The sequence below is a fragment of the Hermetia illucens genome, chromosome 1 (genome assembly GCF_905115235.1).
Source record: "Hermetia illucens chromosome 1, iHerIll2.2.curated.20191125, whole genome shotgun sequence".
Taxonomy (NCBI): Eukaryota; Metazoa; Arthropoda; class Insecta; order Diptera; family Stratiomyidae; genus Hermetia; species Hermetia illucens.
This window is the reverse complement of record NC_051849.1, coordinates 203,624,973-203,697,061: the sequence shown is the minus strand read 5'-3', so window position 1 is coordinate 203,697,061 and position 72,089 is coordinate 203,624,973. Positions and strand designations below refer to the sequence as shown.

At 44.6% G+C, this 72,089-nt stretch overlaps 1 protein-coding gene across 1 annotated transcript; it reads left to right on the top strand.

Moving 5' to 3' along the window:
- The first annotated feature begins 47,989 nt into the window (after positions 1-47,989).
- On the top strand, positions 47,990-54,668 carry LOC119659616 (phospholipase A1 VesT1.02-like). Its single transcript, XM_038067795.1, has 2 exons — positions 47,990-48,336; positions 53,897-54,668. Exons 1-2 carry the CDS (start codon positions 48,068-48,070, stop codon positions 54,639-54,641), a joined length of 1,014 nt encoding a protein of 337 aa, XP_037923723.1. The 5' UTR covers positions 47,990-48,067; the 3' UTR covers positions 54,642-54,668.
- Positions 54,669-72,089: the final 17,421 nt, after the last annotated feature.

The following is a 72,089-nucleotide window of genomic DNA, read 5'->3' as shown; positions in this document are numbered from 1 at the left end:
TGCTCAAGGTGTTTGACAGCGAATCAATGCCTGACGATTGGCAAAGAGGCATTATCTGTCTCATACATAAAAAGAAAGAATCACACAGTGCATCAATTATAGAGGTATCATGTTGCTGAGTACCATCTATACGATATTCTCCTCTATCTTGCTAGGTCGGAAATCTCCACACACCCAGAACAGTATTGGCCCATACCAAAAACGCTTCACTCTAGGCAAATTAGCAACAGATCAGATTTTCCCTGTGCGGCAAACGATGGAAAAACTGTTGGAATATGGACGACAGTTGCACCATCTGTTCATCGACTTTAAAGCTGCCTATGATAGCATAGCCAGGGTAAAACTGTACACGACCATGAGAGAATTCGGTATCCCGACGAAACTGATAAGACTGACTAGGCTGACCTTGACCAGTTCGCGAGGCCAGATAAAAGCAGCAGGCACTCTCGAGTCCATTCAACATCAACAACGGTCTACGACAAGGGGATGCCCTATTATGCGTCCTCTTTAACCTGGCCTTGGAGAAAGTGATTCGTGATGCAGACGTAAATGCGAGAGGCGCGATCCTCTTCAAGTCCACCCAACTACTGGCCTAAGCTGACGATATTGATATCATAGGAAGAACAACCCGAGATGTACAGTCTACCTGCATCCAGATCGAGCAGGCGGCCATTGGGGCGAGATCTTGGGCTGCACATCAATGAAGGCAAGACGAAGTGCATGGTGACAACGTCAGTGCCAAAAAGTAAAGAACGAGTCGCACTGGTCAAACGAAAACAATGAAGATAGGAGACTATAACTTAGAGACCGATGAAAATTTTTCCTATCTGGAGCTATCAGCTATGTCAATAAAATCCACGCACGGTGGCAGCCAACAGAGCGTATTTGAGCTTACAAAAAATGTTTCATTCGAAACGTCCAACCATAGAGTCAAAGCTCTTACTGGATTAAATTATGATCTTCCCAGTCCTTATGTATTTTTCGGAGACTTAGGTTCTTAGGAAAAAAAAAGTGCAAACTTTTGGTCGCGTTCGAAAGTAAACTCATCCGAAGGATTTTTGGCCCCCTAATGAGGATGGATGATTCCGTAGCCTACATAACGACGAAATCTATGAGCGATACCACGACCGTCTGGTTGTGGATAAAATCCGGCTCAACAGGTTGCGGTGGGCGGGTCACTTAATCCGTATGGATGAGAATGATCCTGCCCGAAAAGTCTACAAGGGTAGAAAAAGGAGATGAGACAGATCCTGCCTGAGATGGAGCGATGGCGTAGGTCAGGACGACAGACAGCTTTTAAGATTATCGAATTGATGGACCTCGGCGCAAAGCCGGGGTGTTTTGAGTTCCTTATTATGGCAGGCCTAGATCGGATACAGGTTGTTGCGCCGTTGATGATAATGATGAAAGTGCTGCCGTGGGTGTTCAACAGCATGACCTAGATGAGGTCACTTCTAAGGTGGAAATCTACTCTGCTTTAGCAGAGCAGTTCAAGCTGCACGAGGCATCCATTGTAAGCCTCAGAAAGGCGCATGGAGGTACACAGACGGCGACCATCCGACTGCCAGCAGAAGCAGCGCGCAAGTGTCCCGAGTTCAAAAAGGCGCTAAGTGCAGCAATAAAATGAGGTTGGTCCAAATCAACCTGAATCATTGTAGGGTCGCGCAAGATCTGCTCTCGCAGACCACCCATGAATCAGAGGTGCGAGTGGCTATAATAAGCAGACCCTATGGATAACTGAGTCAACAGGTGGGGCGGCCTTGTGGGCATGCGGAGACCAAGTCATACAGGAATGTATGAGACAATCCACAAGTGGGTTCATATGGGCAAAAGTAGGCAGCATATACGTCTACAGTTGCTATGCTCCTCCAAGTTTGACGTTGGCCGAATTTGAGAATATGCTGGACAGATTGGTTCTGGATGCAAAAGAGTGGAAACCAAAAGTCATCGCCGGTGATTCAATGCATGGGCCACAGAATGGGGAAGTGCACTGACGAATGCAAGAGGGCGTTGCCTCTGTTCCCTCAGGATAACACAAGGGGTCACAGTCTACATATATCTTTGGATGTGGCTGTAATACCCCCAGTAACGAAAGAAGAAGTACTAGAGATTTCCTGTAGGCTAGGAGACAACAAGATACCCGGCAATCGACGGCATACCAAATAAGGCCCTTAAGCTGGTCGTCAAAACAGGCCAGACATATTCCTAGAGTTATTTGAAGCATACTTGGCGGATGGGATTTTTCCTGAAACATGGAAAAAATAAAGGTAAGTGTTGTTGTCTAAACCTGGTAAGCCTCCTGATGAACCATCTTCTTATAGGCCTATATGTCTATTGAACACTATGGGGAAAATTTTGGAGAGAGTTGGAGGCTTATCGGGCCGACAATTCGGCTTGAAAATGCGTTGCACGGAAGGAGTGGCACTAGCAAGTATTGTGCTATGATTACCCTTGACATGCAAAATGCTTTCAACTCTGCCAGTTGGAATCTTATAAGTAGGTCCACGGCGGCGATTGGTGTACCAAGTTACTTAACTGCGCTAGTCGACAGCTACTTAATAGAAAGAAGGCTTTGATACGACACAGGCAATGGAAACAAAGAATACATTGTCTTCGCGGGTGTTCCACAAGGCTCTGTGCTGGGACCGATATTGTGGAACATTGTGTATAATGATGTTCTCAACGTCCCAGTTGCTAGCGAGGCCACAATAGCGGGTTACTCCGATTACATAGCAGTGGTTGTTGTTGTAAAAGATCTGGCAGATGTGGAATTGCATTCATCCAAAGCAATCAGTGCTACAAAGGAGTGGCTGAAAGATGTTGTGATTATAGAACCATCTTGGACGAAGCGGCCTATGCCGATCGGCATTTTGGCCGATGAGATGGCACGTACCTATGATGGAACCAATTCTTCCTCTGATCGGCAAATTAAAATTGCCGAAAGGGAGGAATCATTAAACAAGTGGCAGCTACGGTGGGAACAGGCGAAAAAGGGTCGATGGACCCACAGATTGATTTCCAGCATCAAGGTGTGGACGCAGAGAACGCATGGTCAGACTAACTATGATCTCACCTAGTTTCTCACGGGGCGTGGCGGTTGCCGTAAATACCTCTATAGGTTTAAACTGGACAGTTCAGCGAACTGTCCCAGGTGCGACGGTATTCCGGAGGACCCGGAGGAGCATGTTTTCTTCCATTGTTCTAGATTCACTGAGGAAAGGCAGAGTCTAGAGGAGACATTGGGAGGAACACTGGCACCGGGAAATATAATGGTAGGACGGATTCAGTGCAGATTAAGAGAGGCAGAGGAGGCGAGAAAGGCGCGATTGCGAGTGTAATCGATGGGTGAAGGCAGAGGCTAGAGCCATGTCCACCCCGCGATGAACTACTTCGTGGTGGTTCCGTGAGTAGGAGGACAGGAGTTAGAGGGTGGTTTTAGTGGGTAAAAATCCCACACGCTGGAACATGTGTACCAGTGTCTTCGGAAGGTTTCCACCTCCGGAAAAAAAAAGACAGGTGGACAGACGGATGGAGGCAGACAGTAAACCGATTTTAATAAGGTGTTGTTTTACACACACACAGTAGACCGATTTTAATGAGGTTTTGATTTTAAGGAAACCTTAAAAACCACTTTCTCCTTTGGCGCGGCATCTGAAACATTTTTGGTTCTCCGAACACTGCATCATTTGGCGGAGGATGAGGGATACGGTCTTGAATGAAGTGCTCTAACACACTTCAAGGGCCTGATCCAACATGGATTGTAGTGCCAACGATTATTATTATATTATTATTATGAAGGATAGGGATACTCGATTGCAGCGCATTGCATAATATACGGCAGTAATCGATAATAGTGGGAAAATGACCGTGTCACTGCTCTGGGCAAGCTCCCCAGCGAAGCCTCTGAGTGCAAAACTGACATTACCAAAGTTTTGATGTCCGAATTGATATAAAACTTTTTTTACCGCAGAAGTTAAACAGAATCAGCTCAAAAACCTGCTACTACGGTAGAATGCAGCGTTCATGAAGAAATCTGAAGTAAAGAGGGGTCACCCATTAGAGAAGAAGTTACGTAGTTTGCATCCATTTATCAACCATCAAGGGCCACTCAGGAGCAGTTCCGGAATACTAATATATCGAACAATCAAGAGCATCTGGCCTTGCTGCTATAAAAACACCACGCGTGGTAGCATTCTGAATAACCAGAAGGTAATGTGTGACGAACTGCATCGATTTGCGTTAGTAAGTCAAGCGATTTCATAGCACTATTCAATACTGGCTGATAGTATTGATCCGAGGTATTTGAACCACTCAATTCTGTCTAGGTCGCTATAACTGACAGTTTCAGTGGGATTGCTCATCAAAAACTCTGTTCTATTCTTATAAGTTAGTCATTTTTGGACGAGTTGCCGAAGATCACCATTGTTACGAGACACTAGGAAAAAATCATCTGCATAAAGAAGTGTATAGACCTCTGGACTTTGGATGCCTCGTGTGGCAGTGTTCATAACAAGAACAAAAAGGAGTCGCAAAGAGACACTCACTTTCTTGATGAACACCGACAGGGATGCGAAGCGGTTTTCTTTGGATCGCAATACAGTATTTTAAACCAACGTAAAAATTCCTTTAGCACTAGGTGTTGTCCATTCCTTGCCTCATCATCAGCGGCACAACAACCTGTATCCGGTCTAGGCCTGCCTTAATGAGGTACTCCGAACATCCCGGTTTTGCAAAGTGGTCCATCAATTCGATATCCCTAAAAGCTGTCTGGCGTCCTGACCTACGCCATCATTCCATCTCTGGCAGGACCTGCCTCGTCTTATTTTTCTACCAGAGAGAAAATTTGATCTGTTGCTGATTTGCCTGGAGTGAAGCCTCTTTAGTATGGGCCAATGATGTTCTGGGCATATGGGGCTATCGAGCCTAGCAAGATAGCGAAGAATATCTTATAGATGGTACTCAGCAACGTGATACCTCTATAATTGTTGCACTGTGTGGTATCTCCCTTTGGTTGTGCCAGTATTTGTCCATCGTCTTCAGTTGGCGGGATCTGCAACTCGCCGATGTTCTGGTTATTCAGTAGTTTATCAACCCATTGCTCCAATATTCTGTCGGAAATCAGCTTTACCTCTTTGTCTCGGCAGGATGAGTATCGAGGTTTGTAAGGCTTCATCCTGCTGACTTATTGGTGAACTTTTCGAGTTCACAGATCTGTTGATTCTCCCAGGCTTCCTTTTTCCGTCTGTGAAGTCGCTTCTGCACTCGACGGAGTTCGTGATAAGTTTCTGCGCGTGTCCGCGTTCTTTGAGAATACAACATTACTCGGTATGCAGCATTCTTCCGTTCTCTTTTTGCGACTGGGGCCAAGTAAGTTTGTGGCCATATTTAAGATAACGTTCTTCAGGTGATTATGATGCTTCATCTCCAGGATCCCTGTTGACTGCGGTTATTGCGGCATCAATTTCCCCTTATAGGTATTGCGGAAGTATGTGTTGTGGATGGCTTCAGTGTTAACTCTCACTTGATTGTCAGAGGCGATTCGGGGTGGTGTTGTTATTCGAGCTCGGAGCACCATGCCAACGAGATAGTGGTCCGAGTCTATACTGGCCCCCCTACACGTTCTGACTTTTATCAAAACTGAGAGGTGGGGGCGTTCGATCAACACGTGGTCAATTTTGTTGAAAGTGGTTCCGTCTGGAGAGGCCCACGTTTGTTTGTGGACCGCTTTCCGCGCAAACCAGGTACTTCCAACAACCATTTCGTGTGACACTGCTAATTGAATGATCCGCAGCCAACGTATCGCCTCAATACGGGCTCCTTCCGTAATTGGCTGTTAAAATCCCCGAGTATGATTTTGATATCATATCTGGGACAGGTTTCGAGTACATAGCCGTTCGCTTATGTTTCCAAAGCCAATAACAGCATGTTTCTTTTTTTAGCTGACTAAGACTCTTCACCAGGAAACCGCATTTCCTGCAAAGCTGTTACATCAGCCCTATATTGGGACAGAGATTCGCCCAGCTGCTTGGCAGCTCCATCTCTGTACAGGGAATACACGTTCCATGGGAAAATGCGTAAATCGTTATTCTTTTTTCGTTGCCGGGTTCGTCGTTGTAAAATCCATCCAGTCCGAGGCTTCTTCCGTGGCTTCGTAACAAATTGTTTCCCGTGTAGGGTTGTCAGCCCTACCTAACCCCCAACCTGGAGGACCAGTTGGTACAATTTATCCCGTTTTTAGGCGCGGAGACTCGCCTTCATCCTTCTTCGTCTGAAGCTTTTCGCTAAGAAGGAACTCCCGGCGGTCACCACGTGTGGGTGGAGATAGGGTTTGGTAGTAGAGCTTGGTGTTGGTTCAGCAGGCGTTTCCCGGTTTTATGCTCCATCGTGGGTACCAATCCACGTTCCACGCTGGGACCTATACTACACTGTGACCGCAATCCGGACACCGGAAGGAGTACAAATTTCTCGGAAAGTCCCGACGCACTACTACCTGGAATCATATACTTACATGGATCGCCTAGTAATCGAAGCTTTTCTTTACAAGCAGTAGGAAACTGCTTCCACAAATGCAAAGGTTCGATTACCAAAGTTATATTGGAGAGATCGGAGCTGAGCTATTCGTAGCATTTCCTTTCTAATCATATAATTTCCAGTTTTATTTTGAGAAAACATCATGGAATTGCCAAAAAGTCCGATTATGAGACTGTTTCGGCTACTCAGTAAAAGGAACTGTTGATGGCAGCGATATAAGCAATTTCAATTGCACCAGAAGAATAGCTGTGACAAAACTGTCTGTTGGTGTGTAGTTGGCACTAATTGCTACTAAAACTTGGTCGGCTAAAAATAGGATTCCTGTAGCAGGAGCCAAGGCACTCGAACATCATTAGTTTTGAAGAGGCTAATGGACTGGGCCAGTGCTAGCATTCGGCATTGCCATCCACTGTCAAGTGCACTTTTTAAGATGAAGTGCGAGGGACTATTGAGGTGATTCTTCCAACTCCTGCTTGCAGGCAATAATCTCTCGGAAAATCTGCGAATGTCGTGGCAGGGATATATTTTTATAGAAGCTTGTCTCTAAATTTGTGAGCAGACCCGACACTCGTATACATGGTGGTCGAAAACGAAAGTGGCAGTGGTCACACTTTAAAGGAGGGCGACAATTACATTGCGAGCTATGCCATGCAGTGGAATCCACTCTTCCAAGGTGGCCGACGGGTGGGTCACCCCAAAGGCACTTGGCACAGAACAGTAGAGGGGAGTACAAGCGGCTTAGGAAGTCTCGTGGGAGCTGATTTGGCAACCAAATGATGATGGCAGACTTTTTCGGCCACAATTGTCCAGTCTCTAATTCTATAATTGATGTGACAATGAACTCTTGTTTCTTAACAGATATTTTATTTAACAAAGATAGTATGAATCAAGTGATGAATACATTAAAAATGAGAGGTGAAAAATATATTAATTTTGATAGCACATCTAAACCTAACCTAATAATGGATTAAAATAAATTCTTCAAAATTTCATTTCAATTACTCGGAATTATATTAGAACTATTTGAAGCTATTTTTTGGTTTTCGATTATCTTCGTGGGATCATAAGATGCAAATTGAAGAAGAATAATCAAGTATGTGGTGCAGGTTCCAGCAATCTGGAATTATAAAAAAAAATAAATTTTAAAGTAAATTTATTGAGAATATTCAGAACGAACTTTTTAAAAAAAGCGGTTATTTTTTTTATTAAAATTTATTTGTTGTCTTTTATTTTATTTTTTATCGCTTTTGTATTATTTTTTTGTCGCTTTGTACTTTAAAATATATTTACATTCAGACATAACGTCCTATCGATATTGAAAAATCCTGCGGCACTGAACCGGACTTCCCTATGCACCAACTGCAATGAGAGATACGACAAACTCGTTCTTAAGCTTTCGTCCTTTACGGTGTTAATAAGCCGATGAACATAAGTTGCGGTGCGTTTACTCTGGAAAGATACAATCATGAAAAGGGAAAAGATAGATTTCTTAGTTTAAATTAGCTCACAAATATAGTATTAATTTTATATTTCTCAAATGACAAAATATGGAATTTTTGAACCCAAAAACATGCAACTATTTCACAAAAGCTTGCGAAGATACTTTTCAGTTTTATATGAATTTATTTTTGGTTGATGTAGGAATATCAGATACATGGGCATATCTGTATTTTTATGGATGAATAAAAGAAAGAGATTTATCCGTTCATCGATAAAAGATCATACATGACTATGTAAATCAGTTTGGTAAGATGACATTAAGATACAAATAAACAAAAGTTTGAAACTTAATAAGTTGTAATTCATTACGAAAGCGAATTTTCGTGACACCTCTCACTCGTTCACATACATACACTCGCTTTTATTAAATATATAATAATATTGGATTGGAATAGCATTGGTTATATAAGACGAATGGGTTTTGGTAAAATCTCTATTATTGGATTTAAAAAGTATTTTAAATGCAAACTAGATGCGAGTATAAGATACTCTGAATGCGGTTAGTCTAACGCATGAACGCATGGTTTATCTATAGAGAATTGTACTTCTCCCTTATTTTGGAAGATTTTTATTTGGTGAGCTTCGTCAAAACCGTCAAAAACTGAAACGGGATATATTATTTATTTGTACTATATATATCTATCTATTTCGGACAAAAGTTGTGCCCTTCTTCAGTACCTGATCAACTGAGATATTAATTCTTTTCCCGCTGTATAAATATAATCAGACTTTTAATCAAAAATTCCATCAAACATCTCCATAGGCAATTAGCCCACGTAATTTTGAGGGCATGAGTTCCCATTTAAAACTCGCGGGAGAGATTGAGGAAAGAAAAGGGGATATGACCGATACTATGGACAAGATCCAGAGAGCCTTACAATGCAAAAAGTCATGGAAAAAAGTAATCTTAGGGAAAAAGCTAAGCCGTTTGATACAGACGTCGGGCGGACAGGTTCAGAATCACCTAGAACAGTAACCCTCCCGGACTTCGTGGTGAATAAGTCCAAACAGATCTTCAACATGGGCGAAGAGGAACTATTAAACGTGGGCTTAAACTTTGCACTCCAGTAAACACGTCTACCGAAGGAACACATCGTCACCGACATTGAGGCAGGCATTCAATTTGAAAGTAACGAATTGAAAGAAGTATAGCGGCACATCAGAGGTGCGAACCCTGAACGTCATCGAGAATTCACCTCTGCCGCCGCATTGAACGGCCGTGGAATCAGCTGACGGTCTGACAAGAGACTGGAGGAAAAATGTCAAGAATCATGCTCTCTCTAGACGAGCCTGCCGGTTCGGCAACAACATATTCGTTGCCAAAAAGTATAATCTGAATAATTGTAACGAAACATCATTTAGTAGTGTAAATGACATAAATGTGAATACATAATTTTGACAACGTAACCAAATTACTTGGAATAAAGTGATTTAATAGTTTGGTGATATATTGATTTTAATTTTTCGTAGTCCCAATATTTTTTAAGGAAGTGGCAGTTGTTTATAGACGATATAGCGAGGCTTCGTGAGCCTTCATCCAGATAAAGAAAGGACAATATTCGTGTCAATTTATTAGGGAAAAATATTCACTAAAAAGGACAACGATTCAATTCGACCAACGGTGATCCTGTCGAATGGCATCAATCGCGAGGGAACGGAACTAGATACTGAACAAAGGGGAGTGAATCGGAAGTCTTGTTGAGGAAATTTGTGTGCGAGCGGTCGTGCAAGTCCATCAATCTCCCGTGAGAGGGAAAATCGACCGAAGACAACACAGTTTCGGTTTTTTTTTTTGCAACACACAAGCGCGCCTAATTCTAATTGAATCAATGCTATGTCCGACATGCGGCCCGTGGTGACCTTTGCAGATGGCTTGGATTCGACACTTGTCTAATCCAAATTCCACCAAAATATCATGGCTGAACATGTCTATTATTCACACAGACTTCAAAGGTGGTAATCTGTACCAGCATACAGCTTAATGTCATCTAAGAGCATCAAGTGTGTCAGCTCACACTTAGCGACTGCGAAATCATGCCCTCTAGCATCATTCAGCATCTTGGCACTCCCTCCAAGCAAAACCAAAGGCGACTCAACGAATCTCCCTAGAAGATGCCTCCCCGTATATGGATGGGTTCTGAGTTATTGTCACCCTCATATGAACGCACTGATAAATTGCTATGCCACCCTTCCATGACTATTGCCAAAAACGTTAATATTTTGGGATCAATGCGATACACACGTAGGACATCAATTAGCCAGGTATACGGGATACTATCGAAAACCTTGGCATAATCGATATACTAACTAAAGAGGTTTCTTTGGCCTCTAGTTGCTTGTCCTACAACTACCGAGTCGATAATGAGTTGCTCTTTGCAACCCCATGACCCAAGTCGGCAGCCCTTCCGCTCTTCAGACAGAATGTTGTTGGTCTCGAGGTGCGCATTGACCCTTCCATAAATAATGGACATTCTGAATTTTTAGAGGGTTGGTAAGCACAGAAAGTAGTTTTTCTCAGCTGGTTAAGTACGATGCGCAGCGCATTACCGGCTCCCCGATTTTTTCAAATATGCGTCCACCGTCACCCCTGAAGCTAGCTGTTGCAAAGAAAAAATTTAACGATTTGATGAAGCAGGATATCTGCTGACCTTCCCATAGCTATGGTCCTTTCCACCTTATTTGGTCCCTAAGCCAAACCGCGAGTGGCTGTCGCATATGGAGATTATAGGCGTCTGAATACTCAGTTCCAGACCGATACCCTATTCCACTCATTCATGTTTTTGCGCACTCACTAACGAACTGCCGTATTTTCACGACGTTGAATTTAGCCAGGGCGTATCATCAAATCACTGTCACTCCCGAAGACATTCCCAAAACAGCTATCTGCACAACTTTCGGACTCTTCGAGTTCACCAGGGGTCAAAAACAAAGGCTCCCGCGGGGTTGCGTGATCTGCTGAGATCGTCCATTTGTTTAAGTCAGTCAAACAACAGCTTGTTGATGCAGCACTTCTGGCATTTCCCCAGCCAGAAGGCAAACACCAAATAGAAGTTTAAGAAGTTTCTTATTTTCGGCTCAAACTCTTATTTATTCTGCCGGACCTCACATAAGGGACCCAGGCAATTCATTCCGGCCGATTTTCGCAGGGAATTATTTCACGCAATACACGATCTTGCGTACACAGGCATCAGGACAGTTAGCCACTGAAAAGTATTTCTGGCTGTCCATGAACAAGGACGTAAATTCCTGTGCCAGACGGTGCACCGCGTGTCAAAAGTGCAAGGTCATGAAGCACAGTCGAATGGAATTTGGTGTATTCCCTAGGTCAAGAAAGCGCTTTCACACCATCCATCTCCACACAATTGGCCCTTTGGGAGACTCGTACCCATTCAAGTATTGGCTCGCAGTCATCGACAGGTTTACGCGGCGGCCTGAAGCAATACCTCTGACTGACATTACGGCGCAGTCATGTGCCGAGGCCCTCTGTCGAGAGTGGATCCCGCGCCTTGGAGCACCAACCGTAATCTTCATGGACCAGGAAATGCATTCGAGTCTACACTTTTCGCGGAGTTAGATAAGCTCCTTGGCTTCAAACTGCATTGGACTGTTGCATACCATCCACAGTCCGAAGGTATGCTGGAACGTTGGCACCAGACGCTGAAGGCCGCCTTAAAAGCTCGTGACGATCCGTAGTAGTCGCGGTCCTTGCCTTTCGTCGTAGTTTGGTGATATATTGATTTTACTTTTTATTCGTTTCAATTTATTGGGGAAAAATGTTCCCTAAAGAAGCAACAACTTATAATGTAGCTAGCATCCTTTTTTCGCATCATAAACCTGCCCTCAAGAACCAACGGAAAAAGGAAGGACGAAGAAAATTCATGAAGGAACTAGAAGAGAAACCGCTATTCTATTTAAAAGCGGACAAAGGAATCGAGGTCGCAACGAGAGAGAAGACGGACTATGACGCGGTAATGTTTGAAAAACTTCGGACGAGAGGATACTTTAAACTAAAGAGAGATCCTTTGCCGGATTAGACTGAACACGTAGAAAAAGTACTAAAGGAATGCCGTCACATTATTGAGAATCCAGCCAAACTTCTGATGCCCAACCCCGTACTGCCAAGAATAACGAGTCTACCGAAGATCTACAAATCTGGCAATGAATTCCGGGAAATTATAACAGCCACAAACTAGAGAGAATAGAGAGGGTCTCATTAGGAAACTAAAAGATGTATAATTTACGATACCCGATAAACGACTAGTGTCATTCGATGCGGAGACCTAGTTTCCTCCTAGTGAAGGAGGCGCTTCTGTATCTGAAGCAAGAGAAACAAGGATCCTCATGAAACCTTCGGTGGTATTCATGTCGGAAGGCTACCTCACATGCAGAGGAAAGTTCTATAAAGGAACCAGAGTGGTGGCAATGGGGATCTCCCTTCCACTCTTTTTGAGTAACATATTCATTGACAAGATTGAGAATGATCTACATTCCAAAGACCTGCTCCCAAAAATCTGGTGAAGGTATTTAGATAACATTTTCACCATTGTCCATGAATACAAAGTGGAGGAGATCCCGGATAAAGTACCTCGGAACCATAGATTCACACACAATGGAGAACTCCCGTTTCTTGACTTAAGGATCATTAGAGAGGAACATGGGATCTCTTTTGATATATACAGGAAGCCTGAATACACGCAGCGAACGACACCAGACAATTCGAACCACTCCCATTCACATAAAATGGTCCTTTTCCAGCTTTGATCCACCGATTGTTCACCGTGCAACTCAATGCTGAAAAATTTAGGAAAAAGGAATATATAATCGACACCGGAGAGAAGAACGGCTTCCAACGGTCTCCCCACAGGGGCCGTCAGCGACCTTTAAAGGGTTGCTTACGATACGGCTGTGACGTCGCCGAGGTGCTCGAGTAAGAAGTTCTGACCCCCAAGCTGGCCGTTTCCCTGCGTAGTTGGTAGTTGCCTTTAGAAAGCCTCTCAGTAAAGAGGAACCGCAAATGACCGGTACTCATCGGAATACAAGAGGAGTCCCCGGAGATGTCATCTCTGTCGATGTTAATGGGGTGATGTGAGCCGCTGCCAAGGTGGTAAATGTGTCGTGTATCTGAAGCCACCACCTTTGGGACCTTGGTAGGGAAGTGTGCATTGAACCGGTGTTAGTAGACCGTGTTGCCCCGAACGAGTGCTGATCCATCTATGAATTCCGCGATCAGTTAAGCTTCGCCTCAGGAAACGGGGGTAGGAGCTATGTCCCCGAGAGTACCCCCGTTCCTGACTGTTATGGCCCGCTCCCTTGCACACGATGAGCTGGTGAATTTTCCATGGAAAATAAATCTAAACTAATAAATAAACAAAAATTCGGAGAAATGGCGGGGAGGGAGGAACAGCTAAGTGCGTTTGGGCGCAGCACAAAAATAAGTGTTCACCGTAGTGATCAGCGAAAGAGATATCGTGTGGTAACATACCCGATGTGACACCGAGACGCCCAAATAAAGAGGAAGGCTTACCAAATGGCTGACCGTATGGGGACGGCAACCCTAAAACCCTGTAGCGCCTCTGTTCCGAAAAAAAGCCCAGTCAGAGTCGCAAGGGTAGATGGACTCAGATACGAATCGGGTAGAAGTGCAGTCGACCGTCCTAGCTAGAGCCGAAGAGGAAAGACTCATCAGGAAATGCGCGGCAGTGTTGAAGCGTATGCAGTCGGCAACGTTCCCCCAGGGGAACATCAGCAGGGGCATCAGAAATGGGCTAATGGAACTGGAGCATCTACTGGACCGCATCCCCTTCTACAGGCGAACGTGGAGAGCAGCGGAAGACGACTGGAAAGCAGAATTAGCCGCGCTCCCCACTGGGAACACTGCTAGCGCCAAGCGGACCGCAGATAGCTCAATGCAAAGCAAATTGGAGAAAAGGCGAAAAGAGGACGCGCTAGAGCTAAAAAGAGAAGGCAAATAAGAATAAAAAACAACTGACGACGCCGCCAGAGACCCATCTGTCCAAAGACAAATAGGTTGCAAACCAAAAACCAATAGCAGAAAAGCCGAGAAAACAAAGAAAGACTAGACCGTCAGCGCTACTCATTAAGCCGACGGAAGGCAAGACATTTGTAAAAGTTCTTAGTGAAATCTGCTACAGGATGAAACCCGAAACAACAGAGCAGAGGTGTTATCCGTATGGAAAACGAAAGGTGGCGGAGTCCTCGTCGAACTGGGTCCGAAGACGACTAACAAGAGTACGTTCTGCGAAGCGTCAAAACCAGCGCTCCTTGGTTTAATGCTTGACTCAAAGATGAGCTTCTTCGTGCAAATTAAAACAACAGTGGACAGGACTGCAGCTGGAGTCTCGGCCCTTAGTCGGCTAATGGCGAATGCTGGTGGCCCTATATCTACTAGGAGACGTCTCCTTATGGCGCGGAGGCATGGGCTAATGCGCCTTGACAAGGAGGTGCATTGTAAGCGCCTTGCTCAAGTGCAGAGACGGGGAGCTTTGTTAGTGGCGTCTGTCTATCGCACTGTCTCAAAATCAGCCGTAATGGAGGTCACGGGAGTGATCCCCGCTGCCCTCCATGCCAAGGAGCGAAAAGCTATCTACCGCCGTAACAACGAAAATTTAAGAGAGGTGGTTGCTCGTGAAGAACTTCAACGCATCCTTACCGAGTGGCAACTCTCTTGGCAAAATGAGGCAAGGAGCGGATGGACTGCGGGGCTCATCAACAATTTTTACCTGTTTCTGAACCGAACGTACGGTGAGATTGATTACTTCCTTACCCATGTTTGAAGCGGGCATGGAGGTTTTCAGTCTTACCTGTACAAGATTGGGAAGGCGCGATTTCCTGATTCTGTGTTCCGCAATTGAGTGGCGGATGACGATGAACACATCTGTTTCTCTTGCGAACAGTGGGACTCATATGGAAAAAGGAGAAACGACAAGAAATAAGGACAATGACATCCGTCGCTAATAACTTGGAAGGAAAAAGAAGAATAGGGATCACACACTCTCGAAATTTATAAAAACTATAAAGGGGCTAAATATCGACATGGTACTATCAAATAGGATTTACCAGCTCAAAAGCAGGCTGAAATACCTCAAGGATCGCAATTTGAAAAATTAACCCCGTGGGATACGCAAAGTGAGACAAATTAAAAGATTGCTTCGATACGCTGGGGAGTGCACGAGAGAAACGGTAACGGCAAGGAGTTTGGTTAATTACCAATTTATTATTTTATAAAACAGATCATTTAGCTGACATGAGTATTATTTAATTTTGTAAATTAAATTAAACATTGTATTTTTTAAAGCAAAAACAAATGCCACGACGAAATCTATTTTTCTTGACAGACCCAGGCGGGATATTTATTCCACCTGGTTGCCGCATCGGACGAATTTCCGCTAAGCGGTTCCACACTACTCCACCCCCGGCTGATACTGGGTTTCAGCGATAAAACCCGACTCCCGACCCCCAAACTTTAGGGGCTAGGCCCGGGGACAAAACGAGCACGCCTGGACACGGAGACCTTCTTTGGCCTTCCGTCGACGTCAAGCCTAAAGAAATGCTCCCCCCCCCCCCCCCCCCGTCTTTCAACACTTCATTTGGACCCTCATGTCAAAGGACTTCCCGAAAGCATCCACGCGACCCAAGACGCGTATCTGGACGTTCAAGTCCTTGGGGGTGTTAGGCTTCATTGGAGTAGGACGAGATGCCGGGGGTGATTTTAATTTGACCACGGAGCAGTTCAGAATCCTATGCTAGCGTTCCAGCATCTAACTGGATTGCGAGTAGTAAGCAGTCGTCCGATGACATTTCAAGCCCAGGAGTTTGACTAATTCCAAGAACATAGTAGATTCGAACTGCATTCCCTGGTCAGTAATGACTTCCGCTGGAACTCCAAAGCGTGGGCTCCATTCACGACAAAGGACCTCAGCGCACGATTGTACGGAAATGTCGGCCAGAAGTAGCCTCAGAGGATCGTGAGAACCTATCGATGATTGTGAGAGAAGCCATGCGAATCTCGCAAGTGGCTAATAATGCCAATGTGGATGGTGTGAAAACGCGTTATAGACCGAGGGAATGAGTGGACTTCTTTCTGTACGTGCTTGGTGACTTTATACTTCGAGCACGCGATGCACTGTCTGGTCCCGGAGTTAACATCATTATTCATTGAGGGCCAGGAATATTTGCTCGTGACCAGCTGATTCGCTGCCCGAGTTCCTGGATGCGCAAGATCGTGTACTGCATGGAATACTTCCTTGCGAAAAGCGCCGGGAATATATGGCCTAACTCCCTTTTCAGAGGTCTCACAGAGTATTTCGGAGGTTGAGCAGAAGAGGGAAATTTGTATTTTGAGTTGTCCCTGAGGCTCTGAAGCACTGTGTCGTCCTTCTGTGCCTCGGTGATTCCCTAAAAATCGGACGTGGCAAGGATTTTAACCTCTGCAACCCGTGACAAAGTGTCTGCAACTAGATTGTCTTTGCCGGACACGTGTTGAACATCTGAAGTAGACTGACTTCTGAAGTTTAGGTGCCGAAGTTGGGGAAGGGACCCTTTGCCGGGCCGCTGCTTAAAAGTGAAGGTAGGAAGTTTGTGGTCCGTGAGCACTGTGAACGGCTTACCTTCTGGAGAGTATCGGAAGCATTTTATTGCCATGTATGCTAATAGCTCACGATCGTCAGCGCTTTAGTTCTGTTGAGCTGTATTCATTTTCTTAGAAAAGAAGCTCAACGCTTACCAGATTTGGGTCACTTTTTGGTAAAGGGCAGCACCTACGGAATGTTTGAGGCATCGACGAAAACTGCTAGAGATCCATCTGATTAAGAGAATGCCAGGAGTGTAACGTCCGCCAGCTGTCGTTTGGCTAGCTCAAATGCCTGGACGGGCTTTGTAGACCACGCAATCACGCGCGAGGTTTTGGTGTTGGGTCCAGACAAATGAGCGGCTTTGGACAAGAAACCCCGATAGAAGTTTAACATACCCAAAAACCTTCGCAGATCGTTGACAGTTTTAAGTTATGGAAAGTATATGATGGCTTAAACCTTGTCTGAATCTGGTTGGATTCCCTCAAGGAAAATCTTGTGGCCTAAGACAAAGACATGATTAAATCGCGCTGCATCAGCAGTGCCCGCGAGCGCGAACTGCGCCTCCAGTTGTTAGAACCAGGCCTCTGGGTTACGTTACCAAAACAGTGGTGCTCGTACCGCCGCTGCGGCCACGGGGATGCGGAGACGACGGAGGCGTTTGCCACGCTGTTATCAAACGACATCTGCGAAACTATACGAATTACTTCGAAAAAAACGAAGAGTCATCCAAGCCCATCAACGAGATATAAAATCTGCTACTCAACTGTAAGCTTTGGCTTTGGAATAAGCCCAATCTGATGTCGTGATTTTGAATCATCATCATCATCAACGACGCAACAACCGGTATCCGGTCTAGGCCTGCCTTAATAAGGAACTCCAGACATCCCGGTTTTGCGCCGAAGTCCACTAATTCGATATCCCTAAAAGCTGCCTGGGGTCCTGTCCTATGCCATCGCTCCATCTTAGGCAGGGTCTGCCTCGTCTTCTTTTTCTTCCATAGATATTGCCCTTATAGACTTTCCGGGCTAGATCATCCTCATCCATACGGATTAAGTGACCCGCCCACCGTAACCTATTGAGCCGGGTTTTATTCACAACCGGACGGTCATGCAGGCTAAGGAATCGTCCATCCTCATGTAGGGGGCCAAAAATTCTTCAGAGGATTCTTCTCTCGAACGCGGCCAAGAGTTCGCAATTTTTCTTGCTAAGAACCCAAGTTTCCGAGGAATACATGAGGACTGGCAAGATCATAGTCTTGAACAGTAAGAGCTTTGACCCTATGGTGAGACGTTTCGAGCGGAACAGTTTTTGGAAGCTGAAGCTGTTGGCTGACAACAACCGTGTGCGGATTTCATCATCGTAGCTGTTATTGGTTGTGATTTTCGACCCTAGATAGGAGAAATTATCAACGGTCTCAAAGTTGTATTCTCCCATCCTTATTCTTCCCGTTTGACTAGCGTGGTTCGATGTTGTTGATTGATTGGTTTTCGGTGGTGACGTTACCACATGATTTTGAGTCGTTTAACATTCTCGCGAAATTCGGTTGAGACGATTGCCCCTGACAATGCTGGGTATCATACGAACGTGACAGCACTGTCGATATTTTTGATGGTTGATGGCTCACAGGCTGAAAAGCTTGTGTTCTCTAAGATTGATAGGGATTTTGAATAGGCTCGTACGTTGATGGGGATCAATCCTGAGCTTGCACAAACTGGGGTTGGCTCAACATGCGGTAGAGCAACGCGCTTAATTAGTGTTAAAGACCTTCTCAGCAAAGGGAGAATTACCAAAATGTCCAATGGCACACAGCCGTTACCATACACACATGCGATGACGCGGAGAAAAATCAGCGTAATTCCGCTGATGGGTTGATTTTCTTGCACTTCCTATTTACTAATTTTCACTCTGATTGTCGAGTTAATTCGCACAAGTATTGCTGATCATATTGGAGGTCGCTGACTTTTCTTTGTAGACTGACTTGTGGACCTACATCAGGTTTTGGCTGTGTGTCTGCGAATCAGGTCAGAAACGACGACGCACTCGCAGCTGGCTTCTGTCTGCTGGCTGGGACGGAAAATGCGACTGCATGGTCTGCCTGGTCAGCTCTCGTCTTTCAAACGAATTTGCATTACTTCGCTCAGTTCCAAAAAACTTAGCTCTAGTGCAGTAATTTCCATGTTAATCTGCTTCTTATGCCTGCCGTCAATAGGTAGTGGAACCACTGAGGCGGGTGAGTTTCCAGGCGTGGTGAGTTTCGCTAACCTGGTGTGGAGCTCGGACAAATCTCAGCTAAGAGGCTCCACACTACAGCGCCTCCACAGAAGAAAGAATAAGATGAGCACAACGTTGACGCACGGCACATGATTGAAGAGAGACATATCAAGAAATGCGGGGACAGGAGAAAATTGAACGCGCAAAAAAGCTTGACGATCTTAAGGGAACTGGGAGGGAACAGATTGAACCACGACATGGGCAACCGAAACTGAGTGAGGTGACAAATAAGACACCGGGAAACCATAGTGTCACCACGATCTCTAATTAAGTAATCTGTTAGCAATCATGAGATTCCAATGTTAAATTTAATATAGTTAAAATATCAACGTAGCTCGCAGACCTACCTCTTTCACTACAGACAAACATTCTTCCACTATTACAAAGATATCAATCCAGAAATGTAAAACTTGTAAAGTGAAAAATATAATACAATTTGTATTATTGTTCACTCCCGTACTGCTATCAACATCGAAAATGCGATCAAGCATATAGTAACAATCGAAAGTGATTGTCAGCAGAGCGATCCCAATAATTATGACCATTTGGTAGCCAAAGTACTCATTAAAGGTCCTGACCGCGACCTGTAAAAGTTCCACTATTGTTCCGATTTCCATAATAGTTAAAACTGGTGACTTTGGTGAAAACTCGATTAGTCCGTAATCAAGGTTATCAGGGCTAGTAATTTTGGCTGTTCGATGGTTTGGATCCTTTAGATGGGAATTAAGTTTGATAAGGACCTGGAGAGATATACAAGAATTAAATAATGTCAAGGAGGAAAAGTAGGACGAATGCATGACCAAGAGATCCTAAGATACAAGATTATGCTTAAGAAGAGGTCATGGATTCTTTCTGACTGGGGTCCAATAAATCGAGTTTGGTATACCTCATTAACCATACGAAACCGATAAAGTCCAACCCTCACGGTTACCAACATCATAAACACGGTGAGCGTCATGGGTACATGGGGCAGTAGGAATGTTATATAAACCACAACATCAACTTCCACCGTCCCATCATTCAAAAGCCAATAGCAACCAGTCAAAAAACCCACGGATAAAACAGCTATAAACGCCACATATATAATCACTTTCTTTAATATGATAAAGTTATTAAAAGTAGCCCCCAATTTTTCAAAAATCTTATCCGATAGATAGCAAGCTTCCACTGCAGCCGCACAAGGTTTCCATTTCCAAATGAAAGCCGCATAGATCCCGAAAAAGCTCAAGGTTCCAGTGAACAACTGGAGAAGGTCACCAAATTGCGCGACACTAGTTTGCACAAAGTATCCAATAATGGATTGCCTCTTTGAAATCGAAACTATTAAACAAATAGTAAAAATGGCGAAATGAGCAAACGTTGGTATAATCCTAGAAAATGAGAAAAGGAGTGCTCTCTCCCCGTTCGGCCCAATCCCAACCCGCGCGGGTAGTAATCCAATCAAATAGACCATTTTAATCAGAGGGATCATGCTGTCATAGATGTCCCTTGGCTCCAGAAACAACCTTAATAGTTCAGGCTTCATTTTCTTTAGAGATAATCACGACAGAGACTAAGAGGTTTTTAAAAAAGTTATGTCAAGGACGAGCCCGGCTAACAAGAAAATAGACCGCACGTTTCGACTCTTATCCCGGATAACTATGAATGAATTCTAACATATGTACAGGTTTCACCTCAGGAGCGACCGGCGAGACCAGTCGATTTGTTTTAAATGAATGGTCATTGACTTTAATAGTAATGCGTGAGCCTAAAAAATTAAGTTGCAGGAAAATTTCCGGAGTCACAGTGATATAATACCAATGACCTTCGATTATTTCCTTTACCTCAATAAACATGTGAAACCTGACATTTAATTTAGTTTTAGACAACCACCAACCTACCAATTCACAAATATCGATAGATATAAATATATGTTATCCACGTTAATAATACCCTTTAATGCAACTTAGCAAAGTAACCAGGTTTTGGAGAAACGGTTTTCCCCATGTAAAGTTTCATGTACTAAATTTCCCTTTCTCTAAGTTGCGCGCTGATTCCGGCTGCATCCCTAATTATATATTGCCTTAAGTAAGGTTTTTGCACGGTGCTCTGAGGATCCAGATGTTTCCTTATTCAGTGGAGTTTCAGGAAATTCAATTTCAGGACGTTTCTTTCATGACCGTTTGAATGATATCTCCAGGATATGGACAGCTTCTCATTGTTTACTACACAATGATAAACTATGACGTGAGACTAAAATTCACTTCTGCGCCATTGAAAATTATACTTAAAACCAAATCATACAAATTAGTTTAATACACATTACTGTTATCACTTTTTGTGGGTCGGCGGACCGAGCTGGAGTGACATCTGCCACACCAATCTCATGTCAGTCCATCAGCTATTTCTCGGGTCATTGAATGCAGCGAAGGAGGCGAATTCATAATGGTGGCTTGGTTCGCGCCTCCGATGTGCCGCCACAAAGTTATTAAATTTTCTTTGGACAAGGGACGGTTTTCTTCAAGCATCCATTACCTCTTTATAATGGGAAAGTAAGACGTCTGCTCTCGATTCTTTGCAACTTTAAGCCAAAGTTCAAATCGGAGGGACTTGCATAAAAGAACTTGGGCATCTTCAACCGAGTTGCCAACATTTTCATATAAACCAAGTCGAAAACCAAAAGCTTGGCACCTCAGATAAGAAATCTTTTATGTATATCTTGTGAAAGAATATTTGAGTGCATAACTGGTGCATTTGCAATTTTTCTTATTCTCACATGTAAGTGTAAAACTCTTAGAAAGAGACATCCGCTTCCGTTCCACCGTGTGAACTTAGAAGCTAGAGCGGGCGCGGGTGCGGTTCACACCCATTGAAAGCCACTCCTGATGTTAGTGCTTCTGTTCCTCCCTCTTTCTTACTTCCTTCAACAACTGTTTCTGTAAACATACGATTGCAGACGAAACCGTAAACTAGTTTTCTTTCGACCTCAGCATATCCGCAACTATATTCTTGGGTTTCTCCCTACTTTCCAGCACCTAGTTCAAAATTTCTTCCTTCCAATCCGAACCTTGGAAAGTGAAACATTACATCTCCGCAATGCCAACGCATCCTAGACAATTCCACGAGTCATCCAACCTAAAGCAAGACAGATATTGGTTGTAGCAACCATCGTGCCCCGTGACGACCTGGATAATGTGATAGTTGGTCTTGTTTCCAGCTAAATCACACGATAATATTGGGAGTAAACCCATACGTCCAGCGAACCTTCATAGAGTCGTCTCACCTACGTTACCAGAAATCATGCAATTCTGACATTGCTATATGGCTACGTTCTGTGCCCCCTCAGGAGGTTATGTACGATATGTGAAAGTCCTGGGGGTTTAACGTGAGTACCTGCCGTGTCGACAAAATCTTGTGGCCCTCTTCAGACATGGATTGATTTAGAGACCACGATCAGAGCCTCGCCATGACTAGGGCAGCGGTACTGGTTCATATTATACCAGTGAATGCGAGGCCTATCTAACACCTCCGCCATAACAATTTTTTTTTTTTTTGGGTGAAGTAGGTGATGTATTCACGCACAAAATGTTGTACTCCGACAACGTTACGTCGTCCGACCACCAACTAAACACCTCCCCATCGTCAGAGAGCTAACCTCGAACCGTTTATCCCATTATTTCGGACTAGCCACCGAGCTTTCCCGCCTTTGGGAAGCATTCGAATCACCTTCGAATCTTAGAGAAGAGAAATCTTATTTAAAGGACCCCCTGCCATCCGCTCTATCCCACTCTATCTTTTGCAACGAGAAGAACTAGAACATAATGCGGCTCCACCTGTCAGTGCTCCCCAGCATCTCCTCGACAATGTTGCCCGGAGAGAGAGCCCCTGTGTTTAAATAGAGCTGCTGACGAATCCAATCCCACCAGAGCAAGACAGACTGCGTTGAACTCATCAGAAGACGTCGCCTGCTAGATGTAGGACCCGCAATATTCACCATTAGCCCACTTCACGCTGAAATTCCAGCTGCAGCCTTGTTCAAGAGTCAGTCCAAGTTTCTTTACCACTGGTTTTGACTCGATTATCGACTCGCCGAACGATATGGGACGCTGGGTCGGAATTCTCTTTTAAGTCAGAATGAATACTTCATGTGGAAGTTGTGTTAATCGGCGGGGTCTGTGACACTCCTTCTGGAACTCTGCACTTTTCGCCATCCGCCAATACATAGAAGGTTTGCCACGTCTCGATGCCTTCCTGGACATGTAAGCTCCGCAGGCCGTCGTTATCAGGTTCATAAGTGAATTTACGACAGCGTCAGCTGCAGCACCTCCAGCCCCAGGAGTACCTTCAGCACGGTTCCACCTATTCCAAGAATTCCCGGTGTTCACCCTCATAACGTTTCATGCACAGAAAGACCGCCGAAGTGCCGCACACAGAGAGTCTGTGTCTAGTACTTCGAAGGTAACGTATTGATGGTCGCTTGCCCGGAAATGTCCAGAACTTCCAAAACTCTACACAGGTAGTGCGTAGAGCAGAATTGGCCCCACCAATCCGACTACAGTATTTCGGCCCACCAATATTCGGGAACATTTTTGAAAGTTCCTCGGTGGCACTACCTCTTAACATGCATACTCTAGGTGCTCCCTAAGGCTCAGTTTGTCATCAATCAACACCTTCGATCAATATGAGGTTGCACCGATCGTGAAAAAGTTGAGAGAAAGACTTTCGCTTTCAACTAAGCGTTGGTCAGGCCTCACAGCTGAGTGCGTTTGGGCGAAACACAAAAATGTGTCATTCACCGTAACGACATACCCGATACATTGAGACGCCCAAATAAAATGAAATCCTTACCAAGTGGCTGACGGTGCAGGGATGGCAACTCCAATACCCTTTAGTGCCTCTGTTCCGAAAAAAACTCAGTCAGAGCTGAAAGAGCAGGTGGACTCGGACATGAATCGGGTAAAAGTGCAGTCGGATGTCCTAGCTAGAGCCGAAGAGGAAATGCTCATCAAGAAATGCGCGGCAGTGGTGAAGTGTATGCAGTCGGCAATGTTCCTCGAGGGGAACGTCAGCAAAAGAGTTAAAAACGGGCTGATGAAGCTGGAAGAACTATTGGACCGCATCTCCTCTTCTACAAGCAAACGTGGAGGGGCAGCGGAATCCGATTGGAAAGCAGAAACAGCTACACTCCCTGCTGAGAACACCGCTAGCGTGTGGAGCTCTCTGCTAAGCGATTCCACACTACAACGCCTCCACACTACTCTACTCCCAGAGGACACTGGGTTTTAGCGATAAAACCCGATTCCTGGCTCGCCAATATTAGTAGCGCTGATCAAATCTCATGCGCCATGCACCTTTCTTCTCCGAGGCCTCAGCCCCAGAGACAAAAAGCTTTAGCCTGGAGACGGAGACGTTTTTTGGCCTGTCGTCGACGTCAAGCCTAAAGAAGTGCTCCCCCTGTTGAACATTTTATATAGGCCCTCATATGATATTTGTAAGGACTTCCACGCTAACCAAGACGTGTATGCAGACCGCTAGGTCCTTGGGGGTGTCAGCCTTCATTGCAGAATGACGGGATTTCGGGGGTGATTTTAATTTGGCCACGGTGTCCCGGAGCAGTTCAAAGTCCTATGCCAGCGTTCTACTATCCCATGGAATTGCAGGTGGTATGCAGTCGTCCGTTGACGTTTGAAGCCTAGGAGTTTGCCTAACTCTGAGAAAGTAGACTCGAACTTCATTGCCTGGTCAGTAATGACTGTCTGACCCCGGAGTTAACATCCTTATTCATTGAGGGCCAGAAATATTTGCTTGGGACCAGCCGATTTCTTGTCTGAATGCCTAGATGCCCAAGGTCGTGTACTGCATGGAATATTTCCTTGCGAAAAGCGATCGGAATATATGGCCTAGCTCCCTATTCAGAGATCTCACAGAGTATTTCGGAGGTTGAGTCGAAGAGGGAAATTTGTATTTTGAGTTGTTCCTGAAGCACTGCGTCATCCTTCTGTACCTCGGCGATTGCCGAAAAAATTGACCGTAGCGCGGATTTTAGCCTCTGTGCGTGACAAAGTGTCTGGAACTACATTGTCTTTGCCGAACACGTGTTGAATATGCGAAGTAAACTGGCTTCTGAAGTGAAGGTTCCGAAGTTGACGAAAGGAGGTTTTGTCGGGCTTCTACTTAAAAGCGAAGGTAAGAGGTTTGTAGTTCGTGGATGCTTTGAATGGCCTGCCTTCTAGGGAGTATCGGAAGTATTTTATCGTCATGTACGCGGCTAATAGGTCACGGTCGTAGGTGCTGTATTTCTGTTGAGCTGTATTCAATTTGTTAGAAACAAAGCTCGACGGCTACCAGATTTGGGTGACTTTTTGGTGAAGAGCAGCACCTACCGCGATGTCTGAGGTATCGGGGAAAAAACGGCTACGGGTAAATGTGGTTGAGAGAATGCTAGAAGCGTACCGTCCGCTAGCAGCAGCTTTTCAACGTTAACCACAAGACCAACTCCAAGGAGACCTTAAAAAATGCATTCAATATGTTTCAAATGGCCAGACTCTGAAGGAGAGGCGACCAAAACATCATCCAAATACACGAAACAAAAGTTCAAGTTTCGCCAGAGTGGATGAACCTCTGGAAAGTCTGAAAAACGCTGCACAAGCCGAAAGTCATCTTGGTGAACAAGAAGAGTCCGAAAGGCGTGCCGACAGTTGTCTCCGGAATGTCTTTGGGAGCGACAGGGATATGCCTTGGCTAGATCCAAAGTCGTCAAAACACGGCAGTTCATCAGCGAGTGCGCAAAATCATGGATAGCGGATTGGGATATCGATCTGAGCATTCAGATGCCTATTGTTTGGCTTAGGGAAGAAATGAAGTGGAGAGGACAAACAGCTATTGGAGGGTCAGCAGATACCCTGCTTCATCAAATCCTCAAACTCTTTCTTCGCAAAAGCAAAGTTCTGCGGTGAAAGTGGACGCACCTTTGAGAAGATTGAGTAGGCGTTAGTGTTGATGTGGTGCTGCACATCGTGCTTAACCGGCTTAGAGAAACTACTTTCCGTAGTAATTTTGCGGAACTTTCTGAGGAGGTGCGAATTCGGTGGTCGGCAACGTCCCCGAAAATTATCGAAAGTGTGTCGTCTTTTTAGGTAGAAATTTTCTCTGACGTCTATTGGGAGGCTATGGGTCTATCAGGGTCTTGTTCTGTAGGTCCACCAATAGTCCATAGTGATACAGGAAGTCTGCGCCTAATATGAGGTGCTAATGCCCACCAGAACGAATCGCCACGAAAACATTCGGCGCAGTCCGAGATTCACATCCACCTATAATTGATAGACAAGTAGTTTCCTCCAAACTACAATTTTCAGTTTTCAATGTAGATATATATTTCGGGAGCAACTTACCCGCTTCTTCAGTGCTAAAAGTTTTAGTAGCTTTGTACTGATGAAGGGGGTAAGTTGCTCCCGAAATATATATCTGCATTGAAAACTCAAAATTGTAGTTTGGAGGAAACTACTTGTCTATCAATTTTAGGTTAGACTACAAATAACAGACAAATATCTAATCTGACGTCCACTTGCCTATAACCATAGGTGCGGATAGAAAAAGAGTTCGCGGCAGTCAGTCGTAAGTTTTGCGGGATTAGGGTGTTCAGACGGAATCCATGGAGTACCGGCACCTCAGGGCCCGTGTCGACCAGGAAGCAACGTCTGCTCAGGGGGCCAAAGATTTTAAGGCCGAGGTACCCAGCGAGTCTAGTTTTTGTTGCGTTAAACCTGCACCCGGTGGTACATTTAGTTGCTTGAACCCCATATTTACGATGGTACCAGCAAATTGTCGAAGGCGATGAGGGTCCCGGCGTGCGACTACCCGAACGCCCTTACCTCGATCGTAATCACGGTCGTACCCCAGAACGTAAAGTATCTACCTTCACTGTGAGCTTTGTGACCGCGTTGTCACCATAGCCTTGAGCTCATCAACCTTCCGAGTCGTATCTCGGGAAACCTCTGCCCCATTTCTCGAAGCAACTGGCTGGGGATACGATCGCCCAACGTTATCTCATTCAGTAAGTGCTTAAGTTTCGGTTCCTCACTCACCTAAAAGTCGCCGAATTGGCTGCTCCTTCAAGCAGACGTACGAGCAATCCTCAAGCACGTCCGCAACAAGCCCGATGGTCTCTTCGTCGAGACCGATGAGGGCGTGGTTGAAACTGGTATCGTCCGTCGTGACGCCAGCCAGCGCGAATTGTGTCTCCAATTGGCGGAAGCATGCCGACGGATTGCGCCGCCAAAAGGGAGTCACCCTAACCGCGACGGCTGCCAGCGAGGGTATTCCACTCACGCGACATTCCCTTACAGCTGCAATCTCTCGACCCATTTTCAAGGGATCCTGATCAAAATGAACTGTTACTAGAGCAACTGACAATTGCGAGATTCGTTTACTGTGTCTAAAGTGGTGCAGAATCTCGTTGGCAATATGATCAGCTTGCCGCAATTGGGACCATGCATACCGACTTATAAGAGCGTGAGTTATGTCAGATACACTGAACATGGCACCCAAATATGTAGAACACTCTATTTATGTTACGTGAATTGCGTTGGTTCAACTTTGCCAGAAAACACACATCATTCCAATTTGGTTGCACATCCATCGGGAATCCTATAATATTACTATAACTTCGCTTATTGCCTTGCACACCGACCATACGAATTGGTAAAACTGTAGCCGAAATTATGCAGTTACTTGAAATTCCACTTGTACGCCCTCGGTCAATTTTCTCGTAAAAATTCGCTTACTGTACGGGGTCGCCTGCTGTTAATTGTTAAATTTAAAAGCATGATTTTCTGGGTTTTATTACCACGCACCCCATACACTAATAATAAAGCATCTCTTAGATTTCAATTATATTACGTTTGAAGGAAAACTTTCCAAGGCGACTCATCATTATCTAAAATATTTTCTCGTTTCTCCAGAGTTCAACTAAGCTGGCCGGCAAACAAGGTTAGTGTGTCTTATTGTCATGATAAATGTCATTCTTGACATTTGTCACCCCCAGTCTCCTGTCAGACCGTCAGCTGTTTCCATGGCCGTTCAATACGGCGACAGAGGCTGTTAAATCTAATATTTATACAGAAGAATTGGAATTAACATCTTAGTTGATCAGATACTGAAAAAGAGCACAACTCCTGCCTGAAATACGTACAGTATGCAAAATTCGTATTGGAACACCTATGATTTTACAGAAAAATGGTTTATTCTACGAGAAAATTAAATGATTTTAGCACAATTATATTTCTAATTATTTGCATTTGAGTTAAGACACTTTTAACACATAAAAGTTTTTAAAATAACAAAACCGGTTTTTCATAATGGGCTATAGATCATTATTGTCGAAGCAAAATTCGTATTAGAACACTAATGGTGCGACACTGTACGCTTCCAGGAAATGCACAATTTGCACAGATTGTGATGTTTTAGTTAATGATCGGCTGTGTATCGAGTTAGAGAATAGTTTTAAGTATAAAAATTACATTTATTTTCCATAATTAGTTATACTATTCAAAATTTATCAAAATGGGTCGGAAGTCAACAGAGTTATCAAACGATGTTCGAAAATTAATCGTTAATTTGCATGAAAATGGGAAATCGTTCCGGGAAATAGCAAGAATCGTTCAAAGAAGTCATACGACGGTTTACAACATAATCAAAATATACAAATCAAGCGGCAGGATCAATAAGAAATCGCATAATCCGAATCGAATGCTTCTGACTCGCAGACATCAGTCCTTTCTTCTCCGTCAAATTCGAAAGGATAATGCCGTAAGTGCTGTAAAGCTAGCTGCCCTCCTAGAGAAATATTGTGGAGTAACTGTAACAGCTCAAACGATTCAAAATTACATTGGCCGGCTTCAATTTCGGAGCAACGTAAGTGCAAGAAAACCTTTTATAAATACAGTAAATCGGAAAAAGCGAATTACATTCGCAAAAAGGTATTTAAATAAAAACTTCCGATTTTGGAAAAATGTAATTTTTCCCGACGAATGTAAATTTAATGTTAAGTCGTCGGATGGTCGCATACGAATTTGGCGTGAACGAAATACTCGCCTCCATCCGAGAAATCTGAGACCAACCTTTAAACATGGGTACCGCTCATTAATGGTTTGGGGTTGTTTCGCTGCATCCGGCGTTGGAGAGCTCCACTTTATCGAAGGAAATATGAATGCCGCGCAGTATATCGACATTTAAAAAAAAAAATCTGCATAAAAGTGCGAGAAACTTGGGCATTGAGGACCGCTACATATTTCAGCAAGACAATGACCCCAAGCATACCGCTTTAAATACTCGCTTGTGGTTATTGTACAATTGTAGAAAATATTTAAAAACCCCTCCTCAGAGCCCAGACATTAACCCTATTGAAAATTTGTGGTCAATTTTTAAACAGAGGTTAAGATATCATAGCATAAGAAACATCAGTGACCTTAAAACTGCATTACAGGAAGAATGGAAAAAAATTCCGAGAAACTTGACTGAAAAATTGGTGCAGTCGATGCCAAAACGATTAAGGGCTGTTATAAAGCAAAAAGGCTACCCAACTAAATATTAGATGTGTTTAAGAAAATGAATTTTTGTAATCCATTTTAGTGTTCCAATACGAATTTTGTTTTTGTTAAAGTATGAAATTATTATTATTTTTTTTTTGTTACCAAAATTTTTAGTTATTTTTATACAATTGAATAAATATTTTGCTTTAAAATCCAAAACACATTTTAATTTTTCAAAATTCGTGCGAATTTCGAAGATTTAAGCAAAAAACTGTTAAAAACCTATGTGTTCCAATACGAATTTTGCATACTGTATATACAAATGAATAATATATCCCGTTTCAGGAAAAAATGAATTGTGTTTTTTATTTTATTTTGATTTTGTTAGTAAGCTTGGATAAAAGCGACAAAATTGAAATTGATGTTTAGATGTTACAATTCATATAAATTTAAAACATGAACCAAGCCCGCAGACCTACCTCTTTCACTACAGATAAACATTCTTCCACTATTACAAAGATGTCAATCCAGAAATGTAAAACTTGTAAAGTGAAAAATATAATACAATTTGTATTATTGTTCACTCCCGTACTGCTATCAACATCGAAAATGCGATCAAGCATATAGTAACAATCGAAAGTGATTGTTAGCAGAGCGATCCCAATAATTATGACCATTTGGTAGCCAAAGTACTCATTAAAGGTCCTGACCGCGACCTGTAAAAGTTCCACTATTGTTCCGATTTCCATAATAGTTAAAACTGGTGACTTTGGTGAAAACTCGATTAGTCCATAATCAAGGTCATCAGGGCTAGTAATTTTGGCTATTCGATGGTTTGGATCCTTTAGGTGGGAATTAAGTTTGATAAGAACCTGGAGAGATATACAAGAATTAGATAATGTCAAGGAGGAAAAGCAGAGCGAATGCATGACCAAGAGATTCAAAGATAGAAGATTAGGTTTAAGAAGAGGTCATGCATTCCTTTCTGACTGGGGTCCAATAAATCGAGTCTGGTATACCTCATTAACCATTCGAAACCGATAAAGTCCAACCCTTACGGTTACCAACATCATGAACACGGTGAGCGTCATGAGTACATGGGGCAGTAGGAATGTTATATAAACTACAACATCAACTTCCACCGTGCCATCATTCAAAAGCCAATAGCAACCAGTCAAAAAACCCACGGATAAAACAGCTATAAACGCCACATATACAATCACTTTCTTTAATATGATAAAGTTATTAAAAGTAGCCCCCAATTTTTCAAAAATCTTATCCGATAGATGGCAAGCTTCCATTGCAGCCGCACAAGGTTTCCATTTCCAAATGTAACCCGCATAGATCCCGAAAAAGCTCAAGGTTCCAGTGAACAACTGGAGAAGGTCACCAAATTCCGCGACACTAGTTTGCACAAAGTATCCAATAATTGATTGCCTTTTTGACATCGAAACTATTAAACAAGTAGTAAAAATGGCGAAATGAGCAAACGTTGGTATAATCCCTGAGAATGCGAAAAGAAGTGCTCTCTCTCCGTTCGGCCCAACCCCAACGCGACCGGGTAGTAATCCAATCAAATAGATCAATTTAATCATTGGCATCATGCTGTCATAGATGTCCCTTGGCTCCATAAATAGCCGTAACAGTTCAGGTTTCATTTTCTTTTTAGATAATCACGATAGATACTAAGAAGTTCTTAAAAGAGTTATGTCAAGGACGAGCCCGGCTAACAAGAAAATAGACCGCACGTTTCGACTCTTATCCCGGGTAACTATGAATGAATTCTAACATATGTACAGGTTTCACCACAGGAGTCATCGGCGGACACCAGTCAATTTTTTTTAAATGAATGGTCATTGAGTTTAATTATATTGCATGAACCTAAAAAAATAGGTTCCATGGCAAATTCACGGAGCTACAGTGGTATAATACCAACGACCTTCAATTACTGCCTTTACCTCAATGACCATGTGAAACTTGACATTTGATTTGGTTTTAGACAACCACCAACCTACCAATTCACAAATATCGATAGATGTAAATATATGTTATCCACGTAAATACGTAACTTAATAAAGTGATGAGTTTATGAAATTTTCTTTGGCCTAGAGATGACTTTTTGCCAAGCATCCATTACCCTTTTATAATGGGAAAGCGAGACTTCTGCTCTCGTCTCTTTGCAACTTTAAACCAAAGTTCAAATCGGGAGACTTGCATAATAGGACTTGGGCATCCTCTACCAAATTATTGCATTTGCACCTTTCTTTTGTTGGTACACGGCACTGTTACTCTTAGGAAGATTTATCCGCTTTAGCTCCACCGTGCGAACCTAGAAGCTAGAGCGGGCGCGTGTGCGATTCACACCCATTGAAAACCACCTTGACGTTAGTGCTTCTGTTCCTTCCTCCTTCTTGCTTCCTTCAGCAACTGGTTCTGTAATCATACGATTGCAGACGAAACCATCAACTAGTTTTCTTTCGACTTCAGCATCTCCGCCATTATATTCTTGGGGTTCTCCCTCCTTTCCAGCACCTAGTTCAGACTTTCTTCCCTCCAATTCGTACGTTGGAAAGTGAAAGATCATGTATTCTGCATCTCCGCTATGCCAACGCATCCAAGACAGTTCGGCGAGTCATCCAACCTTAAGCAAGGCAGATATTGGTTGTAGCAACTACCGTGGCCCTTGAAGAATTGGATAATATGATTGTTGGTCTCCCCATGTTTCTACTCAGCCACACCCTAATATCGGGAATAGGCCCGTAAGCCCAGCGAACCTTCGTAGATTCGTCCCATCTGTGTTGGCAGAGATTATGTGATTCTGACCTTGCCGCATTCCTACGTTCTGTGTCCCCTCAATACGTCTTGTATCATATATAAAGTTGCTGGAGTTTGAAGTGATGACCACGGTTCTTTTCGAACATGCATTGATTTAGGAAGCACAATCAGAGCCCCACTATGACTGGCACAGCGGTACTAGTTTATACTGAGTGCAGGTTCAGCATTCATATCAGTGGATGCGAGGCTTATCTAACATTTCTACTACAACTAAGAGGTACGCCATCCAGTACTTGGAAACGAGTTGTACAGCGCAACTCCAGACTTGAGCCCACCCCTATGAGATGGGCAGCCACCATGGAACTCCCATAAGGGTGCCAACCGCAAATAACTGGGATGAAAGCACATTTCTCGTGAGGGTTCGTAGCAAGAGCCACTCCTGATGAGTTCCTTGCGGACTCGAGCTTGATCGCCCTCCTCGAGTAAGCGGGGACGACACTTCCCGCATGATACTGTACACTCATCTCTTTTGCCAGAATGACAACTAGGATCATGCTTGACAACACTAGTACTGCCTCATGTGATCTGGTTCTAAATGCGCGCAAACTTTCAGAGCTATCAATCGGTCAGCCAAATTCACCTGCTTTCCTCTGAGACGAAGTCTAGGAATCGGCGTCTTGTAGTAATGGAGACGAAGATGTTACGTTGAACTAGCGGCGTGACACGCCTTGATCACATCCGAAATGAGGATACCTACGATCGATATGAGTTTCCACCGATCTTGGACAAATTGAGAGATAGGTGTATTCGATGGTATGGTCACGTAATTCACGCCATCGAGAATTCACTTGCCAAGATTGGCCTGAACACCGAAGTCAGCGGTGAGCGACAAAAGGCCGGCCGACACAACGATGACTTGATACCCTGGATAGGGATTTGAAAACCTCGCGACTGTATCCAAATCAGGCCTTTGATAGAACAAAATGGCGCTACCGATCACTGTGACTGTCACTGTGAACGGGACAAAGACTAACGAAAAGGAGGAGTGCCTTAGGTGATGTCGTTAGAGGCGAAGCAGTTCATCGAACCTGAGGAAAGTTTTGAAAAATATGCATCAATCCAGGTAGGTTCTGTACTGTTGTTGAGAGGGGAGATTTAAAAAGGAAATTTTTTTTAAAGAGGGAGCGGGTGAATTTTCTATGCAAGTTTTCAGGGGCAAGACAACTACATTTACGGGATGATGGTAAGATCACGGAGTAGTACTCGAGGGTACATCTCAAAGTTGATGAGGCCACAAATTTGGTAAAGACGAGGCAGTAGACCTTCGCTTAACAAATCCCTGCTCCTCTCCCACTATGATGTGGCCAAAGTGGGCGGACAACTAGTTGCTGACGTTCCAAAATTTTGGAACCGGAAGAGACTGAAATGCACCGCATTTGTGAATGGCGATAATGTGAGCCTAATTCCGCAGGCCAGGAGAATAGTTCTCTAATGGGCTTAATATAATGGAGACGAGAAGGAAGATGGACTGACTAATTTTAAGAAAACTAGTTGGGAATACCTTCGTAACAACAAGGCCGACATTGGTATCAAGCTTGCCAATGGGGTACACGACAAGGGAAGGGATAAGTGGGACTGCATCCATTAGTGAAGGAGAACCAGAGCAGAGAAGCCAGAGCATTTAATGGAAGGAGGAGATAGCTGGGCGAGACTGCGAGAGTTGCTGATATGACACCAAAATGGTTTGAGGTTTTCACGCTCCAGTGAGTCTTCAACACTAGCTTGATATTACTTTTTGGACTTAAGTATTAAGCATTAGACCAAGGAATTTTGAAAAAAAAAAAACAAATTCAGCATAAGTTTCAGAAAACAGGAACTTTTATTAGCAGTGAGTTTTTGATGAAGTTTTTTGTGGACTTCAGGGAACTTGGGAGAGGAGGGGGCGTAACTGGGAGGAAAATCTGATAAAAAGTTATAGAAGGTATTGAGTACTTGGTAACATGTTAATGGAGGGAGGGAGGGAACCCAATTGATTTTCACCAGGGCTGAGTTCAGACCTTCGAAGTTTGCCCTACGAAAGTTAACATTGGTAGCCTTGTGCACGATAGTGAGTGAAGTCGGGTGATCTGAGTATGCTACTTGAGAGCAGGATGGTGGGTGTCAAAAGCAACGTAGGAGGGACCGGGAAAGCCAACGCGCAGGAAGGTTAGACAGGATAATACCAAGATTGAAATTCAAGTGATATTTGGAAACGTTTAATTGGAGGTCGGCACAGGTGTTCATAAAAGCGGATAAAGGAAGAGAAAAATGGGTGGAGTTATGGGGGAGGGAAGAAAGACCGGGAGTAGTAAGGCAAGAGAGCATAGGAAGGTTAATGTGGCCGCAGAAAATTAAAGGAAGAGAGGGGAAAAAACGCTTGGGAATTCTAATAATCTGTCAAAGAAATCTTTCTTCAGAGAAAGCGGGCTGAGACAGGGAATATATATTTATAGGATATGATAAAGGCGCATACATCTGGCGGAATGATTCGTACAGCCACGGAATCGTAGGTGGAAGAGGAGGGGGAAAATTACCTAACAACTATTAATGCACATCCGCCAATTGGCTTGCCAAGTGCAGCGTAGTCTTTGTCAGAATGAAAGATAGAGTAACTTTCAAGGAGCTCGAAATCTAAAATCTCACCATCCAACCCGGTTTCAGTAATGCAGATAACTTGATATTTGACTGCTAAGGCAGATAACTTGAAATTCGACACCCTGGACCTTAGACTCTTAAAATCTGGCAAAAAAGTCTCAAATCCTGAAAAGCATTCAATTTTACGAGACAGACAGGCGAGCCGAAAATTTTCTGGAAAATTGGTCTTCTAATAAGGCTTCATGAAGACCTCTTGCTGCTAAAAAAAACGGCGATAGCGACTTGCTTCTGCTGTAGGCCGGAATATCATCGAAAGTGATAGAAGGCTAGCTTACTCCAGTTGTTTCAATAATGAGGTAACGTTCGGTAGGGTAGTTTAGCTTGTCCGACTGGCATGATCTTTTATAGTTAGACTAGAATAGTTCATGGTAGACAAAAGCAGAGGATTAGTTGGTCGGGGCAATCTAGGCAGATTATATCCTGAGAGGCAGAGGCATCTCAGAAGCCTGGTGGGGGTGTCCGATGAAGCAGCAACTTGAAGCAACAGGTTAGATAGTAACCTTGAAACTGCATGATAAATCGGGGCTAAAGTGGCCGTGTGCAGCAGATGAATCGCATCTAATAGCGTGGTACCACAGTAACCTTTAGTGTGGGATGTCATGATTTCGATATAAACAAGGCTTGCGCCGGCTAGCAGTGGTTGAGGTCGATGTGCGTTGAGAGCTCTCCTGTATTGCGGGCAAATGCTGCTGCCTGCAATGTGCTGATTGTTCAAACCTTACTTCGTTTTGCGCACTAAGCAATTTGGGTCAGTTTCATAGTTCTTGCTGATATCGTGTTCCGCTCCTGATTTCCTGCATTGCTCCAATCTGTCATTTGAACTGATGCAAACCTTCGCAATATGACCAAAACCAAGGCATATGAAGCATCGCTTCAGCGTCAGCTGCCCCCTAAACCGACACATAACCCAGCCTATTTTCACTCCCCCTGCTACCCACAGTTTGAGAGCTGCCACCATTGCCACCTTAAGTTTTCCTAAGCGTTTTCTCTTGCAGTCCCATAATTGCGAAATTGCTTTTGCAAGACTTGCGAACCGCTAGTCCTTATGTTGGCTTCATGTCTTAAGGACTTTCCAATCGGACTTAAGAATTACATCATTGGATTTCTTGAACTTCAACAAAAGGCCGTCTAATGCGGTTAACATTACATCCCAGATTAGTAAATTCGGCGTCTGCCTTCACTCTCCTGAGAATACTAGAGTATGACTCTTTTGGAGATGATGATAATTTGTGCTTCCCTTTCATCTTGGACGTTCCTTGATGAATTCACAAACCTCCATGAGCTCCGAAGTGGTCACTGCATTTTATAACGCTCGAGTGGATCTTCTGAATGGGTCCGTCGATTGAGCCTGTTCTAGTCCCTGTTGCGCTTGCTGGTAATCTTAGATGCCACAATGGCCAAGGTCCCCACAACTGAGCTCCCTGAGCTCTTCTACCCTAACCCTAAAACCTCCTGAACCTGAAAAACCTCCCCATATTGCATTGTAAGCAAGCAAGGTGGTCAAAGGGTAGTATAAGTTTCAGACCGAAACGGGGATTGGTATCCACGATGGAGCATAAAACCTGGGAAACGCCTGCTAAACCAACATCAACAGCTCTACTACCAAACCCTATCTCCATCTCCACGTGGTGACCGCTGAGAGCTCTTTTTTAACGAAAAGCTATAGACGGAGAAGGATGAAGGCGAGTCTCCCGCGCCTAAAAGCGGAACAAATTTTACCAATTGGTCCTCCAGGTTGGGGTTGGGTAGGGCTGACATCCCACACGGAAAACCGATGTTACGGACAGGATAGAATTTAAAACGACGAACCCGACAACGCCGTCGGAATGACGATTTCGGTATTTTCTCAAGGAATGTGCGCTCCCTGTACAGAGATGGAGCTTCTAAGAATCTACTCAATACCCTGTCCCAATGTAAGACTGATGTAACAGCATTGCAAGAGATGCGCTGGGGAGGGACCGGCTTCCTGGAGAAAAATTACTCCACCATACATTATAGTGGCCATCTAGTAGGCCATGTGCTCGGAGTGGGTTTCTTAACCAGCCAAAAAAATGAAACCTGCTGTTATCGGCTTTGAAAACATAAGCGAACGGCTATGCACTCTGCGTTTGCAAGGCAAATTTTGAAATATAACCCTAATAAACGTTCACGCCCCTACAGAGGAGACAGGACACTCGGAAAAGCATACCTTCAACGGAGCAGTTGAGTGGACCCTCGAAGTTTGTCTCAAGTGTGATATCAAAATCATACTTGGAAATGTCAACAGTCAAGTAGGGACGGAGGCCTTATTCAGGCGATACCTCGGCTCCCATAGCTTACATAGGGATACCAATGATAACGGACTGTGGATTATTCAGTAAGCAGTATCGGACGAAATGGTTGTTGGAACTACCAGGTTTGCGCGGAAAGCGGTCCATAAACACACGTGGGCCTACGATAGCATAGCCAGGGTAAAACTGTACACGGCCATGAGAGAATTCGGTATTTCGGCGAAATTGATAAAGCTAACTAGGCTGACCCTGACCAATGTGCGAGGCCAGATAAAAGGAACAGGATCACTCTCGAGACCATTCCAAATCAACAACGGTCAACGACAAGAAATGCCCTATCATGCGCCCTCTTTAACCTAGCCCTGGGGAAAGTGATCCGTGATGCTGACGTAAATGCGAGGGGTACGATCCTCATTAAGTCCACCCAACTACTAGCCTATGCTGACGATTTCGATATCATGGGAAGAACGACCCGAGACGTACAAACTGCCTTCATCCAGATCGAGCAGGCGGCGCGAGATATATCATGGTGAAGTTTGAATTTTCAACCATACCCCGTGAAGGAGAGAGGATAGAGAGGGTATTCAAACGAAAGCCATTATCATGGTAAAGTTTGATTTGCTCGTTCCACCCTCGGTAAGGGAAGGAATAAAGGGGGTACGTAGGTGCGTAGACAGGTTATGGTGCCCAAAAAAGGTCCACTGTCGTATGATTATTATACATACTGGTAAGACAATCATCTTCGTGTAGTCCCCAGCCACGTGCGTATGCGGGAGGGAGTGGAGGAGCAAGGGGCAGCCGCACATCGCAACAGTAATTGCCCTACAATAATCTTATTAATAACACGATAATAATTTCTTTTCGATACGGCGTAACTTTTTAAGAAGGTAGTGGCTCCTTTGGGTTTTTAGGGGAGGTAGAAAGGTGGAAGCTTTTTTCTTAATACATACCTTTTCACTTTTCGAGAGAGAGGATCCCCCGCGGGGATTGGGTTTGAAACCAAACTCTACCGTTATTACATGAAAATATTCCAACTGAGGCGCCATGGCTTTTTAAGGGCGATCACCGCATTTTTTCAACGAGATTAGAGAGGGAATAGCTTCTTCTTTTTCCATAGATCCTCCCCATCTTCTTCTCTTCATGGGGTAAAGTATAACATTCAAACTTCACCAAAATTATATGACACAACATAAATTTTTAAGGGAAGTGACCGTCACGAGTTTTTATCGGGTTCGAAGGGAAGGCACCTCAACCTTTCCTCTACATAAGCTTTGGAACTCCTCAGGGGATGGGGTTGAGGATTCGACCTTTGCCGATGTTTGATAAGAGTACGCTTCATTCAGTTTCATTATAATCACAATTTATGCTGTGTAAGTGATAAGCTCACAGCAGTGGAACAACCACAAGAGGGACACAAACGTCCATGACCCGTTTGACGCTCAACCTTCTCAACCATTGCGCCGTCTGCTCTGCTGTCTGAAAGCTTTCAATATAGTCAGTTCAAATAAGAGTTAATAAATCATTCAATTAGAGTAAGGGACCGAACTTACCTCTTCCACCAACTCTGTACATAATCGGGCAATTATCAGAATTTCTATCACATAATAAAATAATTGCAATGTGAAAAATATCATGCACTTTACATCGCTGTTGCTTCCTGTAAATCGGTCGAACTCAATTTCATTCAATAAATGGTAGCAATCGAAAAGGATTGTCACGGACGATACGACTAGGATTGTCACCATTTGAAAACCAAAGTACTCATTGTAAATTTTGCATGCGTCCCTGTTCATATCAATCACTTTTCCGATTTCTGAGACTGTCGTCTCCGGTGTTTTCAATAAATTTCCGATTTTCCCAAAATCGAATTTGTAGGTGTAGCCGTAATTCGGTTCGATAGCAAATTCCCTGATATCATTCAAAGGTGAACGCAGCTTCATTAGAACCTAGCAGAGGAGGATATGCAGACAGATTAGACTCCATTTGTAAGCAGCTGAATTTTGGTAAGGGTATGTGATATGTCCTAAAAATGGGTGAATTTAACTGGGTTCAATTAAACTATGAAAATATGTCCACTGGTCTCTAAAATCATCTCTTCTTGACTTAAGTTATCATTGGAGTTTCCCAAACTTCAAAAGTACATAGAACCATCTTTGAAAGTTGCACTGAGTGCACTTCTTAGGGTCTCCATATCACATACACTCTGAGTTACACTCAAAATCGTTATAATACCTCATGCGACATTCGAAACCGAAACAAGCCAACCTGTGTTATGCAAATCATCATAAGAAATGTCAGCGTGATCGGAACGAGCGGCAGCAAAAATGTTAAATAGACCGCAATGTCCATGTTCATATCACCGTCGTTCAATAGCCAATAAGATCCAAATAGGAAACCCATCGTTAACCCGGTCAAAAGGAAAACATAGAAATATATCCGTTTGAGCATTTTCGAGTAATCAAACCACACCCCTAACGCAGTCAAACTTGTATCTATTCTCTCCATGATTTGAGTGCCAATCACGAACTTTCGATAATTCAAAATGGAGACCAAATAGATTCCGAAGAAACTCAAGGTTCCACTGGCCAATTCTAAGGAATCACCAAGTTCAGTGACACTTGATTCCAAAAAATACCCAACCATAGACTCTTTCTTTGTAACTGCAACTATCAGGCAGGACCCGAACACCATTAAATACATTAAGGTGGCTACGGGACCGGAATAAGAAAAGTGGAGACTTTTTCGACCCCGTGGTCCTTCTTTGATACGAAGCGGAATCAGGCCACAAAAATAATACACGTCAAGGAGCGGCTTCATGCTGTCATAGAAGTCTTTCGGTTTTATAAAACGTTTACGCAGACGATGCAACATTTTTTAACAATTTAAACGAATTTAAACCGATTTCGTGTTTATCCTTTAAGATACAGACAACCTGGAATTAAAACTAAGTCAGAATTCACAAACACAAATTCCAGGATATGAATAAAAATCAGTCCAAATATTTTCCAAACTGGACAACTGTTGACGTTTCTTTCTTATGAATACGTAATGAACATGAAGTCCTTTTATTACAGCCTGCGGCATTCTGGAAGTATCTTTAATGGTAAACAATCATGCCTAGGTTTAGGGAATGTGGAAAGTAATAGGAAATAAGTAGGCATTTGGTGCTCATATGCAATTATAGATGATTATAGTTCGTGATTTGATGAATTATTTCATGATATGATATCATACATGTCTAACGGAATAATGGGGTTAAATTAATATTCCCTTTACTCTATATCTTTATACCTAAACGTATATACAACAGCAAACATCTCAGCAGACACTATCTCAAAAGCCATCCTTAAAAGAGGTCCAGACTCTCAATATTACAGAAATAAACCTTCATACTGCGCCATGAGGAGACTGGGAGTAACTAGGCAACGTATCTCTCTCTGGGGTTGATATATGGCTCCTCAGCAGCCAAGCCCCTCGTTTACCTAGACCATTAGTGGGTTGTGACAGTCACACCCTATAGGAAGTGACCCTACTATTTACAAACCGCTACGGATCTATACCGCGGAGCCGAGAAATACATCCCCCAACCCAGGGTATTATGCGCACCGTGCCCATTGAATAATTTGCAATCGGGGGTAACTGACTGTATTTCAACGGAGCCTCACTGGTACCTAATCACCTAAGTGAGTAAACCTCAGCTAACCGTGCTATGGAGACTACACTAACCCCCCATTCTCGTGGGATCCAAATGAATCCACCTATAATAAAGCAAAATACAAAAAAAAATCGAACAACACACAAGCGGGAACCCGTACTACATAAAAACTGGTCGATCAGGCCGATGCACATCTCCCCAACATTGAGAGCCAGGTAGCAACTCCCAAGAAGGGAGAAGTTGGGAAATGGAGCCAAGCTCAACATAGGCCTTCTACGAAAACAAAGAGCAGAAACGAGCAAGAATGCGTTCGAGTTCACCATAGCAGACGTCAGAAAAGAGACAGGCTTCCGTGGCAAAGGAGAGAGATGGTACCTCTGCTATCTGAAGAAAGGTCTCAAATCAGAGGAGCCCGATAAGATGGCTTAGAACAGACCGAAACCTTCAGCTTCGCCGCCAAGAAAGCGGAGAGTAGCAGAAATCCATAAGCAAAAGCGATTATTCGAATTTCTCAAGTTCCCGACGTTGAAGCCTGAAAATTCTTAAATTTCAGAAATCTGAGCCGCCTCCCCTTTCGATCAAGGTATCGCCCATAAAAATCCCACGATTTTTGGCCATTTTGTCGACTCGGGGATCGTGGAAATTTTCAATTTTCCTTGATTTCGGCCAGCCTCTTCGGCGCCCGGTTTTTCGTGGTATCTCGCTTTCCCGGCGTCGTAGCGGTAAAATTCTTGAATTTCTGAGATCTGAGCCGCCTCCCGTTTCGATCAAGGTGTCACCCATGAGAGTCCCACGATTTTGCATTTTAAGTCATTTTATCGACCTGGGGGTCGTGGAAATTTTCAATTTTCCTTGATTTCGGCCAGCCTCTTCGGCGCCCGGTTTTTCGCGATATCTCGCGTTCCCGGCGTCGTAGCGTGAAAATTTTTGAACTTCTGAGATCTGAGCCGCCTCCGCTTTCGATCAAGGTATCGCCCAGAGGAATCCGATGATTTTACATTTTTGGTTATTTTGTCGATCCGGGGGTCATGGACATTCTCAATTTTCCTGGACTTCAGCCAACCTCTCCGACACTCGATTTTTCGCGATATATCGCGTTCCCGGCGTCCTAGCATGAAAAACCGGTTAAGCGCGATGTGCAGCACCGTAGGTGTGGTGGACGCGTTATATCCGACCGAGGGGTAAATGGGAACCTTAACATATATTGAATGTTTTACACAGCAGAAGGGATAGGATATAGCGAGAAGGAATAAGATACAGGAATTGTAGCTTTTTCAACAATGGCAGGATTATGCTATAATGAATTTAAGGGGGGTTCCCAATAAATTCTCAAAAATAATAGTATACAAATATAACTTTATTTGAGCAGATATCGGAGTGGAGAGTATTTTGAGGCCTAGATATAATGTGCGCCGACCAATATGTATTTCTGAGAACGGGTCCTTGAAATAATTGACCCCTTTCTGCCCCCACTCTCCTGCCCTTTGCAACCAATGTCGAAACTAATATTTGCTTTTAAAAATATTAACCAAGGCTTTTCATTTGATACCCTACCTGAGAATACTCGATGAAAAAAGATCCCCCTGCCCTCCTTTGCATTTATAGGGAGCCCCCTTAAACTCAACGCAGTTTTGACCAAAACTTTAAAAAGAAAGTTAACTTGATCAAAAAATTGACTAGCAGACTGAGAGACAGAGAGAAAGAATCCACCGTACATTATTATACAGGGTGCTCCGTTCACGATGATAGAAAGTGTTTCCCGCCCAATGGAAGACGTTCTACCGAAGCCCAAAAAACATCTGGGGTACACTCTTCATATTGCCTCATCGCTCACTATGGAAGAGGTAGCAGCAACGGTGGGATAATTCCGAAAAGGAACGCTAGACTAATACACTAATCACGTGTATTAAGAGATGGGTCGAGTGAAAGCACATATAGTTGAATTACCACGTGACAAAGTTCCTTATGAGACACCGTGGATACAGGAATTACTTGCATCGCTTCGGATTAGCTGAGTCCCCAGACTGCCCTCAATGCGCCGCTACACGCGAGGACCCGGAATATGTTATGATCCATTTTTCGAAATTCTCGACTGAGAGAGGAAGGTTAAACGACTCCCTCAAAGTAGTTACCGGACCTCATAATCTCGTGGAGGAGATGTTGAGGTCGAAAGCAAATTTCATCGTGGTGAACACAGCGTTGACTGCGATACACGAACTAGCTCGAGCCCGGAAGGCGGGACCTAATCATCCTGGTCTAAACCAGAGCACTCCTCGAGAAGTAATACTTCACGGTGATCCTGTGGGGATATGGGCCAGAAGTGGGGGTGGTTTTTTAAGATTTTCCTAAAAAGAAGCACTACACGAATGGATAGAAAAGCAGGCGGCGAGTCATGCGATAATAGAGCGGAGGAATTTGAAAAGAGACAGTTTGAAGAGCAGTGCATTGTGCTTAATACGAAGGTTGAATGTAGTAGATTGATTTATCTAAAAGTCAAGCTGCTCCTTCCCTATCAGATGATGGAAGTGTGGGGTCAAACAATCTTTGATGTATCTACCGACATGTATGAAACATGAGGAGGGAGGGGTAAAAACGGTGAGCGATACAGAGCAGCCTGCACCTAAAAAGTGCATAGAGGAGGGCAGAGAACTAGGAGCTAAGTGGGTTGCAGGAGGTAATGGAATGAGTAAAATTGAAAAGTGGGCAATGTTGAGCGGGTTTACGGAAATTGGGAGGGTGAAATTAAAATATCTGCAAATAGCTTCAAGCTAAAGGGATGATTATCAGCACCGCTTAGGGGCTGTTTTAATCATTAATTTCACAGAGGAATGCATAATATTGAAATGAACGAAGTCGGAAATATTTTTCTACAGTACGTAGTCAACTAGGTTGGATAAGAGTCCTGATATGTTGTTGAAGAAAAAGCATAACAAAGTACGGGATTAGAAAGGGCGCCTAGAGAGCTGGTACTCTCCCCAAAATGATTCAATTTGGTGATGATTATTTTAAGACGAGAGAGCTTTAACCCTATGGTGAGACGTTTCGAGCGGAACAGTCTTTGTAAGCTGAAATAGGCTCTGTTGGCTGACAACAACCGTCCGCGGATTTCATCATCATAGCTGTTATCGGTTGTGATTTTCGACCCTAGATAGGAGAAATTGTCAACGGTCTCAAAGTTGTATTCTCCTATCCTTATTCTTCTTCGTGTTTGACCAGTGCGGTTTGATGTTGTTGGTTGGTTGCTTTTCGGTGCTGACGTTGCCACCATATATTTTGTCTTGCCTTCATTGATGTGCCGCCCAAGATCTCGCGCCAAATGCTGCCTACTCGATCTGGATGAAGGCAGCTTGTACGTCTCGGGTGGTTCTTCTCATGATGTCGATATCATCAGCATAGGCCAGTAGTTGGGCGGACTTAAAGAGGATGGTACCTCTTGCATTTATCTCAGCATGACGGATCGCTTTCTCAAGGGCCAGGTTAAAGAGGACGCATGATAGGGCATTACCTTGTCATAGACCGTTGTTGATGTCGTTGTGGCTTCGCACATTGGTCAGGGTCAGCCTAGTCAGTCTTATTAGTTTCGTCGGGATACCGAATTCTCTCATGGCCGTGTACAGTTTTACCATGGCTTTGCTATCATAGGCGGCTTTAAAGTCGATGAATAGATGGTGCAACTGTTGTGCATATTCCAACAGTATAGAGAAAATCTGATCTGTTGCTGATTTGCCTGGAGTGAAGCCTCTTTGGTATGGCCGAATGATGTTCAGGGCGTATGGATCTATCCGGCCTAGCAAGATAGTGGAGAATATCTTATAGATGGTACTCAGCAACGTGATACCTCTATAACTGCCCCAATGTGTTATATCTCCCTTTTTATGTATGAGACAGATTATGCCTCCAGTCGTCAGGTATTGATTCGCTGTCTTACACCGTTGATGAACCACTTGGTATAATTGGTGGCCTCCTTATTTAACCAATTTGGTAGTAATTCCATTGGCTCCTGGCGACTTATGATTTTTAAACCGATGAATTGCACGGACTGTTTCTCCTAAACTTGGTGGTGGCAGTATTTGTCCGTCGTCCTCAGTTGGCGGGATCTCCAACTCGCCGATGTTCTGGTTGTTCAGTAGCTCATCAAAGTACTAAACCCATCGCTCCAATATGCCCGTTCTGTCGGAAATCAGATTTCCCTCTTTGTTTCGGCAGGATGGGCATCGAGGTGTATAAGGCTTCATCCTGCTGACTTGTTGGTAAAACTTCCGCGCCTTGTGCGGTTGCTGCCTGTACTTTTCCAGTTCACAGACTTGTTGGTTCTCCCAGGCTTCCTTTTTCCGTCTGTGAAGTCACTTCTCCGCTCGACGGAGTTCGTGATAAGTCTCTGCGCGTGCCCGCGTTCTTTGAGAATGCAACATTACTCGGTAAGCAGCATTCTTCTTACATTCATCGTTGCCAGCTTACATTCATCGTCAAACCAGCCGTTCCGACTCCTTTTGCGGCTGGGGCCAAGTATCTTTGTGGCCGTATCCATGATAACGTTCTTCAGGTGATTGTGAAGATCATTTGTTGATGCGTCATCTCCAGGATCCCTGTTGACTGCGGTTATTGCTGCATCCATTTCCTTCTTATAGGTGTCGCGGAGGTCTGTGTTGTGGATGGCTTCAGTGTTCACTCTCACCTGATTGTCAGAGGGGATTCTAGGCGGTATTGTTATTCCAGCTCGGAGCACCATGTCAAGGAGATTGTGATCCGAGTCTATATTAGCCCCCCTATATGTTCTGACATTCATCAAGGCTGAGAATTGACGGCGTTCGATTAACACGTGGTCAATTTGGTTGAAAGTGGTCCCGTCTGGAGAGGCCCATGTATGTTTGTGGACCGCTTTCCGCACAAACCAGGTACTTCCAACAACCATTTCGTGTGACCCTGCTAATTGAATAATCCGCAGTCCGTTATCATTTGTTTTTTCATGTAAGCTATGGAAACCAACGTATCGCCTGAATACCTTCTTGGCTGTTAAAATCCCCAAGTGTGATTTTAATGTCATATCTGGAACAGGCTTCGAGGGTTCGTTCTACTTCCTCGTAGAAGGTATCCTTCTCCGACTCTGCAGTCTCCTCTGTAGGGGCGTGTACGTTAATGAGGCTTATATTTCTAAACTTGCCTCGCAAGCGCAGAGTGCATAGCCGTTCGCTTATGTTTTCAAAGCCGATAAGAGCAGGTTTCATTTTTTGGCTGACTAAGAAACCTACTCCGAGCACATGGTTTACTGGATGGCCGCTATAATATATGGTGTAGCGGCTCTTCTCCAGGAAACCGGTCCCTGTTCATCGCATCTCTTGTAACGCTGTTATATCAGCCCTATATTGGGACAGGGTATCCGCTAGCTGCTCACTAGCTTCATCTCTGTACAGGGAGCGCACGTTCCATGAGCAAATGCGCAAGTCGTTAATCCGTTGTTGTTACCGGGTTCGTCGTTGTAAAGTCCATCCTGTCCGAGGCTCCTTTCGTGGCTTCGTATCATCGGTTTTCCGTGTAGGGTTGTCAGCCCTACCCAACCCCCAACCTGGAGGACCAGTTGGTACAGTTTGTCCCGTTTTCAGGCGCGGGAGACTCATCTTCATCCTTCTCCGTCTGCAGCTTTTCGTTGCGAAAGAGCTCCCAGCGGTCACCACGTGGAGGTGGAGATAGGGTTTGGTAGTAGAGCTGTTGGTGTTAGTTCAGCAGGCATTTCCCAGGTTTTATGCTCCATCGTGGGTACCAATCCACGTTTCGCCCTGGGACCTATACTACCCTTTGACCCTACCCCCTACCCTTTGACGCGACGAAAAACACTGAAACTCCATCAAAGTTGTCGGTCGACACGTTCTTAGTCGCATCTATGCTAGCCAGAATCAGGAATGTGGGGAGGGGGCGTCTTTTGAGCGTTTTGATCCCTCACATGTCATTAATACAAAATTAACGTGTCTATACCGATGCGTGGGTCCGCACCGGATTTCAAAATAGGCAACAAACGAAGGAATTCGCGGCTGCCTAACGAAAAAAGCCAGAACGCGAGCTAAAACTGAAAAATAAAAAAAAAGGGCTCCACCGCGCGCGTGGAATCGTAAGTCTCCGGACCCTAGTGCCGCGATCGAGAAGAAAGATCCACGACCGATCACAATCCTGATCATATTTTTTTCTGCCTCAGATAGTGGTTGAGATACGGTCCCCGAGGTTCCCTCTCCTCTTTGACCCCGCAAAACCTTACTGGGGATATCCTCTGAAATAATGGCCTGAGGATATCAAGGGAGAGAGGGAACCTTAGGGGCCGCGCCTCAATCACGATCTGAGGCAGAAGAAGCCATGTTCGGGATTGTGATCCGTCGTGGATCTTTCCTCTCGATCACGGCACTTGGTTCCGGAGACTTATGGGTCTACGTCCCAACAGAAGAGAGAGAATCTCTCCCTGTGGGCAATCCCTAAGACGTCCTGCGTCAATAGACGTCCGTCCGGACAAAACCAGGATGTCTGAGTTCCTTATTAAGGTAGGCCTGAACCGGATACCGGTTGTTGCGCCATTGATGATTAATCTGAATATTTATAGATTGACCGAGGAACACATTTAAAGGGGAAAAGTGGAAACTGTAAATATTCCTTTTTCTATGCATGAACCTGCAGTAATAGATTGCATTATCTTTGCCATAATAGAGTATCGCACGTGCTGCAAGAAGTCCATAAATTTTACAACATCATAAAGTGATATCTAATTCTGAATTGCCACATAATAAAGATATGTATCATCATTGCCAACAAGGTCATAACCTTGGCTGATAACACGCACCCACTCTCGTGGCTGTTTGGAGGCTGGTTGAAGTTCTAACTGCCATGTTCCCATCGACATCGTAAGCCAGAAGCTCAAATTCTCTTTTCCTTTTATCTTGTATCTATTTAGATATCTCATTTACTAACATTGAATCTTAAGAAAGATCAGTACATGAATTGATGTAAACTCACAAAAAGTTACTTTGGATTTTCCATATTAAGGATGACTAATAAAAGCTAGAATTACTTTCCTACAATTCATCCCCAGGCAATAAGTATCTAATAAATGCATATTGTACTGCAAACAAGGGGTAAAGCAGATATTTATTATATGAACCGGTATAAATACTAGATCCGTACTGAGTTTGAATTTAGAAAAGTTTCTAAGCGTATCTTCCTTCGTAAAGCTGAGCTATAACCGCATTCAATCTAATTCTGCCATAAAGGATCAGGATATTCGCGGAGTCAAAAATGTTGATAAAATTTACATTCTTTTTCGGATTTCTGCTCTACTTTTGTGATTTTCTGGTTAGCGAGTGTGATATGCAGTGTGACACGGCGATGACACCTATCCATTCTTGTGATGTTACGCCATCTGAGTACTTCGCGACTGGAGACGGTGATTTCAATGTGTATTTTTATTTGTTCACCAAAGCGAATCCCACAGATCCAGAGACGCTAGTTGATGGTGATATCAATTCTGTTCGTAATTCTAATTTTGATTCAAATAATCCAACAAGGTATTGTGCATAAAACATAGATTTAGATTTTAGATATAAATCATATATGGTTGCCATTTACTCCTTGGTGGGGCACAGCGCGTCAACCACGACTCCGCGCCATCGTTCGCGATTATTTGCCTTTCAACTCCCACTGCGACTTCCCGAGACTCTTGCACTCCTCCTCTACTATCCTGCGCCAAGTATCCTTGAGATGACCTACTCCTCGGCAATCTTGACAGGATCCCACTGCACGGCGTAACTAACAATTCAATTTATCGCCCCTCCTTAATGCGTGACCTATCCACTGCCAGTTTCGCCCTCCGCAGGCCGGCGCGCCGACCAAGTTCTTTGTTTGAGGCGGGGCCAGGCTAGCATACTCCGATGATATGATGTAGGCAGGTGCTCACGAAGATTTGGGGCTTTTGAGTGACAGTGGATACCAACTGCTACTCCACCGTAGCAAAACACTAGCTCAGAACATTCTCAAATTGATCTTCGTATTAGATAACTGCATTTCCAGACTTTAGACAGAATTGCGAAGGCATATCTAGCGATATTAATCCGTCAGGCAACATCTGTCAGACTGAGATCCTTAGTTTGTTGGTGATTATCTTTAGTTCAACTCTACTTCGCTCTCTTTCCCAATCCAAAGCCATTTGTCCAAGGTCCATGACCCGGTGAAAGAGCAGACAGTCAAGGTGTTTGATGGGAGATGGGATAGTCTATTGAACTCCTCCGGATAAGACAGTACCACAGTTCCAATATGGAAAAAGAAAAGTAGTTCAGCAGAATGTTTTGTCAAGAACTGTGGAACAACTGACGCAATACACGCTTCGCGGTTACTCATGGAGAAACACCGTGAGAAGCATCGCCCTCTTTACTTTGCATTTCTGAATTTAGGAAAAGCGTTTGCCCGTGTACCACACGAACTCATCTGATATCCTTTACGACAACACTTAGTGCCAGAAGAACTCGTGCACTGTATTCAATTGCTCTACCAGGGTCCGAAAAGTAAAGTTCAAAGTGTTACGGGTGTATCAAAACCGCTTCGTGTCCCCGTTTGGTATTTATCAAGGAATCGCCCTTTCACCACTACTCTTTGCTCTTGTTATGGACACCGTCTTACGGGAGATCCAACGTCCAGCGCCCTATACACTGCTTTATGCAGATGATGTTTTCCTAGCCTCTATGATCTCGAGCTACTTGTCCAACAACGGAATGATCGACTCATGCAACAGGGTTTCAGATTGAATCTGAATAAAACTGAATTTTTGACGACCGATCCTCATGAAACGGACACAATCACTGTCAGCGGTAGTAGCCCAGAACTGAGCAATTTAAATACCTCGGGTCAATGCTATCAGCCAATGGAGAACTGGTCTATGAAATTGCTTCACGCATTAACGCAACCTGGATGAAGTGACGTTCCACAACTGGTGTTCTTTGTGATTGACGTATCAACCAATGTCTCATATCTAAAATTTACAACAATGCCATCCGTCCAGTCGACCTCTATGGTTCTGAGTGTTGGCCCACTATAAAAGACAATGAACGCTGTCTTGCGGTAATGGAGACGAAGATGTTGCTTTGAACTAGTGGCGTGACACGTTTTGACCACATCCGAAATAAGGATATCCGCGATCGTTGTGGAGTTGCACCGGCCGTGGAATAATTCCGGGAGAGGCGTCTTCGATGGTATGGTCACGCAATTCGCGCTAAAGAGAATTCACTTGCCAAGATTGGTCTGAACATCGAAGTGGATGGTAAGCGACCAAAAGGCCGGCCTAAACAACGGTGACTTAATACGCTGGATGGAGATTTAAAAGCCTCGAGACTGCATTCAGATCAGGCATTTGATAGGGCCAAATGGCGAAACCGATCGCGACGAGCCAACCCCACTTGTGAACGGGACAAAGACTGAAGAAAAAGAAGAACAACAAGAAGAAATAATATCAATAAAAAGATGCAACCCTGGCCGATTTTGCACGGTGCAGCACATGGCATTTTGCATCATCATATTCTGCTCTGATAATTGTTATTAGTTTCTCCGGAATGCCCCTCCTGGGTAAAGCAATGCCGTAATGCAGGAGAATCCCAAGCGGAAGCCAGACTGCTCTCTGTCGACCAATCGTTCGAAATATTTGTTGATGTGTTCCAGAATTATTACAGCTATCAATCGTTCGGGATATAATTTGATGCGCTGCAGGATTATTTCAGCTATCTTTTCAATGGTAGGAAGCGCACAAATACCTCTCCAACTGTTACCCCCAAAACGGGTGCCTTTCTTTGGAATCTTGACAATCATCCCCTTCTTCCACTCTCTGGGAAAGGGAATGACTTCTCATCCGCTTTTTGGAATAGTCCGCATCCGCATGTTACAGTGACTAACCATTTCATTCACAAGAAGTGAAGAATCGTAATGGAGTGTTTTTCGAACCTCTTCAAACCCCCAGAGATTTCACTCGTTATCGGAGTGGGAGCAAGTCGTTCATCGATCTGCTTCCACGATTCCATAGACAACCAGATCTTATGACGCCCCTTCGAGACGTGGCCAACCACCAGGTTAGCATCCGAGAAAAGGACGTTTGTGATGCGGCCAATGCTCATCGATATTCTCGGACGTGTAACTTAGCATATCTGCCGTGCGATCAACAAAATAGCTCTCTCACTGTCAAGCGACAAATGCTTCATGCAAGTAGTCGATGTTGGACTTGGCTGGTCACAGCTCCTCAGCTCTGCGAGAAGTTGCGCACGTAACATGCAAGCGAACATTAGCAACCATCTGATGTTGATCCCTTTCGAGGGCGATCAATTGGAACCCCACTAACCTTATGGTGTGCTCGAATAATTTGTTACCAATGGCGAGGCGGTGAAAGTTTCAGAAATCCAGAAACCTCCCACCATTACCGATACAGTCGCCAAGACCGTGTTTCATATCACATGTTCAAGCAAGGTATTGTCCAAAGATACCTTCGCATTAACCACACCCATCACAATCAAAATGTCACCTTTAGGAAGCCTCTCCTGAACTGCGTGTAATTGCTCGTAGAAAACATCCTTCTCCACTATATCGGAAGTGCCCGTTGGTCATATCATTGAACAATTGTGATGCCCCATGACCTGAGCCGGGATCTTGCAGTCAGAATCCTCCGGGAATCCAGCTCCTAGGTCAAAAGAGCGCGCCTTACGGTGGTAGTCAGTAGCAATCTGACACCGGATTCGCGACTGTTATGACTTGGTTTTCTAGAGTACAAAAGGACATTGTCATTAGTGTGGCAAGAGAGAGATTGTTCTCTCCAGAGAACCCAACATCTTACTTCGATTAGACCCACAATGTCCAGCTTATATCGTTGGAATTTCCGTTCGAGTTGGACAAAGCAAGCATTCTGAGGACTCTCGTTACCGTCGTCAAGGAGGGGGCGCGAATAGCAGAAACCAATCATAGACCGTTTGCGACAGCTAAGATCTTCGGCGTGAGGTGACTCCCAATCCGAGGCGTTGTTAACCTTTCGATAGCAATAAGGTTTCAAAATGTGCAGGTTATTAGCCCACAAATTTCTATCCTTTTTAATCACCTCGTATGAGAAGCAGGAAAGGCATTGAATGTGTTCTTAAGCCCCAATTCATAGGGCTGTACAAAGACTGAGAAATGTTCATCCATCTACGATCGAAAATAACAACCGATAGCAGCTACCATGATAAAATCTGCGCACAGTTTTTGGCTGCCTATAAAGCCTACTTCAGAGTAGAAAGTCCACGGTGCTTCGCTTCGCTCGGAAAGTCCCAATATAGGGGCAAAGATCTTACTGTACAAGACATGATCAAGCCAGTCCTCATGTAATCCTCGGAGACTTGGGTTCTTAGCAAGAAGAATTGCGAACTCTTGGCCGCGTTCGAGAGAAGAATCTTCCAAAGAATTGTTGGACGATTCCGTAGCCTATATAACTACGAAATCTATGAGCGATACCATGACCGTCAGGTTGTGGATAAAATCCCGCTCAATAGGTTGCAGTGGATTGGTATGGATGAGGATGATCTAGCCCCAAAAAGTATATAACGACAATATCTATGGTAGAAAAAGAAATCATGGCAGACCCTGCCTCAGATGGAGGGATGGCGTGGGCCACGGTGCCAGACAGATTTTAGGGAAATGGCGCAAAAATGGCATGTCTGGAATTCCCTATTAAGGGAAGCCTAGCCCGGATATCGTCTTGGTGATGATGAAGATTGCTGGGGCATCCTAACTCCGCATCCATTTAATACCGAACCGTATCATTTGGGCTTTGGACTTAGCACGCAAGCATTTAACGAAAGAGGAAAACGACTTGCTGGTTCGTCCAGCATCAGACGCTACCCCATATCTGCTTTAGGAGCAGCGTAAGCGGTAGTAAGCAACGGTGGTAAGTACCGTAAGTGCCAAAATAAACAAAGACTAGAAACGCGACTGCTGTAGGCCCATCTACTTAAAATCTTCCAGGAAATAGAGGAGACCTCTACCAGAAAAAGTGGTGGATGCTGATACATCAAAGTAGACCCACATTTCAGTCTAAATTTGGGATTTCAATCGTCCTAAATTGTTTGAACAGCCTTAAAGAAGTTATTGATACTTCAGGATTGAACAAGCCTTGAGTTTGCCAACGACTTGATGACGAACCGGACTAATGGGGAGAGAAACTTTCTCCCACTTTGTTGGTTCACCGACCCCTTATTTTGGGGAAGCAAACCGTTTTCGAAAAAAAGACATAACTTGCTGCTCCTGGGATAGAAGCCGCGTTTGATGAGTTGAGTTCTTCATGGGTAAACTACCACTGAATCCCTAGAAACTACTGAGAATATCGAAGCAAAGTATTCTGAAACTAAATACAATGTATTCTCTTTCCAAAAATAAGGTTCTCTATGTATCTAAACTGAGCCTAGGAATTTGGAGGCCTTGGTCTTAATGATTATTTAAATCGTTGCCATTTATCTTCAAGTGGGGCATAGCATGGCAATCATACGTATCCACCGTCCTTGTCGGTTGGCTGAAATGTGTTTGAGCTCCCTCCAGGACTTTTCGAGCAGCTTACACTCCCTCCACTCTTTCCACCCTGTTTGTCCGGAACGATCCACTTGTCAGCCATCGTAGGATAATAGATTAGGGATACGCCATGCCCTGGGGATGCGTGTGACCCATCCACTGCTACTTCTACCTTTTTTAATCGCATTTCCAGATTTTGGACAAAAGAACGGATTTAGCGCTGTTTGTAAGTCGAGTGACATCAAGTAAGATGCCAACGTCGACAGGAACAGCGTTATCCAGATGAAAAAATTGATGAACGCTTTCAATACTTCGGGCATTAATGCAGATAGGAGTGCAATGAGTAGTCAAACTAAGAGCCTTGGTTTTGTCGGTAATCATCTCCAGTCCGACTACTTGCTTCCTATTCCAAATACAGTCATTTGGTAGGGCTCCATGACTCGATGAGAGGGGAAACAGATGTCATTGGCGTCGTCGAGGTGTTAATGGTGGATGTTATGGTCCGATGAACCTTGCTACTCATAAATGTTACAAACTTATCTCCAAATTTCTCAATTTCAGAATTATCTGCCACGGCTGGACGGACAACAATGAATCCCAACTATATATAGTGCTACGTGATAAATATTTATCCCGAGGGAATTTCAACATCATCACAATTGACTGGGGTGAGGCAGCAGATGACCCTGACTACATTATAGCCGCAACTAAAGCAAAATACGCTGGCAGAAAAGTAGCATCTATGGTCAAATTTCTAGAAAGGAATGCATCTTTGGACCCAAATAACACGTATTTAATCGGAGCCAGCTTAGGAGCCCAGGTTGCCGGTTTTGCTGGGAAAGACATACAACCCAGGAGGATACATACAATCTTTGCCTTAGATGCAGCAGCGTCTCTCTTTGCATACCGTAATCCTCGATATCGCTTAGCTCGAGGAGATGCCCATTATGTCGAAAGTATCCATACAAGTGGACTTCTTTTGGGTATTGAACATCCAGTTGGAGATGCATCCTTTTATCCTCACTATGGGAGAATGCAACCTGGATGCAACGATTCAACAACGTTTTGTGATCACAGCCGTGCGGTATATTATTTTGCTGAGTCACTTGAATTGCCAAATAAGTTTTACGCGATACAATGTTCAACATATGATCAAATTATTGAAAAGAAATGTAAATGGACTGGTAGGGTGGCGTATATGGGAGGTGATCCCTCTAATTATGGACGAAATATAAGAGGAGTATATTTTCTACCTGTTAACGAAAAATATCCGTATGCTGTTGGAAAATTTTCACCTGCAAATTGAGTAATTTAGGTACATCCTAACGGCGCTTAAATACAATACTTAACACTTCAACTAGTGAATTTTTCTTATTTTTTTTTTAAAACAATCCAACAACCGGTCCCTTTCCCTTAAATTTAATAGGCCAATTTCAATTAAACAATTCCGAATTTTATTTTTTCATAAATTTCCAATGGTGTAAGCCACAATTGACCGGGCCAACTGTTCTTTGACCCTTGTAAACTAGCCCATATTTCACATTATTGGGTGCAGGCTGAGGGGAATGACCTGCCGCAAACTTCAACCCAATAGTGTACGTTCCTGTTGACACTGAGCCCGGCATGGGCTTTTAAATTCAACGCTATGGACCGGGAACGAAAATTAGAAGGACCGGTTGATTGATTGACAGCGGAACAGCTGGACAGGACAAAATCATGATATCTCAGCTATTGTTGGAAAACGACTATGACTAGGCAAGGATTTTGTGAGAGGACAAATTCTTTGTATGAAAAAATGTTGAAGGCCATTTTGTCATCAACCAGGAGGCCCGTTCTCATTTGGATGACTTTTTCAATAGACAAAATTTTCCATACTGGTGAACAAAGGAGCCAATATATTTTTACAGGACCGCCAAGATACTTTTACATAACACCTGTTTCGTAGGATGCAGTTAGTGTAACTTTTGCGAACACTCCCTTATGTCCATACCTTGAATGGCTTAATTTTCCCAATCCATTGGAATCGGTTATCTAATGAGGCATGTTGATTTCAACGGAATAGAGTTACCTGTCACGGACGTAAATGGATTTTAAAGACACATGTTTGGTTTCGACAGAATAAAGTGATTTGCACACTTTAGATGTCCCATTGAACTTGCTCCGTTGAAAATTTACAGGCAGCCTGATCACTATGCATTTTACCGCTAGAGTTAATTTAAGAAGGTATTGTTCAAAACGAACTAATTGCATAAATGCACTATTATTAACTTTACTTAGAATGGGTTATATTTTGAGGCCCAAATGTTGTCTGCGATTATGATCACGAATTTTGTAAGGTTTTCGAGTAGGTACTTTCTGAAAATATGTCCTTCAAATAAGGACACAATTTTTAAACCCCCACTCTCGGTCTTTATAACTCAAATTATAAATAAATTTCGGCATTTGCCAAGAAGCTAGCAGCGAATTTCCAGTGGATTGTAAAATCCATACTGTAAAACCAGCCTCAACACTAAAAGACGCAGTGGGCTCTGTTGAGGCACCAATGGTAATTAAGAAGAAGGTCCGAGAAGGGGCTAAGGTGAGTAGTATCCCAAACAAAGTTCCAAGCGCAGCAATCAAGATAGCCCAAAATATATTCAAATTTAGTGCATATTTTGAGAGAGAAAGGAAAAAATTGGTACTCATTTCAAACAGAATCAAACCTTTGAATGAACTTTATAAGGCGATATTTTTTTGTTCTTACATGGGGGGTGGAAAATCTTAGAAAGACACGTCCACTCCAGCTCCGCCGCACAAATGTCGAGGTCGTTTAGAGTTCGCACTCACTAAAAACCACCCTCGTCTCTCTAGCCCCGTAAGCAAGTTTTTTTCGACCTCAATATCTCCGCAACCCTCCGGGCTTAAGCTCGTGCCTAACGCTAGATTCAGATCACTTCCCTCCAATGCGAACCTTGGAAAGTGGAGCATCACATGATGTAGACCCTACCATATGCCACCATATCTAGCACAATTTGGTGAATCATCCAATCCAAAGCGAAGCACATACTGCTTGTAGTAACCACGGTGGCCTGTGAGAAACTGGGTAATGTGGTAATTGATCTCCCCGCGTTTCCATTCAAGTCACACCCTAATGTGGTCAACATTTTTGCAAATGCCGCAGTTGCGCAGACCTTTTGGCATGCACACTCCAGATGGTCCCTGAAGCTCAGTTTGGCATCAATTATCATCCCCAGATATTTGAAGTCGCCTTTTACCGACTTCCACTTTCAGAGCGTTCTTCAATCTACGATTTGTTATAAGGACCACTTCTGTTTTGTCATCCGTCAGATTTGTTAGATTCACGACCATGCTTATTGCATCCACCATAGAGTGGGAACCCCGAGAACCCTACTGGCGTTTTAACAAACTATTGCTGCCTTCGACGATGGGAAGAAATCTACTGTAGATGACTCTCTCCATCATCTTCCCCACTGTATCCAACAGGCAGAAGAGGCAATATTATGCTGGGTCTGCAGATGGCTTATTGGGTTTAGGAAGTAACACCAACGTTCGCTCTTTTTAATGAATAGGGAATACTTCTCCTTTTAGGGATGCTTCAAAGGTATCAGTGAAACGATCGAGCCTAGCCACCATTGTCAGCTTCAAAATTTTGTTGAAGATACCATTCAAACTTGGGGCCCTGTTTTCACCGATCCTACCACATATGAGGGTTGAGGGGATTTCAGTGATAAAGACCCAGCATGGTGACAATCTCTTTCAGGATGGCCCATCCCAGAGGTTTATATCGTCACAGTTGCATACTCCTTCGAATCGCTTCTTTCAAGTGGCCACGAAGTTGCCTATGTGTCTCCTCTCGACGGTTGCTAGCGAACCATCCCCTGAGCCTCTGGTGAAGCCTCCTTCCCCGGAAGCATGCGACCTGCAAACATGCGGTTTCATTCTTCCACCAATAGTTGGGTTGTCCCCTGGTGAGCAGTCTGCTTTTAGGGGTAGTAGCTTCCCATGCATCCGTCCCTCACCGGGTGATTTAAGTGACTTTTTCTCTGCCCGTACCATCCAGTGATATGTTGGGCTTGAGTGCCGCAGATAACGTGTCCTCTTCAAAAGCTTTCAGCGGGGATTCTGCGAAAACCCGCTTACGTATGTAAGGTCCACTATAGACCCCAGGCCCCTACGCCTGAAAGTGTGTGAAGTCGCAACATTCCCGAGAACCACATCTGGCTTCGAATCAAAAGCCAAAATCAAAGGAAAGGCTAGTTCACGTGGCTCAACCAAGCGCGAATAAAAAGTCCATCTATTGCTTATATATTTCTTCCTTCCTTAATAAGTGTCGATTATTTTGGTTTGGTGGCCTCTAGCCCTCTGATCTGCAGCAAAAGTTATACTTCAATATTACTCAAAGTTACGGTTCCTTACGCCCGCTCGACAGACATAGAGAACATGAAACCAGTTCTCAAATTCTGCCCCACCCAGGGCACATCCCTGACTTGAGGCAAGGTTCCACAAGAAATGAAACTCATTCAGGCTACCAACCTCAGTCAGAAGAAAGCCTCAAAGTCCACGACGGAACTTCCTCTGACAGACACAGTTTTAACCTACTCGTATTTGACCCGACTTTTCCCACATTCGTTCACCTAGGCTGCCACCTAGATGTAATACTGTCATCTTACAACCTTTGGATTACAAGCATTTCTAACCACTCCACTTAATCCGCCGTAACTAAATCAGTTTGCAGAAGAGGTATGCCCCTCCTGAACCAGTAGGCCGTGGCACATCGGACTACCTCTAGATCAGAAGAAGGCCCAGCAAACAACATTTGCATATTTTCGGCCGAAACTGTGCGACACAAAAGAAGAAACGCTAACAACGCTACTCGCTGACAAGTGTAGAGCAATTTCCTACCCTACACGGTCAACGCAAGCTCATACAACAAAGAGAACCCGTACGTACAGCATGCAAGGAAGAGTCCCACGAATATACAAGGTGGATTAAAAAAGTAATGCGCATTTTCCGGGAAAAAGAAATTCATTCATACGATTGGTACAGACGGTTAAAATTCTTCACAATAGTCTCCTCTTGCATCGATACACCTGCTGAGACGATTTTGCTACGCCTTTTTTTTTTTGTTTTTTTTTTTTTTTTGAGGAGGTGGAAATCTTCAAAAGACTCTGGCCTGGGCACGCCAGAGTGTGGGATTTTTACCCACTAAAACCACCCCCGACTCCCCCCTACTCCGTGGGACCACCTTTAGGTATTATATCACGGGGCGGAGTTAGCTTACTTTAGCTAGATCTCCTTCCGTCTACCCGCGGGCTTCGTAACCGCGTCTTCCTCACTTCTTCTGTTTTTCGCAGTTTTTCCTGGATTACAGCGATCATGGAATTGATCGCATCCCAGTCTTCCTGACAGGCTACCATTCTTCGGACAAAATTTTCCGGTGATAGCACTTCACCTAGAGTTTCCTCCAGGTTCTTCCTTTCTTCCACGAACCTAGGACACTGGAAGAAAACGTGCGCCGGGTCCTCTGGGACCCCGCAGTTTGGACAATTAGGCGAGGTGTCCAATTTAAACTTGTAGGTATTGACGGTATCCTCCATGGCCGGTGAGAAACTGGGTGAGATTATAATTGATCTCCCCATGCTTTCTCTCCAGCCACTCCCCGATGGAAGGGATCAACCTGTAAGTCCAACGACCCTTTTCTGACTGGTCCCATCGCTGTTGCCACCTGCTTATGGATCTCTCCCTTTCGGCTTTTTTCACCTGAGATAAGGGAGAGATGGACCTGGTGTTATAAATGTTCATCATTTCGGTTGCCAGGATGTCAATCGGCATCATTCCCGAGATGACGAACGCTGCATCGTCTGAGATGGTCCTGAAGGGAGAACACACCCTTAGGGATGTTCTTCTGTAGACCGCACTCAGTTTATGTGTATTGCCTAAAACCTGCAGTGCTTTTCCCCAAACTGGGACTGCATACAGCATGATAGAGCTCACCACCCTGGCTATGAGCAGCCTGCAAGTATGCCGCGGGCCTCCTACGTTCGGCATCATCCTTGCCAGAGAAATACTCGTGGTGAATGCTCGTTTACAAGTATGCTCTATGTGCTGCTTAAAATTAAGTCCTCCGTCTATCATCACCCCCAAGTATTTGATGGCCGGCTTGGAAGTGATGATACGATTCCCGATTCTAATGCAGGCGTAATTTCTTTTGCGGCGCTTAGTGATGATGACCGCTTTCGTCTTTTCCTCCGCGAGTGCCAGTCCAGCACTCTCTAACCAAGCCTTAATAACACTGATTGCTTCGCTTGAGTACAACTCAGCATCCTCGAGATGCTTTGCGACCACAACCAGTGCTATATCATCGGTGTAACCCACCACCGTAGCCTTTTCCGGAACCGGAAAGTTGAGCACATCATTATACATGATGTTCCACAGTAGTGGGCCCAGTACAGAGCCCTGGGGGACACCCGCGGAGACAACGTACTCTTTGGATCCGTCATCGGTATCATACCAGAGTGTCCGCTCTTTCAAGTAGCTATCGATAATAGCGGCGAGGTAGGTGGGAACACCAATCGTCGCCAGAGACTTTCGTGTAAGGTTCCAATTGGCCGAGTTAAATGCATTCCTCACATCTAGGGTCACCACCACGCAATATTTGCTGGTACAACCCCTTCCGTGAATTGCATTTTCGGCCAAGCCAGTAACCATTTTGATGGCATCGATGGTTGATCTGGCTTTCCGGAACCCATACTGCCTATCTGAAAGGCCCCCTTGGCTCTCGACGACTGGAAGTAATCTATTATAAATGGCCCGCTCCAACATTTTCCCCATAGTGTCTAGAAGACATATGGGTCTATAGGAGGACGGTTCACCTGGAGGTTTGCCAGCCTTAGGCAACAGTACCAGCTTCTGCCGCTTCCATGGTGCAGGAAAAATACCCTCCGACATGCACGTTTCAAACAGCTCCGCGAACATATCCGGTCTACTTTTGACGGTAAGTTTGAGAGCCTTATTCGGTATGCCGTCAAGACCCGGGGCTTTACTGTCGCCTATTCGACTGCAGATCTCTAGCAGCTCGTCCCTGGTGACTGGTGGAATCGGCGTCACATTCAGGGGGCGCTGGAAGGTGTCAGCACCCCCCTCTTGCTGGGGAAATAACCCCTGGATTATTTTCAACAAGAGCATAGGGCACGTGATCTGCGGAGATGATCGGCCTCTGAATCGTCCTGTCACGATTTTATAGGCGCTACCCCACGGATTTATGTCCGCTTCCGAACAGAGCTCCTTAAAACATTGCCTCTTACTCCGCTGGATGGCGAGCTTGAGGTTCTTGCGAGCTTCCCTATAGGCATGCTCCTTTTGCTCCTGATCGATCCTACCTATTGCCCTCTGAGCCGTTCGTCTGGCTCTGTGGCAAATCGATCGAAGATTGGCAAGTTCACTATTCCACCAATAATTGGGTCTTCTTGTGGGGAATGAACACCTCCTAGGCATCGACGCATCACATGCTTTAGAGATGCTCTGTGTGACATGGAGAGCTCTATCCGTGGAGGTGCCTGCTTTGCTAGGCAAGTCTAGCCACACCTCCATGAATGTCTGCTCATCCATCGCTTTGGCAGACCATCCTGGTGTTCCTCTGGATTTCGGCTTCCGGGGTGCGGGTCTCCTGCCTTGTGGCTCCATCCTTAGTTCAAAGGTGATTGCCTGGTGGTCGCTGTACGTGAAGTCCTCACTAACTTGCCAGGACATGTCACGTGCTAACGCAGGGCTCATAAAAGTCAGATCTACAATTGACCCAGTTCCCCCTTTCCGATAAGTGTTTATATCGCCTTCGTTGGCCAGAACCACATCCAACTGGGCGAATGCTTCTAATAAGCACCGCCCCCTTGCGTTAGTCTCTTTGCTACCCCACTCGATAGCCCACGCATTAAAGTCACCGGCTATCACCTTTGGACTCCGTCCCTTTACATCGTGAACAAGATCGTCTAACAGATCTTCAAACTCGGGCAGTGTGAGGCTCGGTGGCGCGTAACAGCTATATATGAGTATACCGCTTATTTTTACCCACACAAAGCCGCTAGCCGCCTGACCCATGCTATATTGTATGGCTTGACGACCGCACGCCCATATCGCCGCTCCACCAGTCGAATCTGTGACCCATACAGCGTCAAGATTTCTGTACGGTTCACTAATGATAGCAATCTCCATTGCGGATTCGTAAGTGGTCTGCGCAAGCAAATCTTGTGCGACCCTGCAATGATTAAGGTTTATTTGTATTAACCTCATTTTTTCACTGCAGTTAACGCCTTCCTAAATTCTGGGCATTTCCCACTTCCGGCAATATGCCGGTTATCCCTTCCCTCCTTTTCTTCGCACAGAATGCATTTGGGGTCTCTATTGCACTCCTTGGCAATATGTCCTTTTTCCCCACATCTTCGGCATCGATCGGACCGATCGATGCCGCTAGTGCATGCCTTCGCGAAGTGTCCAAACATTAGGCATTTGAAGCACCTTTTTAAGGAGATCTGTTCCCTTAGTCGGCAAACAACCCATCCAATCCGAACCTTTCCCACGACCAACAACTTCTGCGCTGACTCCACTGGCAGTCGCATTGTGGCCGTTTGAGTACCGCCATAAGCCTTTCTTAGGCTCACGATGGATTCTTTCCTTTTTTTGCCACGCCTGGAAAGCACTCTGAAACTCCTTGCCTCCTTGCTTGAATGTTCTGCACCGACTATCAGTGCTTTCCCTTCACCTCTTTCTCCAGTCAGGGTTGTGAGGAGGCTGGTGCGCGACGGAGGTCTTGTTCTGCGTCGGAGAGTTGGTTAAGACGAAGGCCGTGTGGCGGGGAGCATTGTCATGGTGAAACTTGAAAACGTCTTTGATGTCTGACTTGACCCGTGCGACCCGTCATTTCAGTATCTTGAGCACCTCCATGTAAAAGGATGCGTTGGCAGTTTGTCCTTACAATACAAACTCAAAATGGACGATTCCCCTGACGTCAAAGAAGACAATCATCATCGTTTTAATGCGAGATTTGACGCGCTTTTTGGATTTGGTAGAAGATTGTGTGTGCCACTCTTTAAAGGCCTCTTGAAGCATTTGATAAATTTTCATTGCATTCTTCCCAAGCCGCACACAAAACTTGATCGCATATCGCTGTTGCAGGGAGCGCCCCATTATGCAGTGACACAATCGAAAAACAAACTTTGCGCAAAGGCACGTCCTAACACTCCCGCTGCTCAGAGCAAACTGAGACAAGGCGCATTTACAAGGGCAGAACACCCTCCACACTCTCCGACTGGTCTGATCGCGCTGCAATGTATAGTTGTGTCACAATAAAACAATTTGCATTACTTTCATAATGCACCCTGTATATCTAGCAGCTCTCCAGGTAAGACCTTATACACACTCCATCACACGCCTCAACATACACACCAATTTGGTTAAACGGTTCCTGAACTCGATCAGGTGAGGGTGCAAACACATGCATTCTGCGAATGTAATTCCCAATTATGTCACTTTTTGCCGGTATTTTGGATTTACTCCGTTTGATTTTACTAAGGGCGGACGATGGAGGTTGCCTTTTAGCAACATCACCACGGTTTCCTCCATTGAGACCGCGACACCAACTTCAAGAGACCATGCGTTTACGATCCGCATCAGTCCCCCCTTCCTCAAGTTCAAATTGGCTGTTTTCCTCAACAAAAATCAGGAGATCATCCACATAAGCAACGCATACTACCACCGAATTAAGCTCACCCAACAATTAATCCGTCGTCAGGCTCCATATAAATGAACCCTGTGTGCAGCCGCGCTTCCCCCTAATCCACACATGCTAACACCTGGGACAAATGCTTTGATTCCATGGAAGTAGCTCTTCCACAAAGCTGATTGCTGACAATCACACTCATGAAGTTCCAACAACACAGATGGCAAACTCAGGTAATCAAATGCGCCTTTCAAATCTAGAGAAGAGTCCAAGGACGTAATTGGTTACACAACGGAGAACAAAGTTTTTCACATGAATTAAGACGTCGTCGGTGGACCTACTAGTACGGAAGCCATACTGCCTTTCCAATGCCAAATGAGATGATTTCACCACAATTCGCTGGACCATAATCCTCTCTAGGATCGCGAGAAGAGATATGGCCCTGTACGACGAGGGTCACCCTTATCCTTCTCTGATGACTTGAGGAGTACAACAACCCTGGTAGTCTTCAAGAAAGTACGGAGATAGCTCTCCCGTCGACAACAATCATACAGACAATGGACATGAGATGGGATGGCGCGGCTAGGTGACTTCCGAAATCTGAGCCTCACCATGCTCTCCTCGATCTCACAAGACCTCAGAGAAGAAATTTGTTCAACCTGTTCACTGCGACTATCGGGACATACTGAAGGCTCAGATCTCAGAAATAATTCCCCCAGCAAGGCATAATCACTTTCACCCGATGTCAGTATAGGCACTCCGTTCACCTCAATGCTGACAATATCGTGACTTTGTTTCCCTTAGCATATCGGAAAGACCCTTCCGCTATGCTCACTGACGAATGCCCCCACTCTTCTTGCTCAAACTGCTTCGGAAGCTCGTTGTAAGACGATACACCTCACTTATAGGCGAACCTAAATTGGCCAACATCAACCAGGAAATTAATTTCACATTGACGGTGCACCCTTTAGAATCTTTTCCTAACACGACATGCTTTGGATTCCTCCGTTCGGCCTTCCTCAGCATATCATCGTTTACGGAACAAATCCAATCATTCAGCAATTCAACCTTCTCATCCGCTGCCAAAGCACAAACTCAAAAAAGAGGGAGGAGCTCCATTCGAGTAATTTATTCCATACGCCCCCGTGGGTGTGCCACGCATATTCCAACGAGTCGGCGTAAGTGAAGAATTAACACTTACATTCCCAGCTCTATTCACCAGCACAATCTCAATAAGAGTGTGGTCACCCACATTATAACCTTCCAACAATCTGCATGACTCATGCACATAATGCCGTCCGCTTACCGAACCATGGAATGCATGGAGAAAACAATAACAAAAAGAAAAGGTTAATGATTATTTTTGCATATTCCAAAATTTCGATATTAAAAGAATTGACTCGGATTGAAAATGGATTTTAGGCTTTGCGGATGACATGATCTTGGGATGAGAAGTGGGATTTTGAAAGAATGATAATGAGGGTTCTCAAAGATGGTAAATAACAGAAAAAGAACAAATGCTGGGTACAAGCAAATGAACCTTCTCGTCAGAGGACAAGGGCTTGAGGAAAGACAGTTGAAGATCAAAACGAATCCAGAAACTAAAGAGTTCGAAAATTTTACTTTTCGTCAGATGCAATATTGTGTGGTCCGTATTATATCGGTCATATCAGTGTAGCAATGGAAAATGTATTGATCGATGCACCAAGTAAACAAATGATAAAAAACATCTTAAATCTAAATCACTTAGAAATAGAAGGAGTTTATTCATACCTCTTCCTGCATTTTAGATACAGCCCATATAATTCCGAATACAATCAAGCCATAATGCATTAGTTGCGTCGAATACACTATCATCAAGAAGGTCATCACGTCCTGTCCTCTTAAGAGCATAGCAAAGTACATAATGTAATAACAATCGAAGAGGATCGTAATAAATGCAACCGTAATTACTGCCAGCAAAGGATAACCGTAATAATCATTTCCAACTTGAATAATGTCAGTTAAAGATTCAGTTATCTGCGCGATCTCATTCAGGATCGCTACCGGAGACATAAATACGGGATTTGTAGATAGGGACGTTTTCAGATTTGAAGTTCCTTGTTTAATCGCAGGACTCTTTAAACCTTTTGTATCTTGGATAATACCGAATAGTATCTGAAAGGAGAAATTCTCTTATGACCGAACTAATGACCTTTTGAAGAGCGAACAAATTGGGAGGTGGAGACCTGTCTTATAGATTGCTAGTCGAATGTTTCCAAAATTTTGAAGAAGGTTATGTGGGAAGCTTGTTTTGTTCCGCGAGCCCCCCACCCTCAAACTAACGATGCAAGACTAATCACGCCGGTCAAGCTTACGGTGATTGCCGGCGTAAAAGGAGTGACCGGTTGTAGCCTATGATGGCAGTTGTTACGATACCTCCTTAGAGAGGTTCTAAATTTCTCCTTGTGTTTGACAAGTATATGGGAAAGGGCACAGTGGTGCAGACCGAAATCGTGGCCAACCAGCATGCTAAAAAGAAAACGGAATGGAAACTGAGTCTAAATCTAGCCTCTCTTATAAACGGTATAAGCCGTAGCCTGCCAAAAGCCATGGTTGAGAAAGCAGAAGGAAGGGATAGCTATGGCCTAAGTAGCTGAGTTACACCTAAGCGACTCAGGTGAGTAGGGTGTCACAAACTATGTAGCCAGACCTGCAGCATAGTTTGTGAATTCAGTTTCGAACCACCTGAAACAGCTTCCACCGAGGCCCCCTTTAGATAGGACTCTGCGCTGGGGCAACAACTCATCCATGTCAAGGAACCCGGAACATTTTCCTCGGATTGGATGGATAAAGGACGGCGACAAGCAAACGTCTAATCCCTGGAATGTATGCACCCTGAAAAAAACCAGGGGCCTTCAAGGCCCTCCTTCAACAGGTCGAGATTTACAAATTGAGTATGATTGCAGTCCAGAAAGCAAATTGGATTGCTAGCGAAATAAGCGATATGAATTCGCACACAATTTTGAAAAGTGGCAAACCATCGGCCCAGAGAGAGTATAGAGTAGCATTTACAGTGAGTAAACAGCTCAAGCCGCACGTCATGGACTTCAAACCTATCAACCTATGACTGAAGTCAAGAGGACTCAGTCCCAACAAATGATGTCAAATTACTGTTGGGGGAATTTAATGCGAAAATCAAAAACGAAATCTGACATCCGGGAACCACAGGAGAACACAACCTCCATAAGTAATGCAACCATAACGTTCAACGATTATTTGACTTCGTCAGCAGTAGAAATCTTGTCGTAAGCTTCACATGCTTCCCGCACCAACGCATTCAAAAACAGACCTGGAAATCACTAGAAGCATATAGTCCCAACCAAATTGACTATGTCCTTATTGATAAAAGATGGGCGTCCAATGTATTGGATGTACGATCCTTTCGAGGAGCAAACTGCGATTCTGACCATCATTTGATGAAGGCAACATATCGGTACAGAATCTCCTCAGTGCACCAATCGGGAATCAGCCCAGATGGGATTCCATTCGAATCTACTAAATTCGATACACCAACTACTGCTGCGATTCTGGGAGGACGAGGAAATTCCAGATGACTGACGCAGGAGCATCGTCTGTCCTATCCACAAAAAGGGAGATAGATTGCGTTGTGAAAACTATAGAAGCATTCCATTAGTCCGTTCGCCCTATAAATCACTGACGAAAATTCTGAGGAATAGAATAAGACCATACGCCGAACGTACGTTAAACTTATCCTACAAAAGTGCTGGGCATATAACGTTGACGTGTACCAAAACTTTATCGACTTCAAGCAGGCATAGGACAGTATAGATGTATAACATAATTCTGCAATTTGGTATACCAGCTAAACTAGTCCGCCTAACGAAGATGACTATGACCAACTCCATCTCACAGGTCAGGACCAAAACAGGTTGCTGATCCTCTTAAAGCACGTACTGATTTGAAGCAGGGCGACGGCCTGGCGCCGACCCTCTTCAACCTACCACTCGAATACGCTATCCGAGCAATGGATACCAACATCAGTGGAACGCTACTCATCAAGTCATGGATATGAACGGACGACGTGTCGACGGAGCGAGACTACGAAAAAGATCGACAGTACGGTGGGAGAACGCAATATATTCGCACGCCGAGCAACTGCTCGGCTTCCAAGATTTGAGAATGCGGTCACGTGGCCGAGATAATTGGACAACGATCCAGGCGGCTAGGACTGTAGTTCCACGATGATGAAAATGAGGTCTATCTTTAGAGACCAATCGCCCCTTGCAAGGAGGTCTTATAAAGGTTTGTAAGTGAGAACAGTCTTGTGCTTCGAAAATTTATCACACTGGAAGACTGATTCTCATTTGTTTCTTCTACTCCACAGCAATCACAGTTCGGCGAAGGACCCGTCCCAATCTTGGCGTACAATCCCCTCCGGCAATCAGGTGAGAGCGAATACTGAAGACATTCACAACACAGCCCTCTATAACATCTATAAAGGGGAAATGGATGCCCCAATAACCGCAGTCAACAGAGGACCTGGAGATGAAGCATCAACAAATGATCTTCACAATCACCTGAAGAACGTTATCATGGATACGGCTACAAGCATACTTGGCCCCAGCCGCAAAAGGGGTCGGAACGGCTGATTTGTAAGCTATGATGATGATGAATGTAAGCTAGCAACGGAACGGAAGAATGCTGCATACCGAGTAATGTTGCACTTTAAAAGAACGCGGGCACGCGCAGATATTTATCACAAACTCCGGTGAACGCAGAAACGACTTCGCATACGGAAAAAGGAAGCCTGGGAGAGCCAACAAGCCTCTGAACTCGAAAATTACAGAGAGCAACCGCACCAGACGCGCAAGTTTTATCAACAAGTCAGCAGGATGAAGCCTTATACACTTCGATGCTCATCCTGCCGAGACAAAGAGGCAAATATGAAGAATGGGCATATTGGACAACACCCAGAACTTCGGCGAGTTGGAGGTCCCGCCAACTGAGGACCACAGACAAATACTGTCACCACCAAGTATAGGAGAAACAGCCCGTGCAATTCATCGGCTTAAAAATCATAAGTCACCAGGAGCCGATGGATTAAAGCCGAATTGGTTAAATATGGAGGCGTCCAATTACACGTGGTTACAAGTGGTTCATCAACTTATGCTCAAGGCATGGGACAGCGAATCAATGCCTCACGAGTGCCAAAGAGGCATTATCTGTCTCACACATAAAAGGTGATCAGATTTTCTCTCTGAAGCAAGCGATGGAAAAACTGTTGGAATATGGACAACAGTTGCACCATCTGTTCATCGACTTTAAAGCCGCCTATGATAGCATAGCCAGGGTAAAACTGTACACGGCCATGAGAGAATTCGGTATCCCGACGAAATTAATAAGACTGACTAGGCTGACCCTGACCAATGTGCAAGGCCAGATAAAAGCAGCAGGATCACTCTCAAGACCATTCGACATCAACAACGGTCTACGACAAGGAGATGCGCTATCATGCGTTCTCTTTAACCTGGCCCTCGAGAAAGTGATCCGTGAAGCTGAGGAAAATGCAAGAGGTACGATCCTCTTCAAGTCCACCCAACTACTGGCCTATGCTGACGATATCGACATCATGGGAAGAACCACCCGAGACGTACAAACTGCCTTCATCCAGATCGAGCAGGCGGATATCGGCGCGAGATCTTGGGCTGCACATCAATGAAGTCAAGACAAAATATATGGTGGCAACGTCAGCGCCGAAGACAAATCAACCAACAACATCAAACCGCACTGGTCAAACACGAAGAAGAATAAGGATAGGAGAATACAGCTTTGAGACCGTTGACAATTTCTCCTATCTAGGGTCGAAAATCACAACAGATAACAACTACGATGATGAAATCCGCCCACGGTTGTTGTCAGCCAACAGAGCCTATTTCAGCTTACAAAGACTGTTCCGCTCGAAACGTCTCACCATAGGGTCAAAGCTCTTACTGTACAAGACAATGATCTTGCCAGTCCTCATGTATTCCTTGGAAACTTGGGTTCTTAGCAAGAAAAATTGCGAACTCTTGGCCGCGTTCGAGAGAAGAATCCTCTGAAGAATTTTTGGCCCCCTACATGAGGATGAGGACGAAATCTATGAGCGATACCATGACCGCCCGGTTGTGGATAAAATCCGGCTCAATAGGTTACGGTGGGCGGATCACATAATCCGTATGGATGAGGATGATCCCACCGGCAAAGTCTATAAGGGCAGTATCTATGGTAGAAAGAGAAGGCGCGGCAGACCCTGCCTGAGATGGAGTGATGGCGTAGGTCAGGACACCTTACAGCTTTTAGGGACATCGAATTGGTGGACCTCGCCGCAAAACCGGGATGCCTGGAGTTCCTTATTAAGGCAGGCCTAGACCGGATACCGGTTGTTGCGCCGTTGATGATGATGATGATGATGAGATCGCTATGTTCAGCTTATAATGGAGCGATCTTTATTGTGTTAGCTGCGGGGGCACATTCGGTCCACCCTGACGGACATGCAGAATTTAGATATAAGTTTACTACTAGTTAATTTTGTTGTGTAATTTGTTAGTGTTAGTAGTCTTGTATGTCTTAGAATTTAGGATTAAGTTGGATGGGAGAATGGGACAATGACCCTTATTCCTTTGCTTTTTCTTTGCCACGACAGAGCTGCTCGCGTTAATATCTATTGATTAGATCAGTTGAATTGGACGAAGGATATTTAAATTTCAAGTATAGCAAATTTGGTTCTCCAAGCCCAGTTGTGAAAGTAAGAGGGATAGATAGCTTCAGTCTGAATGGCTGTACGCGACCGCAGCATGATTTTGTGACTGGGTCGGGTTCCCGTAATCGACAGTACGGCGTCGACACCTAGTCGTGGGGCAGGTCGACGGCTAGACGCCACGGCGACCAGAAGTATTGCTTCAGCTATTTTGCCACAATCAGTGGCGACCACGTCAACAGGTTCACGTAGGCAGCACATGAAGTTTTGTGAGGAAATGAACCTCTTCATCATCCGCTCTTACTACGAAATAACGACGATCTTACCGCCCCTTGTTACACCAGAGATTCGTCGAGCTGTTCCCGCAATTTGTGCGCGTGACTGTGCAGCGGGTGGCAGATCAGTACAGCTTTACAACTCGCAGCGACACAATCCCGGCCATCATCAGGGAGGGTGTTCGACTTGAAGTCATCGCCGAGACTGGTGACCAAGAGTCGATGCGGGCACAGGCGGCGGCATCAACAACACCGCGCCGCACTGTAGGCAACAGTTTCAGTACTCGCCGAAGGTATCTTCTTCACCGTCCAGCAGAGGTATTCGCTGAGGTTCGGGACGAATTTCAAAGAGTGTTTATAGCTTTTCCAGATCTCTCAACGAATCACAACAGAGCGTCCAGACAGTGCAGTTTTCAGTAACGGAAGCGAAAGAATACCGGGATGGACTTTGGGGGTTACCCGCCCAGCATGCTGAGTGGATCATCGCCGAAGGCACCCGTCATGCCAATACGACTGGAATGAATTGTGCGGATGTTACCGAAGAGGAAGTTCGACGAGCCATAAACAGCAAGAAGAACTGGAGGGGCCCTGGTCTGGATCGGATGCAGAACTTCTTTTATTAGAAATTTACCAGCATACACAGTCGTTTGGCAGACAGCATAAATGAGATCATGAGTCAGCCGGAGGAATTTCCACCCTTCCTCACTGCGGGGATTACCCACCTTATCCTTAAGAAGGACACGGTGCAGGACTCCGCAGACACGACACCAATTACTTGCTTACCAACCCTCTACAAATTGATAACGTTCATTATTAGTGGAAGGGTCACTGAGCACCTTGAGACCAACAACATTCTGTCCGAGGAGCAGAAGGGCTGACATTGTAGGACAAGCAACTAGAGACCAAAGAAACCTCATTAGTTGCTATATCGATTATGCCAAAGCCTTCGATAGCGTCCCGCATACCTGGCTAATCGATGTCCCACATCTGTATCGCATTAATCCGAAACTAATAAAGTTTTTGGCGTCAGTCATGGAAGGGTAGCATACCACCTTATGAATGCGTGCATCTGAGGGTGCTAATACCTCAGAACCCACTTGCGTACGGAGGGGCATCTTCCAGGGGCATTCGTTGAGTCCCCTTTGGTTTTGCATGACGCTGAACCCCCTTTCATGGCTACCGAATGATGCTAGATGGGTTTGAAATAAAGTATGGCCTACGTGCAAAATACGAACTGACACACTTGATGTACTTAGATGACATCAAGTTCTATGCTGGTGCTGACGACCATCTTAGAAGTCTGTTGCGAATACTTGGCATGTGCACCCATGATATTCGGATGGAGTTTGGATTAGACAAGTGTCGAATCCAAGCCATCCGCAAAGGTCATCACGATCGATATCGAAGCTATGACCGAGACAGACTTCTACACCTACGAATTCTGCAAGAAACCCATGCTCGAATTGGTGACCTGCAGCCGGTACTGAAATCGCATCTCTCGGGGAAAAATAAAATAAGCGCGTTGAATGTATTCGCTATCCCTTCACTGACTTATGCATTCGGAATATTGCCGTGGACGAAGACCGATCTGGAAAACGTTCAGTGGAAGATACGGACAACTATGTCCAAATTCCGAATGCATCTTCCAAAGTCTGCCGTGGAGCGGATGAACCTGCCTCGTGACATCGGAGGTAGGGGCGTGGTTGACGTGGCGGCACAACATCATCGCCAAGTCAACTCGCTGCGCGCTTATTTTCACAGCAAAGAGCAGGGGAGTCTCTTGCATACGGCTATCTGTCTGGCAGACTGTGTGATGACTCCACTTAACTTGAAGGATCGAACTTTTAATTCTCTGAGTGGGGTGGACGAAGAGCGGATTGATGAATGGAAATCGAAACACGTGAATTGTCTTTGGTAGCCATTTGTAGATTTGCATTTGTCGAATAGATGGCTGTGTGCTGGGGAGCTCTTTGAGAGACTGCATACGTCCTCGATGTTGCGGGGAGTTCTCAACTGATTCTCCCATTG

What these genes read in the sequence shown, in the direction of transcription:
- LOC119659616 (XM_038067795.1), top strand. Translation starts at nt 48,068, where the DNA reads ATGTTGATAAAATTTACATTCTTTTTCGGATTTCTGCTCTACTTTTGT. An exon ending in GATTCAAATAATCCAACAAG is followed by an intron (nt 48,337 to 53,896) that starts GTATTGTGCATA and finishes TCTCAATTTCAG; the next exon opens with AATTATCTGCCACGGCTGGA.